The 72089-nt window shown below is 29.4% G+C and overlaps 1 protein-coding gene and 2 long non-coding RNA genes across 4 annotated transcripts; all 3 read right to left on the minus strand.

Annotated features, from left to right (window-relative positions):
• Nucleotides 1-9937: 9937 nt before the first annotated feature.
• On the minus strand, nucleotides 9938-11475 carry LOC122849188. Of its 2 annotated transcripts, none has more exons than XR_006373526.1 (2): nucleotides 11351-11475; nucleotides 9938-11154 (listed from the first exon to the last, which is right to left on the minus strand). It is a non-coding gene; the product is annotated as an uncharacterized LOC122849188 (long non-coding RNA). The 2 variants fall into 2 exon arrangements; XR_006373527.1 differs by lacking the exon at nucleotides 11351-11475 and adding an exon at nucleotides 11253-11341.
• A 268-nt stretch (nucleotides 11476-11743) lies between these two features.
• Nucleotides 11744-15582, minus strand: LOC122850424. Its single transcript, XM_044149576.1, has 4 exons — nucleotides 15579-15582; nucleotides 12294-12724; nucleotides 12031-12205; nucleotides 11744-11948 (listed from the first exon to the last, which is right to left on the minus strand). The coding sequence occupies exons 1-4, from the start codon at nucleotides 15580-15582 to the stop codon at nucleotides 11815-11817; spliced, it is 744 nt and encodes a 247-aa protein (XP_044005511.1). The 3' UTR covers nucleotides 11744-11814.
• A 54179-nt stretch (nucleotides 15583-69761) lies between these two features.
• On the minus strand, nucleotides 69762-70878 carry LOC122849189. Its single transcript, XR_006373528.1, has 3 exons — nucleotides 70474-70878; nucleotides 70235-70345; nucleotides 69762-70170 (listed from the first exon to the last, which is right to left on the minus strand). It is a non-coding gene; the product is annotated as an uncharacterized LOC122849189 (long non-coding RNA).
• Nucleotides 70879-72089: the final 1211 nt, after the last annotated feature.

Genomic DNA, 72089 nt, shown 5'->3' on the forward strand with positions numbered 1-72089 from the left:
TGTAAATATCTCTGGAAGTCTCAATTACGTCGAAATCCGGAGAGATTTTTTCCACCAGGGTTGTTTAAATAGATAAAAGGCTATTGACAATTAATTGGTAAGCAACATCTATTTCTTAGCCATTTTTCCTATAGCTTTCAATTTGTTTGAATAAATAAAAAGCTATATTGTCAAGTTGCTAAGAAAAGGATGTAGCTCGCTAATTATTTTCTTTAGCCAAATTAATTCTTCAAAAATTAATTGGTAAGCAACTTCCTTCCTTAGCCATTTTTCTCATAGCTTTCAGTTTGTTTAAATAATTATTAATTTAACAACTTAAAAGCTATAACAAAAAAGCCTAACGAAAGGATTTCGCTTACCAATTAATTTTTGATGAATTAATTTAGACAAAGAAACCACTCATGTTATAAAATTTTAATTAGAAATATTTTTAATTAATAATCAAAGATCACGCTTTCGGGCTGACCAATAAAAAAAAAGTAGACTAAGGAAAATAGGAAATGGACCAGGAGAAAACCAAACGTCTCCGAAAGATCCCCACTTTTCTAAGGGCTGATTGAGTCCCAAACTAAATCGATCTAGATTTTACAGATCACTTGGTCTGCAGTCTCTGCACCATAACTAGCTCTTCCAGCTCTAATTAAGTTCTACTTAATCGCCGAAGCTTTATTCTTCTAATAAAGACTTAGAAAATTTGATTATTTTTGAGTTTGAAGACTTAGAATATTTTTATTTTTCTGAATTAAAACTTAGAAAATTTTAATATTTTTAAATTAAAACTTAGAAAATTTTTAATGTCTGAATTTTGACTTGGAAAAGTTTAATTATTTTTTTGGATTAAAACTTAGAGTATTTTTATTTTTCTGAGTTAAAACTTAGAAGATATTAATATTTTTAAATTAAAACTTGGAAAATTTTACAATATATGCATTTTGACTTAGAGGAATTTAATTATTTTTGGATTAAAACTTAGAATATTTTTATTGTCAAATCAGTTGCAAGTTTACTTATTTGATATTTTAATATTTCTCAATCAGATTTAAATTCTTTAATTATTTTAAATAATTTGTATAGCCTTCTGCTATACAATAAATTTAATTAAATTGGTTTTAAATATATTTTAAATTCAATAAAATAATTAATTAATTGAAGATTTAAATTGTGTACTACGCGAGTGCTTTACTTTTACGATTAATACTGTTGTCCATCATCAATCAACTACACATCTTTAAGTATCCATTGTAATCAGAGCGAAACCAAGGTCAAGGTCCACGTCGTTGTAGCCAGTAATTTTAATTCAACCATCATTGTAAGTACAATTATTAATTTTATATTAAGTGTTCATTTGTGTTTATTATCAGTGTAATTTTAAGTAGAGTCTCGGCGATAATCAAGTGTAGTAATTACGTAAATGTAGAGTCAGTGTTTCATTTATTTCTTAACAACTAGATTGCTTCTCAATCTAGTTGATAATTCACCGGGCCGCGCAATATTTTATTAACGGGTCGCTTCTTTAATATTTCAAATCACTGACTCCGTAATTCACTTGATGTTTCTCTCTCTATATTATCGACGCGTGGGGCCTTTGTTTTAATGTAGTTTTGCGTATTTTATATTTTTATATTTTTATAATTTTTACGTTGAATTAAGTGTGTTTTTATATGTAATTTTTAATTCAAATCATGGTGTTTCTTATAAATAAAATTGATGCTTTTTCCGAATAATAAATTTCGTGTGTCGTCTCAATTATTTTATTATAAAATTATATTTGTGTTTGTGTTATATTTTTCGTGTCCTTCTCAGGTGTCATTTACCCTTCCTAAATTACGCGTCTATCTGCCCAAACCTACCTATAGTTTGTCTTAAGTGCGCTGGGTGAATTGGGTCAATTAATTACGAATCATGCAGGATTATTTTATAGGGCGAAATAATTATGTCTTGTAAGTAATCCGGCTACGATATTTCACCATAATAAATAATAAATAATAATCGAATACTAATTTTCTTGAATATAAAAATTAAAACGTGTATGTATGATTTGAACAATAAGAAAAAAAAAACAAATTCTGCTATACCATCAATGATAAATAACTAACACATGCAGCTGCATAAAACACCTATATGCATGGAGAGAAAAATTCAGGAGAAGGGATAGGCGCGGGTATCCGAGGAAATGTGGACATTTCAACTTGAAAATTTATTTTTTAGTAAGGTTTAATACCTGGCTTTTACTGACTCTTATATCTTTTTTATTATTTGCTAGAAAAAATCGAGAGTAAGCTCATTGGAAAGAGAGGCATCGATATACTGTAACGAAATTTATTATTTCGTGGGTTCTCAAAATAAATAATTATTAAAAGAGCTTGTTACAGAGTAATGAGTTCTTATTATTTATTTGTTATCGCCTGTATTGTTAATAACTAATAGGAGTTAGTTATTAATAATTAAAGGAACATTGTGCTAGAGGCTCTGTGGAAGGCCAAGTCAGTTATACATCACGTCGAGTGGGGCGCCTATTCGATGTTTGTAACGTGACTTGGTACGTAAACCTCTTGGCAATGGCTTCCACTCCTCCGTCGAAGAGACGAACTCACCGAAGGCTGCGTACGAAGCCTGATCGTAAACCTATCGAACTGCGGGCTAGGAAAGCGTGCTGCGCATGTCCGGGGGCGATAGGTAGGAGAGTGCTACCTGAGTGGGGTTAAAGCTCACACCAGCTGAGCACTGAACGTCGTCGTTAGACGACACAACTTGTCTGGCTCTCGAACTGATCACTTCTCTTCTCTTGACTAGCTCTCTTGGTTCACTACTGGTTCTCTCGACATCGTTGGATCTCTCGTAAAGGCTCCCTAGGTATCAGACGTTAAGTCCGGGTGAAACTCTGTCTGAATTTCCAATGATGGACTAATACTAATGATCACGCTATATGGTTCTCTCATTATAATAATAATTATTATTATATTCTCGCTACATAATATGTATGTGATGGTTAGACCATCATTACACCTAAATGTGTATGTGTGAGTTCACGAATGGATCGCTGTAAATAATAACAATAATAATAATATTAAGATATATTATTATTGCAATGGCAACATATGTGTAAGACCTGGTCACGGATGGTTCGCTGTATGGTTCCCTATACAAAATACATATCTCACATGTAGAATATTTGCTCCTACACTTATGATACTTGTGACGTCAGTATTTTAATATAGTATAGTCGCAATGTAATATAGGCGTATGTAACACACTATACTTGGTTCACGATAGTTCCCTCAGGTTTGGTTACGTATTTCATAGTCCGATCAGGTGGACCGCGCCCCTCTACCATTTCTAAGACTGAGTTAGGTTCTCGTATTTTGTTCTCGTTACTCCTACGGCTGTTGGCTTCCGAGATAACCAACGTGGCTCCCCCCGGTGATTTAGAGGAGGATGGTGAGAAATCCTCGTTGTTAACCTTGGCCGATAGTTCTCGCCGTGCAGGTCAGAAAATCGGTTACAATACATAATGAAACTATTTTTATTTTTTTTTTTAACAAATAATTAGAACGACATTTGATACGACGTCACGGAACACCGACTTGAAATACTTATACCCAGTAAGAGTTTCGTTTTTTAAAAATTGAGGCGAGACTCTACCAAGTCTCTTGATAATACGCATATCATGACGAAATACAGTCTCTTTCTTTTATTATATATCCTCGTTGACAACGAATATCTCAAATGTTCAAATACTTATTATTTCTACCAATCAAAGAAGAATTAAAATCCTTATTATCAAATATTAACACAGATAAAAAAAAAATTAGGATGTCGGCCACCTCACCTCAATCAGTTTATTTACCACTACCAATAAAACTATCAATCTTATTTTAATATTTTTCTTAATATTTGTTTCAAGTAATATTGTATATTACGCCATTAAAAAAAAATATCGTTATTTTTTTAAAAAAATAATCAAATTACTAGATCGAACCGCTCGAAGTAACCGAATGTTTTGAGAACCAACGAACTTTTGTTTGTTTTTTTTTTTTTTTTCGTCAATTCATACTTGTAAAAGCACAATTTGTTGAAAATCAAATTTATTATTAACATTAAAAAATAAAAAAATCTATATGAACTTACATGTAAAAATTTATAAAAAAAATAATATTGATAATACCCATATTATGAATTTAAAACCTATTTCTTATGAAAATTTACTCTCTTTTATTGAAAAAATAAAATTGGTATTTCTTAATATAGATTAAATTGATATAATAATTGTTTTTTCATTATTTCTGATTCAGTTTTGATTTAATTAAATTTTATTTCTATTGAATATTTATAGTTTTATTCTGGTAATTTAGCTGAAGAAAAAAAACCTTATATTTTTTATATTTTTTTTATAAATTTACCCAATTATTCATCAAATTGTGTGATAGCTGAATTTTGTTTTTTTACTATATTGAGCTTTTTGTCATTTGAAATATAAAAAAAAAATAAATAAATAAAACCTGGGAGACATAGTAATTAGCTTATAAAAAATATTATCAATAATAATTAAAAAACACAATGAGCATATCATCAAAGAAAATTTATCCAAATAATATTTTTACATAATATTTAACATAAAAACAAAAACATTATTTGTAAAATTATTCTCAGTAAGTATATTTTATATTTATATACAACTTTATTATAATTATAAAGTAAATAATCCGGTGTGAATAAATATTTGAAAAAAAAAAAACTATAAATAGAAAGAAAATAATAATAATACATTTAATTTTGAGTTTTTGTTTTAATCATTGCTTTAATTTTGTACTGTTGATCCATTCCAATATATGAATCTGATATTAAATAAAAAACAAGTGTTGTATTATATGAATATTGAAGTAATGTAAATTCCAACTAATGTGTCCTTAATTGTTGTCAAACTGAATAAATTCTTTCTAATGTCTAATTTTGATTATTATTCAAGTCACTAAAACCAATAAACCAATGATCATCTTTAATTTTTCCATGTTTACATTTATTAATTCCTTGTGTTTATCTAATTTTTTTTTGATTTACATGTAATGTATAACAACTATCAGTGAATAATTCTGAAATTTGATTTGTATTTTTTTTTGAATTGATATTTTGAATATCTGAGATTTTATCATTAGTCATATCTTAAATATTAATATTAATAATTGGTATATTTTAATAATTATAAATTTTATCAATTTGTCAATTATCAAAATCAGTATGATTAAAATAATTTTTAAATTGTTTTATATTTTTTATAATTGAACAAAGTTCTGGTGATGATTTCGGTAAATTATCAAAAAAATCAAGTTTTTCAGTTGTAATACGTGGTAATATTAATAACGCTGAATGATCAATTTATTTAGCTTTTATAAACATTTGTTATAATTGTATCATTGTTAACATATTTGACAACCATCGATTTGCAGTAACAACATTAATTATTGCTTGTATTAATATAATAGCTTGATACGTATTGAAGCATTTACGTCAAAATAAACAGGATGTATCGTAAGTCGCGAACAGGAGGTATACTGCGAGATTCTACGTGAAATTTTAAATGGTAAATGTTTTTCAATTCTGGGTCTACGACGCTTTGTGCCTGAGTTATTAAGGCTTTAAGTTGACCAATCAAAATCAAACGTCGAAAATTATTATCATTACGGCGTCTGAATCCACGTGTGTGTTTACACGCCATGGAGTAAATTGTTTTGGTTTTTTTAATTAATTCAAAATTCGAACGCAAGATGTAGCTTAATCATAAATTTGCTGGATGAATGCGCAATTGCAAACTTACACACACAGCACTCACACTAATCATGACAAAATAATCATTTTTGATTTAAAATCACATTTATATTTTTGATCACATTATGTGATTCATTTATTTATCACATTTTAATTTAAAACACTTTTATATTTTTTTGATCACATTATGTGATTATTCCATCAATGTGATCAATAAATAAATCACAAAGGGGGGACCGTAAATTTTATTCTACGACGCTAAAACTTACCAAAAACGTCATTTAAACTACCGGGATTTTATTCTACGCCGCTAAAATCACCAAAAACGACAATTAAAATATGCCAGTTGCTTTATTCTACGCCGCTAAAGCAACAAAACGACCTCAAAACTAACCAAATAACCGAATATCCAAATAACCATATAGCACACAATAATCCAAATAATCCAAATATCGCACTATAATCCAAATAATCCAAATAGCGCACAATAATCCTAAGATGTTGATCCGGACCTGAAATAGTAAGTCCTAAAATTAAGTTGAGGGGTTTGCCTGGGTCGCTCAGTATGCTGGTTCGTGGAGAGAGGGACGGGTAAAGAATATTAAATTTACGTCACTGAAATGATAAAACAATGGGAAAATAAATCACTCAACAAAACGATAATTAATGTACTCAAAATTAACCAAGTTTATTTAATAATTAAATACGAAAACCTATCTAAGATCCAAATACAACACAATAAATGATTGATCAAATACGCTTACTCAAAAAGGGAGAACAAAAGAAACCACACAATACTAACTATGGCCAAGGTAGTGGGAATCTTAGGATGGATGACTCCTACTCCTAGACCTTGGTGGAAGGGATGGCTCCACTTCCTAAGGCTATCGAATGGATGACGCCAATTCCAAGGGGGGCAAGGGAGATGTTGTCCGAGGTTCTGGGATGACTCGCCAGAGAACCTCGACCCTCTGCGGCTGTAGGCAAGGGAATGTGTGTTGTGTGTGCTGTGCCACAGCTTAAATAGCCGTGGTTCTACCCTCTCCAATTTTGTTGGAGATGGTAGGAACGGTAGTATTAGAAGAGGTATTATTAGGAGTACAAAACCGGTTTCTCCCCTCTTTACTCACGCCAGTAAAAATAATAAAAGCGACTCTGGTCAACCGTACAATAATAATAATAACAAAAATAAAAAAAAATTAACAAAGAAAAATAAATATAATTTTAATTTAAGGTGGACGAGCAAGACTCGTCACAGTAACAATATATAGTTATATAGATCTATGAAAAATTATATATAAGAGTGGTCAAAAATTTTCTAAAATCATAAATCTCTGTATAGAATTACATATAACTCTATATATTCACATATAGCTATATATTGTTATACATACCCGGTGAAATAAGTTTAGATGTAACAATATATAGTTATATAAAACTCTATTCTGTCATATATAAGCATATATTATCGTATATAATAGTGGTCAAAAATTTTTTAAGATCATAAATGCCAGTATAGAATTATATATAACTATATACAATCACATAAACCTATATGTATGTGTAGACTTGCTTTTGAGGTCCATTTCAGTCATTTATCCAGGACTTCGGGGACATTTTTGCATTTTGAGGACGGTCTCCGTTATTTTTCAGGTGACGACGTTAGTTTAAGGACCGTCCTCAAAAAAATATTTTATTCTGGAATTATTTCAAGACCCTCAATTTTTTTCAATAATTTTCAGGGACGGTCCTTAAAATGCAGAAATGTCCTTAAAATGTACTATTGATAAAGGCATAGATTTTGAGGACAGTCCTCAAAAAACGTATCTAGTTCAAGAGCGATTTTGGGGACATTATTTGATCAGTCAGGATTTCAAACTTGTAAATTTCCAAAAGCTAGTTCTATTATTATGATTAATCTGGTATTACTATTTAATTTTGATACATATAATAGTTTCAAAATCATACTGGATTTTTCTCTGAAGTAGTAGTGAAGAATATTATTTTAATATTGAAGAATTGAGTACAGATGATACTCACTAATACCTGTATAAGTATATTAATTATTCGAGTCCATTAATGAGAATAGTAAATAATACTTCTTGCAGTTTTATTTTAAATATTCATACGGATATAAAAGAAACTAAATTTTTTATTTTTACGGAGGCTAGGAGACATAGGCTCAGCCGCAGTCTTGAATTCATCGGCGGAAAGAAAAAAACGCTCATAACTTACGAACTAAGTAACCGAGAGACTTCGTACTAGGCTCAAAAGAAGCGCATTAAAAAACTCTATCGCCCGCGTGATAGGTTTTTTGCTCTATTGATAATAGTTTTTAATCAAAAAACTAAAATGTAAATTTTGAAAAAATTTTTTTTCTTATTGAAAAATTTGTGGTGTCTAAACTATCTATCAGAGAGTATTTATCACCAGAGGTTTTTTGTTCGTAAATCTTTTTTGTTTTATATTTCATTATTCTTAAATTATTATTTATGTAACTTAAAATAGTATGTTTTTATGTGAAAATTTTACAAGTTATAAAAACGGCGCAATAAATAACTCGACGCAAAATCATAATAGAGACTTCGTATTAGGCTCAACTTATGTGTCTCAAAAAACTCTATCACCCGCTTTGCAAAATTCCTTTCCATTTATATATTTTGAAAAAAAAAAAAAAACTATAAAATTGAAAAAAAAAATTCCGATAATTAATTCTTTTTCTTGAAAACCATTATTGAGACAAATCCATGATGTTGAAATAGCATGAATTCTGGAAAAAAGTTATTATTATTATTATTATTATTATTATTATTATTATTATTATTATTATTATTTTTTTTTAGCATTTTTTATACCTAAGTAAACATGACTACCATTATTGCCAGCACCAGTTTTCATAGTCTCAGTTCTCTGAACATGTACTGTATATAGCAATGTTTGAGCTGATGAAGATAAATTAATAACTTGGTTATTACATTCAGTCTTAAAGTGTCCAAGTTGTCTTGTGCCCACTGCTGAAGTTTTACTTTCAAACTACTATCAACTCCTTGCTCTAACGTTTCGTCTTCTTGAGCAACAAAAACATCATTTAAATTATACACATCATCAGTTATATTTTGATCATCAACTTGCCCTAACGTCTGGACTTCTTGAGCAACAAAAACATCATTTAAATTATGCGTATCATCTGTTATATTTTCATCACCACTTTCATGTTCTTTCGTCTCCATTTTCTTGATTAACAACATCATCTACTACACTATATTCATCTGATACATTATTGACAGAATTAACAAGTACATTATTGTACGTACATGAACTTGGACTGATTGCTCCATCGTCAGGTCTAATTGCTACTGTCACAGGATAATTAAGTTAATTAAAAACTTTTACCTTATTCACAAGAACATCACCACTTTTATCACGCCATGAAACTCTATTCAATGTGTCACCAAAAATTTATTGATTTTCATCAACAGCTTTTTTCAAGCTACGATAATTTTGTTGTCTGTACGAAGCATACCCAGACATACTTTTTAACTTAACCCAGGTAGAAGTTTTCGTTCTGTGTCCGAGGTAGTTACGTCGGAAATACCTCGGAAAATAAGTCGGTCCGATGTATACCGTTACGCCTCTCCGTGCTAAATCCGACATAGAAAAAAATTTATAATCAATAATATCATTAATATTTGATGAGTCAACGGTCTATAAAAATATTTTATAGCATTGTTCAGTTTTTTTAAATTCATTGATTATCATAAATATATCATACTATCAATTGTTTTACGTATTTTAATTATTATATTGTTGAGGTGAGAATAAAAATGAAATTTACATGAATTTGACAGGCAGGTTATGCAAAGTATAATCCATTTAAAAAAAGTCCCTAGATATTTTATCACTCTCTCGTTTTTATCGACTCATGGTAAAAAAAATAACAACTTGGATTAAAGTTTGAATTTGGCATTAGTTTTATTAGGGCCGGTTTTATAATCCATAGTTACAGTTAACTAGTAGTTAAAATATTTAACTAGTAGTTTGTTAACTAGTGATTAACTTTTTATCGGCTGCTTTATCATATTGATACAAATTTTACATCTAGATGTCAGGACGTCGTCTTCTTTGAAAATAAAAACATAAGGAAAGACTTTTAGAGGTTATAAGATTGTTTATATATATTATGATTTATTTATTATTTATTATTAACAATTATTAGATAAATTGATAAAAGCTGTATTAATATCTTAACTGTTGGTGCTGTTGTTGTTGTAATTGATCATCATTGGTTCGGATTATTTATTAATTGATCATGTGATGATTTTTCTATTTCAAATATATTATAATAGGTATATGGATTTGTGTTCATATTTGAAAAATTAATTGAGCGTACTGATAAATCATCAAATGTATAATATTGTCTAGCTTTTACTTGTGCAGCAGCAATATAATGACCACAATTAAGAGATAGTCCCATGTGCTACAATTGACATTAATTTATAATTTAATTTAAGTGTTTTTTCATTATTTTCACGCTATAAATATTGTCCCATATTAATTGTTTGTTTAAATTCAATACAACATGATATGTTACCACCAAGTACAAAACATGTTACTTGCACACATAAAACTTTGGGTGTTTGTTATAAACTAAATTTTTTGGTTAGTGGTACACATCTTTGACAGAATCCTTATTTATAATCATTATTATCAAGTTGTTGACGACTAAAATAATTTTATGATGCTTCATCAAGTGTACTTGCTTTTATAATATCAAAAAGTAAATCTTAAAAATGTAAAAATGCTGTTTAAATATAGGTATATGACGACAATGACGACATCATCCAACTTTAGTACCTATGTAACCACCAAATATTTGATTAATCGGTGTTGTTTCTATCAAGTTAACTTGCTTCATTTAAATATGCACGTTTTATACCCTCAAGAAGATTATGTCAAAGTTCATGTGCATTTTCTTGGTACTGATGGTAGTGTGTCTTCTTTGCATTTGTCAATTATTATACTTGGACTAACTGTTGTTGATCTTGTCGTATCCTGTTTAAACAAATTATTTATTTTACTAATTTAATCACATTTTAAGGATTAAAAATATAATGTATATGGTCGGATAACAATTTCATCATTAGTTGTGGCTATCAAATGAACATGCTGACCAAGTGGTAAACCAGATACATGTTCTGGTGTTCGTAAACCAAATCTAAATCTTCTTGTATATGAACTAATATCTCTTTTTCAATTAAAGGCAATTGATTCTTGGCTGTTGGATCTTCCAAGCGAACTGGTGTCTTTCTTTTGCTTTGTTTTCCATGATAAATAATTTTTAACAACAGCACCAACAGTTATTGTTCCCATTGCTGCAAGAGCAGTCACCAGCTATAAAGAATAAAAACTTGTCAATATATTTACAACGAAAATTACTCTTTTAATTATTTTAACACAATATTTTTTTATTAAATAAACATTTGTCTTACCAAAATTTGAAAGGAATAAAAAATAATATAATAATCCTTATAAATTATTAATATTTTTTTATTAAAATAATAATTATTATTAAAAGTACTTAACATACCGTGACATCTACCGTTTGAACAGAAGAAATAAGTCGACTTATGGTAATGAATTCGGTTAGTTACTTAACTAGTAGTTAAATTTTTTATGGACTAGTAGTTAACTGTAATTATGGATTATAAAACCGGCCCTTACTGTTTTTGATTTGCAAACTCAATTTGTTTAGAATTAATTATTATTAGTATTAATGAATTAATAATATATCATTGATTAGATATGCTAATAAGAAAAACTAAGAAACAACGTGAGAACAAATAAAATTTTTTACGAATTTATTTTTGTTATTTATTATTATATTTTTGTTTGAAAAAAATTTTTTTTATTATTGTCACTACAATCTATATTTTATCCAAGATGATATATATTTTATTCAACAAATTATTATTAAAAATATATATTCATATTATGAAATGTCTTTGTCATCATCACTGATGTCTTCAGTTTCAGCATACTCAGCAAGGCTTATTATATTTTCAGCTGGAGTTTTTGTTTTTTTTTTTGTTTTTGATTCCAGTCGGTTGCTCTTTTCAAGCAGCTGCTTAAAACAGACAAACATTGACTCGTCTCTTTGAGTTTTGACCGTCCTTCTTTGAGTGCATCTTTAAAAAATAAAGAAATTAATTTTTATCATATCTTTCATAGATTTTTATTTTTTATTCATTTATATTATTTGTTTCTTACCTAAAATGCATTTCTTGGTAACTGGGATTTCTTTTGTCATGCAGAACTTTTCATTCACCTGTCTTGCGGCTGATAATTTAACAGCTACTTTTCTGATGAAAAAAGCTCTTAAAATACACCTCGTGAAACCTGGTAGGGTCTTTGCTTCTTCACCTACCTGTTTTATGTAATTAACCTGCACAAAATATCAATTAAAAATACAAATATTTCAACTAATTTTTGCCTATTTAGATAAAATATGCTATGTAAAACTGTGTACTTACAACGTCTTTACGACAGTCTTTATTTTCTTTTAATTTTTTTTCTAATGACACCAAGTCGATCATTTTTTTTATGGGCAGTGTGATATTATAGTCTCCCTCAAGATCCGCAGGCTTTTGAATGATGCCATTTTTCAACTGCTTGACATCTTTTTGTATCTCTTTGACAATATTGCATAATGTGTTAATTTTTTTAGCATGTAAAGATTGTGATGGTTGTACTGCTTTTGATGCTTGGTTGTTCAATTTATTATTTTTACGTTTTCTTTTAGGTGGTGGTGGTAGATCATCATTATTAACTGTTTTATCAGTGTCAGTTTCAGATGTAGAATTATAAATAACATCTTGACCTGATCCAATATTTTCATTAATCGTTACAACACCAGGATTTTCTAGTGGAATTTTGACAGTTTTGTTGCTTGTAGAATGATTATCTGAAACAATTATAATATAAATATCAAGCAGTACGTCGTTTATATTTTCATGTGTGTATTTTGTCTTACTTAATTTGTCTTACTTACAATTATTTTAATTCATCAATTCTGCTTGTTTTTCTAATAATTGTAGTTCTTGTCTTTTGAATTGTGAAGTCTGGATCATTAACTCAAGACTGACAGCTCTTTCAGATTGAGTGTTATCAGAACCACTTGAAAATCCGTATTTTTTACCTTCTTCGACTTTTTTATAATGACTGTTTATAGTTTCAAAAGAATCTAGAATGAAAGACAAGAAATTATGAAAAAAATGATCATACAGTTGCTGAAGCAACTGTGCTTTCCCTGCGGGGAGAATTTTAATTTCTTCTTTAATATATATCGAAATTCGTGACTACAAATTTATTTCATTCTCTATCGTTACAACTAAAATTTATTTAATTTTCATTCATTTTGCTTATTCCTTCTAATGGGTCATCTCCATGTCCAGAATCGCTTTCTTCTAACCTTTTAAACTCTCCGTTTTTATTCATTTTGTTGTACTATGATTTTAGCCTGTCAATGTTAAATATTTATTACAAAATTGTCGAGTTCGATTGTATTTATTTTATTTACTTTTTTCTCTCGGTTGAATCAGGATTTAACGTTTTAGTTGTTGCTGAAGTCGTCGTTATATTTTTAACTTTTTATATTCATTTATTTTCAATTCCTTTAATGCTATCACATCACCCTTTTTTCCTAGAAATTTTCTGCCTCTTCATTCCATAAAGTTAGTTCAATCTAAAATATATTTCCTTTGGTAAATTTATTATCTTTGTTTAGTTTAATCAAACTTTTTTTTTATTTAAATTTTATTTTACTTCATAATCACTGTCGTCTTCTAATGTTATTGTTCTTTATTTTAATAACCGTCCTGACATTGCATATATAAATTCCACTTTATTTATTGCTATTATGATTGCGATGATATCTAAATAATGTCATTATTATTATTGAATAGTTTTCTTTTTTTTTTTTTTTTTTCGCTAAAATTATTTTGCCTGCAAATTATTTAATTGGTAGATGTACAATTTCTTGTATTTTTTTAATCTCGAAATTAATTTTTGGTATATTTTCATTTTCCTCATCGTCATCGAATTTTATATTAGCTTCTACTGGTATCATTATGTTTGACTTGAATATTTAATAATTTATCATGTTAATAATTTTTATTTAAATCTTTTTGTTGAAAAATCTTGTTGTTAAATATGATTTTTCGATGATATTTTGCTATACTTTTCTTTTTTGTTTACTCATATTTTCCTAATATTTTCTTATAATTATCGTATTTTTCTTTATATTCAGTGATTTTTCTATATTTTCGTTTATTCGTTTATATATTCTTTATTTTTCTATATTTTTCTTCATTTTCCATATTCATCTTGTTTAGATTAATTAAGGGACTTAGAAAATTTTCGGGGGGGGGGGGGGCAAAATTGATATGTTCCTTTATTTATCGTTTTTTTCTTTATATTCAGTCACTTTTCTATATTTTCCTATATTCTCCTTTATATTTACTGATATTTTCCCATATTTATCGTTTTTTTCTTTATATTCAGTCACTTTCCTATATTCTCCTTTATATTTACTGATATTTTCCCATATTTATCTTTTTTAGGGAATTTTAAATTCCTATTGTTTTCGCTTTCTTTCTCCCCCCCCCCCAACCATGGATAGACCATGGTTGAGATTAAAAGACTTAGAAAATTTTTTAGGGGGGGTGTCTACCATGGTTGGGGGAGGGGCGGGGGGGTCCAGAAGAAAAGCGAAAACAATAGGAAATTAAAATTCCCTAAAAAAAAACATTTACAAAAAAAAAAAAATATAGTCAAGTCCTCCAAGGTGCACCCTAAGTGTTCCGTAGAATTTTTTATTTTTTTTCTTGTTGTTTGATGTGTTTCTTCATTTTATTGTAAAATAAATGACTATTAAAAAAAAAATAAACGACTGAAAAATTTCAAAAAAATATCGTAAAGTCTACAGATGAAGCGTCGTCGATTGAAACATTGCCGGAATCGATCCGTCAATATTTGGAATTGGGCCCTATCGAAAAATGCGGATATTAAATCTAATAAGGCCCAAAAATTGAAAATAAATATGATAATTGCTTTTGGGAAAAAAAAAACATAAATTTCATTTAACATCAACTAATTCGGTTCGATGGTTCAAAAAATATCTTGCAAAAACAAATTCTGACACTATATTTTGTTTAATAAAAAAAAAAATAAACGACCAAAAAATTTCAAAAAAATATCGTAGAGTCTACAGATGAAGCGTCGTCGATTGAATCATTGCCGGATCCGATCCGTCAATATTTGAAATTGGGCCCTGTCGAAAAATGGCACTATCACATCTGATAAGGCCTAAAAATTGGAAATAAATATGATGATTGTTTTTGGGAAAAAAAATGGAAACTAATGGCCTTCGTAGAAGCCAATTCGATTCATAACTTTTTTTTTTATCGCGAAATAACAAAAAGTCACACGAAAAGTGAAAACATAAGTGTCCTACGGAACACTAAAAAAGAAGAAATATATACTTTGGTTTGATACATGAGTATAATGAGTTTTGATATTTAACAAATATACATATATATATAGATCTGTTTACCTGCTTCACCGATTATTTTTACAGTGTACAACTTTCAAGTATCAGCTGGAGAACATTGGTTTTGAAGTAGTTGGTCGAATTCTTCGTATGGTGCAGGTGGAAAATATGCTTTGACAACTGATTTACTATGTTCCTTTACGCTTTTTGTCCATGAAGAACAGATTATATCAATTTTTCTTACTGATGGTTTGGGTCCACGAATTACCCATTCCACAAGTAAATATTTGCGTGTAGATAATTGATTCATAATTATTTTAAGATAAATTTAATTTGATTTTTTCTGATTTTTGAAGTTTGTAGTATAAAAAACCATAATAAAATTAACAGCACTGTAGATTTTATTTCAAACAAAAAAAAAAGGAACTAATTGCCTATGTTATTTTTGTTTTTAATTGTTGTAGTTTTTTATTTAATTTTGATGTTCTTTTTCATTTGAATTAATAAATAATAATTCTTTTCAATTTTATTTTTTTTTTAACCATATAATTACGATATAACACAACTTGCTATGTATTTTTTAAGATAATTAAAAAAAAAACAGTCACAATATATATTATCAGTCTTGTCAAACAAGCACAAACATGTGTTTGATTTTCTTTTTTCTCATGCTATGACGTGTGGCGGGTTGGAATGTGTGGTAATCGAGAAAGGTCCGCTAATAATATATCGGTGATATAAAAAACATATATATATATCGTTTGATATATATCGGTAGAAAACATCGATACCAGTGGCAGGGACATGGAACTGGAGATAGAATACACGCGCAAGAAGGGGAATGTCAGCACGTGACGGTTAAGGCTGTATGTTAATCCCAAGGTAGGATAATTCTTTGGGTTCAAAGAGGCACCCTTGTAACCATAGCTTAAAAAAATAATAAGTGCCCTCTAATGTCTAAAATTTGTATACTTTACTGACGCGTCTTTAGAAGTATGAGTGAGGGCGCCTCGTATTTACACACACTAATACTACTTCAGCAGATTTTCAATGCTTCGCCTGATACTTTTTGACTGTTTTTGACCCTAAATTTTCGTCTTAAATAATTAATAACTTTTAAAATTCGTGGTAGAAATCGATGATTTTTTTATTATTATTTTTGTAATTAAAAGAAGTATAAGCTGAAGTATAATAAAGGTTTTCTGTGAGAGCGTTTTTTCAATAGAAGTGAAAACGTGCCGATGCTTCCTATGCTTGTGTGTTAAAGTGTTAAATTGTTGTCAACTTTGACCCTAATTATCTCGGTCAAATCGTGGTAGAAAATTACAAAAAAAATTTGTTGAAATAGATCTTTATTTCATTAAAAAAATGGGCCTACTTTGATCAAAATCTGTGAGAGGGATTTTTTTTTCAATATTTTGACATCCCGCCTCAATCACAAAAATGTGTGCCTATCATTTTTTTGTATACGAAAATAATTTTGTTCTGTAATTTAAATACTATGTGACAGCTGTGACGTATAAAATTTTAGCGTTAGTTGTATTTGTTGACAAATCGCGATTTTCATAAAACAAGATAAGTGACTATTCTTCCAAATAAAATAAAAACATAACCTCAAAAACCAATTTTGAAATAAACAATTTATGCCAAGAAGTTGAGATGGTTCCAGATAACTTTAAAATAAAATACATATAAAATAACATTAGAGGCAAGTATATTTTTTACTGAATTTTTTATTAATAATTTTTTTTAGCTGGAACAGTGAGCACGAAAGAAAGCCCAAATATAGATATCACTGACGGTCTCGTGACAACAAACAATGATCCAAATGATGTTGATGAACACTTGCTTAAAAAATTCTACAAGGTAAACCAAAAAATACTTGGTTACTTTTATTTTATTTAATAACTTAAACAATTTTTTTTCCAGTTGAGAGACCAAGTGCAGCACCACTTAAAGTTGTTGAAAATCTAGATAAAAAAAATTTCATAAAATTGTTGAAAAATATGTTAAAGAAAAAGATGAAGAAGAAATACGTGAAAAAACCTAATAAAATCCAAGAAAAAAATAATTTCATAAGTTTTTTGATGAAGCTAATCTACATTAAAAGTAAGTCAATTTCAAAAAAAAAAAAAAGAAGATATTTATTCTTTTTATATTAAAAATATTATTTTAATTTTCATTTTATATTTTAGATTAACATCGGCAAGACAATAGGTACAAAGAATTAATATTCATTTTTTTCTTTTTTTGTACGACACCTGAAGAATTATATACAAGAAAAATAAGTATTTAAAAATATAAATAGGCATTAGAACTTGCTAGTACTCATAATTTAGATAAAGATTTAGTTTTCAAACACAATGAAGAAAATCTGATTTTTTAATAAATTTGATTAAAAATCATTTGAGTAAAATTAGCAAAAGATCATGAGTACTCAGTGGATGTATCATACGTGTACCAAATACACTTGATGCTGCTAGAAAAGTATCAAACTTTGGTTTAAAAGGTGCTAATTTTCAAACATTTATGGCTATTGCTAGTTCTGATGATGGTAAATTTGTCATTAATGATGATGATGATGATAATGATACAAATGAAAATAATAAAAAATTGGATAAAATAAGTAAAAATTTACTTTAAATGCAAAAACTAATGAAATATTACGAACAATTAATTTAAAAAATTTATCACAATCACGAGAAAATTTAATAAATTTTAGAACAAAATTATTAAACCATTTGGATAAATTAAAAACATATGAATTTATAATTAAAATTTAAAAAATTATAATAAAATCAATTGTCAAAAATTTTGTAGTTTATTTATTGTTGAAAATGCAATTAAATTTTTAAACAATTATAATTATAGTGCTGTTGAAATCTTATTTACCTATCATGGTGCAAGCTTAATGCCACATTGACTTGGTATTACTAGTTGTTTTCCTGAAATATTGAGTCGATTGGAGTATTCAAAATTACTATCAAAATGTGATGATGATGGTCAACTATATGTGCTAAATCAACGTGAATTAAAACCAATAGATTGGTCAGAAAAACGTGAATTTAATGATATTATAAAAGAGTCAACTGATGACCGTGATGATGTAATTTATGGAGCTGAACCTGGTCTATCATTATACAATAATACTGAGCTCACAATGGATTTATTACGTAAATAATATAAATCAGGAGCATATCAAATTGAACGTGATTGTAGTAATGTTGAAAACTCATTGACATTAATTAACATATAGGTAAAAATTAAAAGAACTGAACTTGAATATTTATTAGTTGAATTAGAAACACTTGATGATTTAGTTCATAAATTTTATCTTGGTAATATGTCGTTAGTTCAACTTGAAAAATTACATAATTTGGATAAAATTAAATTACTCATGTCAACATCAGAAGATGAAAAGCCTTTATAAATGGAATTAAAAATTATATTATACCATTTATAAGAAGAAAAAAACGATATTTAGGTGGTAAATTAGATAATAAATTATTGCCGAATTATGTAATAATGTTGAGTCAGTGTAATTTAAATTTACCATCTTTATTGTTTAAACAATTTACGAATGATTTTGAATTAATTAATAACATTGAAGATATTATGGCTGTTGGATTGAATTGTATTTATTCATGTACAAATTATGATTGTTATGATAAAGCTAAAGATATATTTGAATCAATTTTGAAGCCACTAAAATATTATTGGTGGTACAATAAATCAAATAGAAGAACTTTAAAAAGAACTTGATTATTTAAAAATATTATATAAATATCATGTTAAATGATCACTTAAATTTATCAATGAAAAAAAAAATGAGGCAAGACAAATTAAAATAATATTCAATGACATGGCAAATTATTAAAAAGTTAAATTGAATTATCACAAAACCAAGATTCTTGAAATGAATTATTAAATGACATGTTGGATATTTAATCATTTATATTTGAATCAATTGATATTGATACTTGTTCTGAAATATATTTATAGACAAAATTATCATCAAATAAAATTAAATATACAAAGTTGTAAAACACTTATTGAAACTAAAAAAAATGGGAAATTATCATTAAAAGTATCATACAATAAAGCTGCTGATTTGATATTAGAAGCAAATACAGAATGTTTTGATACATGTAAAAATTCGAATGATTTAAATATGGAATTATCTAAAACTGTCTACATTAAATTGACGATGAAAAAAATATGATTGAGTTAATTCACTCCAAATACTTTTAATTTCCGGCGGTAAGCCGCACTAATTTTTATTTTTCTTTTATTATTATATAAATTAAATATTCAGGGTACTTTTTAATACCCCTAGCTCCATCTTACAGGACGTCAAGTTACAATATTTAAGGGAGCTAGAGGTTTTGCACCCCCAACAAACCACTTGAGCCGGCACTATTGCCAAGCGCATCTACCGCCAATTTTATTTTTGCAAATTAAATATAAATTAATATAATGAGTGATATCGACAGAATCTTAAAAATATAAGGATTCTCTCGGTACCACTCATGTCATAATTAGACGAGTAGAAATAATTTTAATTAAGATAGGAAAATCCTAAGATTTTCCTCAGCCAATGAGAAATAGTCGACATAAGGAAAGTGGAACTGGACCAAGGAGGAAAACCGAACATCCCCGAAGGATCCCCACCTACCCTTATGTTCTAAGGGCATCGAGCGAGATCGATCGCTAGATCTCGGTCACTCGGTCAGAGTTAGTTCCTTGACCTACACCAGCTCTTCCAGCTCTAACTAGCATAGGCACTTTGCCTCGTCGCATTTTAATTGCTCTAAAAACTTAGAATATTTTCTACGAATCAGCACAACTGTAAGTTATACTTATTCAATATTGCATTGACTATTTTATCAATTTATTGCTTCAATAATATTTAAGTAACATTTGGTTACTTAAATCAGTAATTTAAATTCATTAAATCACTTACAAATTTAACTTGAAATAAATTACGACCGCATGGTCTAAAATTTTCTTGCTTGAGTAAATTAAATTTAAAGCACGTATTGTGGTGCATTTTCTAATCAAATAAATATTGAATAGAATAAATTACATTTTTGCTATAGTAAATAATCAATTATTTATTTAAAATAATTAAATATTTAATTATACAAATTTACGACCTCGTGGTCAGCCATTCAACAGTGAATACAATTTATAAAATACAGTGAAAAGTCTCGTATAATAATTTTATTTTAAATTCAAATAAAAGTAACATTTATTGTGATTCTATTGTAAAGTCATAATTTTAATATTAATCGGGTAACTCGCGATTTTAATATTTCTCTGTCTCTGACTCCGTCACGACCGCATGGCTTTAGGTTCTCTTATTTCGACGTGACGCGCGAGTAATATTTAATTGGGTTACATATTTTTATAATTGTTTTTGTATTGTATTTTCATGTAATAGCAACAGGGTAATTTACAAATAAATTGTGCTCCGATTTTTACCGAATTTACAAGTGTTATTTAAAATTATTTCTACCGCATTTATTGTGTTATATTTTCGCGTATTTTTCAGGTTCCTTTTTACCTCTCCCTACATTACGCATTTCCGTCTCCCTACCATTCTTATGCGCCATTGCTGCGCAGGAAAAACAGGGTTAATTAAAATATATATCTAGTTGGATTATTTTACAGGGCAATATTGATTGTCTAATAAATGATCCGGCTACGATATTTCATGGGGGCTCGTCCGGTTTCAAGACGATAAAACGCGTACGCGAGGGGTAGAATTAGGCCGAGAAAATTAATTACGCGCGCGGGAAAATTCGGAGAAGAAATTTTTTTTTTGTTGTTGCGCGAAAAATAAAATAGATAAGTTTAAATTTTTTTTAGGGGGGTAAAATCTAACGCGGCGTCTCTTTTGTCGGCGAAATAAATAATTTTGTTAAAAGAAGGGAAATGTAAAGTTTTTTTTTTATCGCGTTCCTAGAGTAAAATTTAACACGTTTTGTTTAAAAAAAAAAAAAAAGGACTAAGGGCGGCAAATAAAATTGTTTTCCCGGGGTAAATTAGTTACACAAAAAAAAAAAAAAAAAAAAAAGAAGAGAGAAAAAAATACATAAAATAAAATAAAATAAATAAAATAAAACTAATAAAAGTTGCCATGGTCGGCAGATAAAATTGCACAAACCTACACGACCCTGAGCAATAAAATTTAATAGTTTTTTTTCTTTTTCTTTCTCCTTCGGAAAAACATTAAAATTTTATTTTAATGTTTCCGGTCCCTTCTTATCTTTTATTTCACTACCTAGGGTTTGTTTGAGTTTTCCCAAATTTTAAAATTTTTTTTTCTCACGGTCAAAGTACCCCCTTTTGTAATGGTTAAGATAGCCGACATCCGGGCGCGAAAAAGAACAAATAAAAGAAAAGAGAGAAAAAAAATATAATAAAATAAAATAACAGCATGAAAAAAAAGTGCATGACTAATTGTAGGCTATAGTTGTTTAAATATGCCTGTACCAAATAAATCAATTAATCTTCACCTAACAAATTAAAATAATACTTGTAGAAATATTAAAACCAATAATAATTATAATAAATAACAAACAAACTACGTAAGTGAGTGCGGACAGACATTATTGTTATCAAATTAAAATTTGATTTCATGTTAATTACAAATTAATCAATTTAAACATTTGGATTAAAATTTCCTTTTTCACAATAATTATTATAAATAAATAATAATTAATTTAAATATTTGGATTAAATTCCCTTTTTCCCAATAATTATTATAAATAAATAATAATTAATCTAAACATTTAGATTAAAATTCCTTTTCAACAATAATTATAATAAATACATAATAATTTAAATTAGTTGAAGGGTTAAATTTCCTTTTCAACGATAATTACTATAAATAAATAATAATTTACTCTAATTGAATATTTGGGGATTTAACGTCCTTTTTCAACAACAATTAAATAATAATTTAATTGGTCTAAATGATTGGGATTGAAATTCTCTTTTCAACAATAGTTTATTTCAAATAAATAATAATTTAATTGTTTGAAAGATATGCCAAATTTTTTTTTGATAATTATCACGCATACATTAACAATAAATTAGTGATTTGAACATTTAGGATTTGATGTTATTATGCGTAAATTAATAGTAAATTAATTAGCCCTTGGCGACAGTTATTATTTTATACATAAATAATAAATAAATTCATTTAAATATTTGGAATTTATTCCCCTGTTTCAATAGATTATTACGCAAACATTAATATCAAATTAATGAACTTCAATAAACGAGATTTATTGCCCCTTTTGCAAAAATTAAAATACGCATAATTAGATAATAAATAAATTCATTTAAAAATTTGGAATTTATTCTTTTATTTCAACAATTATTACGCAAACATTAATATCAAATTAATGGATTTTAATAAACGAGATTTATTGCCTTTTTGCAAAAATTAATTACGCATAATCAGATAATAAATAAATTCATTTAAATATTTGGAATTTATTCTTTTATTTCAACGATTATTACGCAAACATTAATACTAAATTAATGAATTTTAATAAATGAGGTTTATTGCCCTTTTGCAAAAATTAAAATACGCATAATTAGATAATAAATAAATTCATTTAAAACTTTGGAATTTATTCTTTTATTTCAACGAATATTACGCAAACATTAATATCAAATTAATGGATTTTAATAAACGAGATTTATTGCCTTTTTGCAAAAATTAATTACGCATAATCAGATAATAAATAAATTCATTTAAATATTTGGAATTTATTCTTTTATTTCAACGATTATTACGCAAACATTAATACCAAATTAATGAATTTTAATAAATGAGGTTTATTGCCCTTTTGCAAAAATTAAAATACGCATAATTAGATAATAAATAAATTCATTTAAATATTTGGAATTTATTCTTTTATTTCGACGATTATTACCCTTTTACAAAAACTAAATACGCATAATTAGATAATAAATAAATTCATTTAAATATTTGGAAAGTATTATTTTATCTCAACGATTATTACGCAAACATTAATACCAAATTAATGAACTTTAATAAGCGAGACTTATTGCCCTTTTGCAACAATTAAATACGCATACATAAAGAGTAAATAAATTCATTTAAATATTTGGAATTTATTCTCTTATTTCAACAATTATTATGCACACATTAATATCAAATCAATGGACTTTAATATTGCCCTTTTACAACAATTAAAGACGCATAATTAAATAATGAATAAATTCATTTAAATATTCGGAAATTATCCTCTTATTTCAACAATTATTACACACAGATTAATATCAAATTAACGGATGAAAATAAATAAGACGTAGAATCCTTTTTCAACAATTAATATGCGTAATTTAATAGGAAATAAATTTAATTAAATATTTGGAATTTATTCTCCTATCCCAATAATTATTGTACACACATTAATACTAAACTAATGAATTTAAACAGGCGGGATTTATCGTCCTTTTTCAACAATTAATACGCGTAATTTAATAGTAAATGAATTTAGTTAAATATTTGAAAGCTATTTTACTGTTACGCTAATTATTGCGTATACACTAATACTAAAATTAATGAATTTTAAACACGTGTGATTTATTGTCTGTTTTAAGCAATGAATAATAACAAATAAATTCATTTTAAACATTTGAAATTTATTCTCTTATTTCAATAATTACTATACACACATTAACAATAAGTTAAAAAAAAAAAAAAAAAAAGAAAAACACGACAAGCGGTGAGAAACGGAACTAGAGGGAAGAAGTTCGGCCATCGCGGAAAAACTGAAAACACCCCTAAGGCCCAAACTCCTCCCCCGAATAGGCGTGCGAGGGAAGCTAGACAAGCGGGCCTAGCCAACACCGAAGGGCGGGTCCCAACAACCCTTAGCCACCATTACAAAATGCAATGGCGTTACAACCCATCAATGTCGGCTGTCAAGTCCCCCTATTAATTAAAAAAATAAATTTTTTTTTAAATAAATAAACAACCGAGTTATTATATTTTTTTTTTATATAATCGATATATTATTATTTCGATTTTAATACCTTTTTACATTTAAACATTTTAAATAAATAAACAACCGAGTTTACATTTTTCTATATAATCGATATATTATTATTTCGGTTTTAATACCTTTTTATATTTAAACATTTTAAAGTAAATAAACAATCGAGTTTATTTTTTTTATATAATCGATATATTATTATTTCGATTTTAATACCTTTTTATATTTAAACATTTTAAAATAAATAAACAATCGAGTTTATTTTTTTTATATAATCGATATATTATTATTTCGATTTTAATACCTTTTTACATTTAAATATTTTAAATAAATAAACAATCGAGTTTATTTTTTTTATATAATCGATATATTATTATTTCGATTTTAATACCGTAACATTTAAACATTTCAAATCGACTTTATAATTTTTTTTATATAATCGATATATTATTATTTTGAGTTTAATACCTTAACATTTAAACATTTTAAATCGAGTTTATTATTTTTTTATATAATCGATATATTATTATTTCGATTTTAATACCTTTTTACATTTAAATATTTTAAATAAATAAACAATCGAGTTTATTTTTTTTTTATATAATCGATATATTACTATTTCGATTTTAATACCTTTTTATATTTAAACATTTTAAAATAAATAAACAATCGAGTTTATTTTTTTTTATATAATCGATATATTATTATTTCGATTTTAATACCTTTTTACATTTAAATATTTTAAATAAATAAACAATCGAGTTTATTTTTTTATATATATATAATCGATATATTATTATTTCGATTTTAATACCTTTTTACATTTAAATATTTTAAATAAATAAACAATCGAGTTTATTTTTTTTTTTTTTATATATAATCGATATATTATTATTTTGATTTTAATACCTTTTTACATTTAAACATTTTAAATAAATAAACAATCGAGTTTATTTTTTTTTTATATATATATAATCGATATATTATTATTTCGATTTCAATACCTTTTTACATTTAAACATTTTAAATAAATAAACAACCGAGTTTATATTTTTATATATAATCGATATATTATTATTTCGATTTTAATACCTTTTTACATTTAAACATTTTAAATAAATAAACAACCGAGTTTATTTTTTTTTTATATAATCGATATATTATTATTTCGATTTTAATACCTTTTTATATTTAAACATTTTAAAATAAATAAACAATCGAGTTTATTTTTTTTATATATAATCGATATATTATTATTTCGATTTTAATACCTTTTTATATTTAAACATTTTAAAATAAATAAACAATCGAGTTTATTTTTTTTTTATATAATCGATATATTATTATTTCGATTTTAATACCTATTACATTTAAACATTTTAAATAAATAAACAACCGAGTTTATTAATTTTTTTATATATAATCGATATATTATTATTTCGATTTTAATACCTTTTTATATTTAAACATTTTAAAATAAATAAACAATCGAGTTTATTTTTTTTTATATAATCGATATATTATTATTTCGATTTTAATACCTATTACATTTAAACATTTTAAATAAATAAACAACCGAGTTTATTAATTTTTTTTATATAATCGATATATTATTATTTCGATTTTAATACCTTTTTATATTTAAACATTTTGAAATAAATAAACAATCGAGTTTATTTTTTTATATATAATCGATATATTATTATTTCGATTTTAATACCTTTCTACATTTAAACATTTTAAATAAATAAACAACCGAGTTTAATATTTTTTTTTTTCTTTATAATCGATATATTATTTCGATTTTAATACTTTAACATTTAAACATTTTTTAATAAATAAACAATCGAGTTTATTTTTTTTTAATAATCAATATATTATTACTCCCTTTTTGTATACAACATTTAAACATTTTTAATAAATAAACAATCGAATTTATTTAATTGATATATTATCACTCCCTTTTAATACACTATTTAAACATTTTGAATAAATAAACAGTCGAGCTAGTCTAATAATCGATATATTATTACTTCCGATTTTAATATTTTGACAATTATACAATTTTTTTTATAAAAATGAACAATCGAGGTTATTTTAAATAATCGATATATTATTGCTCCCATTTTAATATTTTAACAGTTACACATTTAATAAATAAACAATCGAATTTATTTTTAATAATCGATATATTATTATTCCCATTCCAATACTTTAACATATACACATTTAATAAATAAACAATCGATATTTTTTTTTACTCAACATTGATACGCTGTCAATAAATAAACAACCGAGGTGATTTTAAAAAAAAAAAAAAAAAAATCGACATATTCCCTTTTTATATTCAACATATACACATCGTTAATATAATACGACATCAATCGATAAGCAAAATTTTTTTTTTATTTATACATTCAAACATTTAAAACAATGTTATCTAACAAAATATCGATTTTGTTTTAATAATCAATAATTTAAATATTTGACATTTAAACAATTTTAATTAACAAAATATCGATTTTGTTTTTTGATAATTTAATATTTTTATTTATTATATATTCAATAGTTAAACAATTTTAAGTAACAATAATATCAACTTCATTGAATTTGAATAGAGAAATATTTTTCTTTGGTTATTACAAAAAAAAAAAGATATATATTATAATAATAATTCTCACCTGTACTTGGATTCGAACGCTAACATGCGTGTAGAAATTTAAAATTGTTCTAGAAAAGTTAATAGACTACTTATATCATTCACTGATATAATATTAGTACTATGCCTATAAATGATTAAGTTAAAATTAATTTTTTTCAAATTCCCTTTAAACCTATATACAATTTCTTTATCATTAACTGCCCATACGTGGATTCGAACGCTCGAATGCGTATAAGAAAGGAGATAGTGCGCTGTTTAATAAATAAAATATTTCAAATCATTAATTGATATAAAATTAGTATTATTCTTATAAATTTTAAATTAAAATTTAATTAATTAAAAATTTAAACAATTTAAATTTCTAATTATTCACAAAAAAAAAAAAAAAAAAAAACATTGCTTTTACTGGGACTCGAACCCGCGTCTACGTTAAAATCATTTGCTTTTACAAGTAACAAACTATTCAAATAGCTTATGAATATAAAATTAATATTATTCTTATGAATTTTAAAATAAAATTTAATTAATTAAAATTTAAACAATTTAAATTTCTAATTATTAAAAAAAAAAAAAAAAAAAAAAAACATTGCTTTTGCTGGGACTCGAACCCGCGTCTACGTTAAAATCATTTGCTTTTACAAGTAACAAACTATTCAAATAGCTTATGAATATAAAATTAATATTATTCTTACGAATTTTAAAATAAAATTTAATTAATTAAAATTCAAACAATTTAAATTTCTAATTAGTTACAAAAAAAAAAAAAAAAAAAAAAACATTGTTTTTACTGGGACTCGAACCCGCGTCTACGTTAAAATCATTTGCTTTAACAAGTAACAAACTATTCAAATAGTTTATGAATATAACAATTAATATTATTCTTATGAATTTTAAAATAAAATTTAATTAATTAAAATTTAAACAATTTAAATTTTTAATTATTTACAAAAAAAAAACAAAACATTGCTTTTACTGGGATTTGAACCCACGTCTATCTTAAAATCAATTTCTTTCACAATTAATGAACTATTGACACAAAATTAATATTATTCTTATAAATTTTAAAATCAAACTTAATTAATTAAAGTTCGAACACTTTAAGTATTACTTAGTTACAAAAAAAAAAAAAAAAAAAAAAAAAAACCATTGTGTTTACTGGGATTTGAACCCACGTCTATCCTAAAATCATTTTCCTTCACAATTAATGAACTATAGATATAGAATTAATATTACTTTTATAAATTCTAAAATTAAATTTAATTGATAAAAATTTAAACACTTTAAATTTTACCTACTTACAAAAAAAAAAAAAACAAAAACAAACATCGCCTTATTGGGATTTGAACCCACATTTCTGTTAAAATCATTTTCTTTGGCAACTAATGGATCATTCAAATAGTTTATGGATACAGAACTAATACTGTTTTCATAAATTTGAAAATTAAAATTAATTAATTAAAATTTGACTTGTTTGAATTTTTTCTTATAAAAAAAAAAAAAAAAAAAAAAACATTGCCTTTACTGGGATTCGAACCTACGTATAGGTTGAAATCATTTCTTGTACAATTAATGAACATTTCCAATCACCTATTGATACAGAATCAGAGTATTCTCAGAAATTTTTGAATATAAATAATAAATTTTTTTTTATTTTTACCCTTCTTGAATTTTTGTTTTTTATCACTGTACAAAATTTTATAAATAATAGTTGGAGTTTATAACAATTTTAATTATAAACTAATTACAAATTTGGGGGGGAATAAATAATAAAAACATTGACAAACAACAATAATCTTGCAACGAAATTCCCTTTATCGGATTTAATGGATGGTGGCCCTTATTCAGCCACATAAATTTTAGCATAGAATAAAAATTGTAAAAATCTCTAATGTCGAGTGAAAACACGGAAAAAAGCCAACCCGTAAAAAGATACAATCTTAGACAAAGAGGGGATTTGTATTACGGCCCAGACAGGAAAAAATTGTCAGGGGCAGAAGCACGATCAATTAAAAAGAGAAATAGCTTAAAAAGTTTGGTATTACGGAAAAATCAATTCAAAAGCGGGGTAAACGAAAGTTTCAATTTAATAAACTTGAATACACCATTAAATCCAGGTAATCCGAATTTCGAGACAAGATTATATCAAGAAGAATCAGAAAAATTAAGATTCGAGCTTGAAGAAGAAAAGAAAAATAAAGAAATTTCCGAAATTAAACAGAAAATTGAAGTAGAGCGTCTAAAATCAGAGAAATCCGATTTGGAACGCAAAAACAAAGACTTAAACGATTTTTGGAGCCAAAAATTTGAAGTCGACCGTCTCGCAAAAGAAAAATTTGAAAAAAGTCAAGAAATTAAAGTTTTCGGCGAGAACGCTAAGACCAATTCGAGTTGGCCAAGTTTTGGTTCATTAACTAAATCGTTTTTTAGCAGTAGACAAAGCCAAGAAATCAAAAATCAAATTGACAAAGAAATTCTAGAAAAAAGACCATCGCCATTGGAAAACGTAACTAAAACGCATGAACCAGAATTAACCAAAGTTATAATTAACACCCCAATAAAAGTCCATATTAATTCGGCCGCAATAGATATACATCATCATAACGATTCCATTATAACCAACGACGACGATAATTATAACGACAACTACAGTAATTATATTGCAAGAAATACAACTTTGCCAGACAGCAACAGCAGTGACAGCAAGAGTGAAGCATCAATTGAACAAGAACAAGAAATATTGATAGAAAACTTGGAAGAACAATATTGGGAAGACGAGCTTACTCAACAAGTTTTACAAGCACAAAATCTGATAGCCAAAATTGATCTCGAAAATACAAAGCAAAAAGAAAAAGAGTTAAGAACAAGTCCAGTCGCAACTAATAATTTAAATAAGGGAAATAAGAACAACGATAATAAAAATAAAGGTAATCTTAATATCGAGACCGAACAAAGAATTCCAATAAATAACAAAATGGCGGACGCAACAGCAAAAAGATTGGCAGAGATCCAAGAAACAACACATCTCATGACTCTTATGAACAAATTATGTAAAAGTATTTCCAATTATACAGGTAAATCACAAGAACTCACAAGATTCAGAATAGAATGTGAGGAAAGTCGAGACTATGTGGGTAAGGACCTAGAAAAGAATTTAGTTGAAATGATAGTACGTACCAAAGTAAGTAGAGAAGTACGTGATGATATGACTAAAAAGAAATTTGAAAGCATTGAAGATTTGATGAAGTCACTCAGGGAATTGATAAGCAAAACCAAAAACGAAAAAGTGTTAATCGGGGAAGCTTTCAAACTCGTTCAGAGAAATAATGAACCCATAAGAAACTTCGTCAAAAGAATTCGCGAATGCACAAATTTTATTGAAGAAATGCATATACCCGCAGAAAATGAAAGACCAAAGCAAATCAAAAATGAAATGAAAGAACTAGCAAAAGACGTACTAAGGTCGGGAATCAAGCCTGAACTTGGTGATTACATAAACTGGTCTGAAGATTATGAAAAGATTATACAACAAGCAGCAGAGAGAGAGGAAGAATTAGCCAGAAGGGCAACATTAGGCAGAGAAGAAACTAAGAAAAGAACTTTCGAAGTTAACTTTTGCCAATTATGTCAAGAAAAAGACCACGTAGCACCACAATGTAAATTAGCTAAGCCTCAAATAGCAGGGGACGAAAAACCTACGTCATTTAAAGAAATGAAGGTATGCTTCAAGTGTAGACAAAAGGGACATTTTGCAAACGAATGTACTCAAGAGTTTATCACTTTGAAACAATGCACAAAATGTAATGGTAAAAACCATTCAGAACAAGATTGTTGGAAAAATAAGAATCAACAAAAATGCCAATTGTGTGACAGTACGGAACACATAGCAAAAAATTGCCCAACAATCGCGTCAAAACTAGAAAATGACAAAGTATGTCAGATTTGCGACATTAAAGGTCATGACGCAAAAACCTGCTATAAGATTGGAAATTATGTCCGACCACAACAAAACTACGCATCACCAACATGCCAATTATGCGGAATAAGGGGGCATGCTGCAAGAAATTGCGGAATGCAACGAGAAAATCAACAGCGTCCGCAAGTAAGATTCAATGAAAGACCAACACCAATGTGGAATCAACGCCCTACTTGCCAACTATGTAATATAATTGGTCACCAAGCAAAAGATTGCAATCAGCGACGACGGTCAAACAATGGTTATAATAATGGTTATAATAATGGTTACAATAACGGTAATAATGGTAGCTATTATAATGGTAATAAAAATGGCTACAATAATAATTACACGAACGGTTATAATAATGGTAATAATATGGGTAATAATAATGGTAACATGATTGGTAATAAATATGCGGATAATAGAAAAGACGGTTCAATTCGAGGGTGCGATTTCTGCAAGGGTGATGATCATATAGAAATGAATTGTGTTAAGAAAAAATTCCAACAAAGAGTGCAGGGAAACTTGCAACCGTCCCTCTAAGCGAGGAGGGACGGCGTAAACTAATAATTAAAGAAATTAACAGTAAAAATATTGCGGCTATGGAGGCAACTGGTTTTAGATCCGATAATGATTGCGTAATTTTTAAAGAAATAGATAATGATTTAAATAATGAAATGTTAAAAATAAATAAGAAAGTAGAGTCAATTAAAATAAATAAACCAGTTATCACCATAAATGCAACAAATTTTAACACTATTCCCTATATAGAGATCAAGCTAAATAACGGTAATGAAACGGTAAAAATGATGTTAGATTCGGGAGCAACCCCGAATTTATTAAAAAAATCTCAAGCATCAGGCCTTGAGATAAATGAAGGTGAAATAGAAACCTTGCAAGGCATATCGGAGGGCCTTATAAATACATTGGGAAAAGCTAAAATAAATATTTTGGGCAAAGAAATAATCTGCCTAATCATTCCCGATGAAGTACCTATTAACTGCGCAGGTATTTTGGGTTCGGAATTTTTCGAATCAACAGGCGCAATTAAAAACTTCGATAAACATATATTGGAGATTAATGAAAAATCTATTGTCTTTGAAAACCCAAAAATAGAAGGGTTTATTATAGGACCAGAAATAAATATGGTCGATTTCAAAACGGTAAACGACAGGCTCGAGAGAACGATGGAATCCGGAACCGGAAATTCTCTGGAGAGTACCAAATTGATTTCAAATGAAAAATTATTAAAAATAAATGATATTGATTTAAACGAAATTCCTTTGAGTAGGGTTTCAAATGAAAAATTATTAAAAACAAATGATATTGATTTAAATGAAATTTCTTTGAGTAGGGTTTCAAATGAAAAATTATTAAAAATAAACGATATTGATTTAAATGAAATTCCTTTGAGTAGGGTTTCAAATGAAAAATTATTAAAAATAAATGATATTGATTTAAATGAAATTCCTTTGAATGAAAATAGAAATGAAATTAAAATTTTTAATCCATATAATAATAAAGCGTTTAATAGTATCAAAAAGAAAAAAGAAAATTGGCGAAGAAATTCTGATGTTAAAGTAAATAAAAACAAATTAGATTTTCCAAATAATACAGAGTCCAATTTTTCCGGATATGCGGAAATAAACTCAACTAATAAAATATATACAATAAATGAAGTAAAAATTATGACACGTTACGATAAAGTTAAAGAATTATTAAGACTCGAACACTTAAATGCGGAAGAGTTGGACCATGTATGTAACATAATAAAAAAATATTCTGACAGGTTCCAATTACCTGATGAACCACTGAGTTCAACACATTTGGTTCGTCATCGTATTCCTACGACAGACGAACTCCCCATAAATAATAAAATTTATAGACCTCCTCATAATTTGCGGGAAGAAGTCGAGAGACAGGTACAGGAGGGAGTTTTGAAGGGTATAATTAAACCTTCAGAAAGCCCTTATAATTGTCCTGTCTGGATTGTCCCTAAAAAGCCTGATTCTAAAGGCAATATTAGACATAGAATGGTAATTGATTATAGACCATTAAATGAAAAAACTATTCCGGATGCGTTTCCGCTGCCCAACATTACGGATATATTAGACCAGTTGGGGGGTTCAAAATATTTCTCTGTATTTGACTTAGCATCTGGATACCATCAAATAGAAATGGATTCCAAAGATGCGCACAAGACTGCTTTTTCAACTCCACGTGGTCACTGGGAGTTCACGCGCATGCCGTTTGGCCTGGCAAATTCCCCCGCGACATTCCAGCGATTAATGAATTTAGTCTTTGTCGGTATGCAAGGAATCTCCATGTTCATCTACCTAGACGACATAGTCATTTTTGCAAAAACCCTTGAAGAACATGACGAAAAAATCATGGAAATGATGGAAAGACTTCGTAAGGCCAACCTGCGCTTGCAACCAGACAAGTGCGAGTTCTTAAAACCGGAAGTACATTATTTAGGCCACGTGATTGGCGAAAACGGGGTCAAACCCGATCCAAAAAAAATCGAAGCGGTTAAAAATTTCCCTAAGCTCAAAAACCAAAAGAATGTTCGTCAATTCTTAGGGCTTAGTGGATATTACCGCAGATTCATAAAAAATTATTCGAAAATTGCAAAACCGCTTACAAAATTACTACAAGATGGCGTAGAATTTGTGTGGGGAGAAGAGGAAGAGGAAGCATTTGTTACTCTAAAAAACCTCCTTTGTAACGCACCAATCCTACAGTATCCGGATTTGAGTAAACCGTACATCATCACTACGGATGCTTCCGGATACGCAATAGGTGGTGTTTTGTCACAAGGCGAAATTGGAAATGATAAACCAATCGCCTACTTCTCGAGAGCTCTTAGAGGAGCTGAGCTGAATTATAGTACGTACGAGAAAGAAGCCAGAGCCATTTTAGACTCGGTGGTGAATTTCCGAACTTACGTGTATAATTCAGAATTCACAGTAGTAACTGACCACGAAGCTTTAAAGTGGTTCAGTAACCCAGTAAATAATAATAATAGAATATGTAAATGGAGGTTAAAATTAGCCCAATATAAATTTAATGTAGTCTATAAACCAGGCAAATTAAATTTGAACGCAGACGCCTTATCCAGGAACCCCGTAGAGGAACCTGAAAGCGAATGCGGAAAAGATATTTTTGTTGTCACAAGAAACCAAAATAGGAAGCCTCAACCTATTGTTGAAACAAGGCCTCTTGAGGTGGTGACAACACCAGAACCCACTCAGAAAAAGAGGGGTAGACCAAAAAAGTTGAAATCTTTTGTAACAAATAAGCCTCCAATCTTATTGAAAAAGAGAGGCAGGCCCAAAAAAGGGGAACTTTTGGAAACAAAAGGAACCCCAACTTCTGAAAAAAGGCAGACCCAAAAGATTCTGTAAATTTCTTCCGAATCGCAAGAGGGGGGAGATTCAAAAGGCGAAACAGTCAAAATTACAACAAGTAAACATCCAATTGATGTTGAAATAGCTGTAGACTTGCCAAATAATATAGACCAAATTAATAAAGACGACTCAGACTCCCAAGACTCAGAAGTGAGCGAGGACGAGATCGAAACTCAAATTGAACACAGTTCGAAAAATATTATAACTTCTAGAGAACCCTTCCAAGTTCAAAAGAACCATAAAATGTATTTCGTATCAGAAAACGGCGAACCTTGTGATTCAGGCGCCAAAGAATTATGTAAAAAGCATAGTAATATTTTAAAACACCCTGTCGAAGCAGGAAAAGCAAGTTGTAAAGTGGTGGGTAAGAAACTTCATTTTCCTCTTGTAATAAAAAAAAGGGAGGGGGAGTCATTACTTACAATGATTAAACATATAAGAGGAGCATTAAACCATGCTCACGAAATTATGTTGGAAAAAGAAATAGAATCTGTAGTCATTTCAAAATCAAATAAAGTTTGCAATATAGAGTGGACGGAAATTTTAGAAATAATAAAAGAAGAATTTATGAATAGTCAAATTAAAATTATTATTTGTACAAATGAAATTGAATTTGTGGATATAAAAGAAAGGGATCAAATTTTTAATGAGGCCCATCAGGCACCCATAGGGGGGCATAAGGGGGTAAATAAAACTTACAATAGAATTAAAGAAAGATTTTATTGGGAAAATTTAAAAGAAGATATCCAGTCACGAATACAACATTGCTTAGACTGCCAGAAAAATAAATTAGTTCGTAAAAGAACAAAACAACCAATGGTAATTACCGATACACCAAGGTCCGCTTTCGAAAAAATTGCCATGGACGTGGTGGGCCCTTTAGCCATCACTAAATCAGGCAATCAATGCATCCTTACCATGCAGTGTTTATTGACTAAATTTGTAGTGGCAGTAGCCATTCCTAACCAAACTACCCCAGAAATAATCAAAGCCTTCATTGATAATTTCGTAAGCCTTTACGGTACTCCAGTCACAATCCTCAGTGACAGGGGAAGAAATTTCGAGAGTCAGCTCTTAAAGGCAATGGCTGGCCGATTTAAAATTGATAAATGTCGAACTACTGCTTTTCATCCACAGAGCAATGGCTCATTAGAGAGATCACATCACCCGCTGGGGGAGTATCTCAAACATTATGTAAATAATAAAAAGGATGATTGGGATGAATGGCTCAAATTGGCAATTTTGTCTTACAATACGAGCGTCCATGAATCCACAAAATTTACCCCATATGAATTAGTCTATGGAAAAAGAGCCAGACTACCGTCATGTAAACCGTTACTAGAGTCGGAAAGAATACCTACATTTCAAGGGTACATGGAAGATCGAAGTCATGAAACAGATTATGAATCAAGATTAAAGAGAAAACAAAAATAATGCCAAAACAAAATTACCCAGTAAATTTTAAATTGGAGAAACGTTCACATTGAAAAAGGACCCAAACCAGGGAAGCTTTTACCCTTACTGGGATGGACCTTTTGAAATTTTAAATGTGACGGATAGAGAGGTAGAACTGAGGGTGGAAAAGGGAAAAGTTTCCCCAAACCGTCTCAGGTTATTCCAAAATCTCGCCTGAAGAGGCTAAAATACTTGATAAAAATAAAACTAAATTAAGAGAATTAGAGCAAGAGGAGGAAATTACATATAATTAATAAATAAAACACTCACTTACAAAGTCTGTTCCGCATGTTTAGTAAGGTAGATATTTTGGACTAACAGTCAACTCCGTCTCCAGTGAGTCCAAACTTACTGTGGGGAAGCGGGAGTCAAAAGAGTAGAAACCGGTGTAAATAACATTGTATAGATGGAGTATTATAATAATAATTTACAGATGATTAGGAAAAGCGTAGCCATATTGATACTAGCGTTAGCCACGGTCGAAGCCCTCATTGGTTGATTGCACTGGACCCATGCTAAACACCACCACTATTTCGTTACTGGACGTCGACGAGTGTGATATCGCTCGAGAGCCAGTGAAGACTAGCAAAGCACGGGTGATGCTGAGCAGAGCGAAGCCAGCCAGGCAGCGTGGTGTGCGGCCAGTAAGTATCTAGAATAGTCTTCAACTGTGGAGCCGCCACAGATTGTAGCCATTACCAATAATGGCAACGCTAAATATATAAATCCTATTTCAAGGGATGTAAAACGCTTTATAATCACGGTACGGTGACAGTCGGCGGCAACACGGCAATGTCACCACAGAAATTATAGAGCTGTTACACTGGCAGGAAGTGCGAACTCAGATGGAGATTGTTCAGGGGCAAGTTATTCGGATGCTTATGGAAGCTGGAACCATGTTGTCGTAACAGCCTCCATAAACCATCACAAAACGCTAGAAAGTTAGAACAAGACAAAATCCATTTTAGTTCGGGAACTTCTTGCCAGTTGAGTGCTGAAACATGTATCGACATGTACGGCGGTTATGCCTTCTGGGACAGTAGACCATCAAACCAATGGTGCGACTCAGAAAAATACGTAACCATATGGTATGGTCAGGCTGATATAGCAGAAAGCAAGGAAGGTACAGTTTATACAGTAGCTCACGACGATTATAGTTTTTCTCTTAAAACAAAAAGCTCATTTGAAAATTGCGGCGTTAAAATAATTTCTACCGAACACCCCCGCTTATTTATAACAGAAGGTCAATCACTTTCAACCAAAGAAAGAAATGATCTTGAAACCCACGATATAATGAGTTATGTAAATGCTAAGTTCGTTTATGTAGAGCGTTGGGCAAGGAATCAGATGAGCGATTTATATTATAATTTATTAGAAAATGAATGTAGATTAGAAAGAAAGCAACTGCGTGCAAGCCTGTCCCTCGCTGCAAACCTCCCCGATGAATTCGCCTACCAATATATGGGTAAACCTGGTTACACAGCAATAGTAGCAGGGGAAGTAGTTCATATGATCCAATGTGTAGCCGTGGAGGTGAAAATAAGACAAGATGGTAAATGCTACAGCAATTTACCTATCACGAAAGGTAGAAATGAAAGTATGTTCATGACTCCTCGCACACACATCATAACCCCTGAGGCAACTCAACTACCATGTAACGGTCCCCTACCACAATATTTTAAAATTGACAATCTATGGTACAAATTCATTCCTAACCCAGTTTTGGGAGAAACACCTTCAATCTTGAAACCTGCCACTACAGCTAGCTGGAAATGCAATGCATTGACAGAATTAGCCTCATCAGGTATTTACACCTCAGAGGATCTAGAGAACATGAGAGAAAGAATCATGTTCCCTATCGAGAGATCCATGATATTGAGCGACTTCGCAGCTCAAGCTTCTGGTACAAATCTTGTATACGCTAAAAGATCCTATATGGGGATCTTCAGCGATGAAGATTTTGAAAAGATATCTGAAAGTGTTTGGGAAAAGACATGGGGTAAATTCACCTACTTTGGTAATATTAGCGCTGGAATTATTGGAATATTTACTATTGTGCACATTTTTAAGACAATAGCGGATACCATTCTACATGGTTACGCCCTCCACGCTGTATACGGTTGGTCAGTACATCTATTAGCAGCACTATGGTCAACTCTGGCCACTGGGCTCTTGCACGAGCGTAAAACTAAGCGAACTAACGGTGGGGAATACTTCAAAGAGACCTCTCCTGACATCGAACTGCTCCCCAAAAACGTAGAAACAGGCTTGTACCCAACCGCTCCCGCCAATAACGACTACCGCTCGATTCCCCAACCAAAACTCACATAATTATTTATAAGATTCAAGCAAAGTAATAATAATAATAATAATAATAAGTTAAAAATTAAGTTACGTTTAATAAACATCATGGTAAACAATGAAAGGTAATAAATCTACGATATATGTGTGTTGGGTTGGTCTTTGTTTTAATTTGATTATAGATGGAAGCACAGCATATTATAAATAAAGATCTATCACCGGAGGATTCCAAACCCGAATCGCTCATGGACGAATCAATAGAAATGAACTTTATGAGAAAACAAAATCAACCTCTGGGATGGTTACTCACACAAAGACAAACTCACGGAATACGGGGGATAGAATGGTCTCTCTCCTGTAGTACCAGGGTTGGCGAGTGGAGACGGTATACCAAAGAATTAGAACTTCAAAAAACAATGGAAAAAATTGCTTCCGCCCCATATCGACCCCAATGACGACAATGTATTAGGTGAACACGTTTGGGATCCAAGGACTTCGACACCAAGGAGACCACTCAGAAAAAAAAGAAGATTAACCAAGAATTCATCTAGAACAAACAATAACACAGTTCCACCACAACCTGGCCAAAACAGCGTTGGTGAAGGGAACTGGTTATTCGATGATGTTCCTCCTCCACGAACGTCAGGACGATACACACCACTGCAGTGCTAGGTGTCTATAAAAGTCCGATGATGCCGGACCTCTGGATGGTGGTCCTCCTATATTCTCACTTTACCATGATGTCTAACAATTAAAAACACCAATAATTTTTTTATATATAAATAATAATTTTTTTTTATTATTTTAAAATTCATTGTTATAATTTACGCCCTAACCAGTTATTCGTATATCATATAAGTAACTAATTTTAATGTTTTTGTCTGAAAAATACCCTTCTCCGATTGAAGGAATAATTAATCATGAATTAATTACCCCTTCAAGGAAGGCCACTACTACGATAATTCGTCTGCTAGATCTAAGTTACGTAAGAAAACTCGTGTCGAGTAGGTAAAAATACTAAAAGAAATCCGCATGTCTGCCTACTATTACAAAATAATACCATCGAAAAATGGCAGCGCCACAATATTTAATAGCAGCAGGAAACCTGCGAAAATGCCAACTGCGAAGGTGTTCAATAGAATGGTCTTCGGCCCAGCTGAAAAGAGTGGTTTTAGCCAGAAGAACAAGTTGTGCCAGCTTGTTCTATGGTATCAGTCCAGCCTCTTGCGTACAATTAAAAGAGGGTGTAGACACAGTAATTATTAAAAAGAAACCAAACGACCCGAGGGAAGAATTGTTGTGTGTACCGTGTTACGCAAAAACATTCAGAAATTCAGAATCTCGTTTCCACAAAATTGTACATAGGTTTCATCTGTTAACTTTAGAAAGAAACTTCAATTTAAATTGCCGTAAATGCCAACAAACCCTGTTAATAGAAAAACGGGCGGAAGAGTGTGAAGACTGTTTAGCGGAATATGTCCTTCATGATAACCTGCTAAACGAATATAAGACAATCATAGTGCGGGGTTTCATTAGTACACCTTGGGAACCAGCATCAAATTTGAACTGGCTACACCCATCGAATACCGTAACAAATCGAAATCCCCCACACAAACTGACACCAAGAGATTATGTTATTCAAATGAAAACAAAACCCACAAATGTATGCCCAACTGCCCCAATTAAACTTACCAATCGGGGACCTGACGACACTCACAAGGATGAGTTTCGTTACAATTTAATTAGAACCCAGAAAGCAGAAGCGACGGTCAAAAATCACAAAGTTCAATGTCAACTCTGTGATAACGACCACTCTGCAGGACAATGTCCAAATTGGTTGGCAGCAAAATTAGCTACTATTAAGTTAGAGTTAATCCAAGATAAGCTGGAAACATTTGACAATTTAGACGACAGAGATTGTGAATACTGTAAATCAGGATATCACATCACTAACTGTTGTCCAAGTTTGTGGTCTTTAATCAATCTTGATCAAAGCCAAGCAGAGGTTATTCAACAACGGAAAATTCTGGAACAGCGGAAGGCGTTAGAGAAAAAATGTTCCAAGGGTAAACCCACTGTACCCGTATCTCGTCGTCGATGTTATTCATGTGGTAACATTGGTCATATCGCAGTAAACTGCCAAAGCCTCGAAAAAAGGTCTACCTCCACAAATCCAATAACCTTCACAATAAAAAATATGAACCCTAGCACAACTTCCCAGTATCGTGGAAGCATAAGAAATTTCTACTAGGAAAGACAAGCGAAAGACAGGAGGAGTAGTATAAAAAAAAAAAAAAAAAAAAAAAAAAAAAAACAAAAAAAAAAAAAATATAAAAAAAAAAAAGGGGGAAAATTTCCTCATATCTCTAATTATTAGATTCTTTTCAAATAAACCATAGCATATAAATGGTAGAGACCATTAACTTTAAGAAATTTTTACTATTAATAAATTTAAAAAGATTAAACATTAGGAAGTCCTTCCTTCCTTTCTGGGTTAATTACTAATAATTACAAATAATTATGTCCTAAGATAGAAGGATGAACAATCGCAATAAGTTGTTTATTCTTCTAAAATAAAATATAGTTAGAACTTAACGATTAAGAAATAATTTGGGTAATGTTGTATAAAAATAAATGTGTGAACTAATGAATTTTGCAAATCTGTTTAGATTTTTATAAATTTTTGTGAGCTTATCAACCAATCAACCACACCACCATGATTTCTGCAAAATACGTCACATGTCAATATACCGTGACACAAGATCCAAAGTGGGAGGAGTTCGACGTCTCGTACTCTCCAAAAGGAGATTACCTCGATGTTGTCAAGTCACTGAAGCACGCGGAAGCGGATGACATCCAACCAAGCCCAGGAATCAAAGAATTGGTGGTATACCGCAGCAAGGATAGATACGCAGAGACCTTTTACTGCGTAAGCTGTTATGACATAGCACGAGATAATACATCAGAAGAAATATATGAAGTAACCCATAACACAACACTATGGGCCAATAACCATGACCAGGTGGATATTTACTGTGGACGATGCAAACTATTGATAGCAAAATTCCACCTAGTAAATTGGTGTGCACAATGTGCATACGAAGATAAGGGCTGGGGAATAGACCAAGGTCTCCTCAAGTCCCTCATGGAAAAACAATTAGAAAAAGCAGCAGAAGAAGACTGGGTAGAAACAGAAGAGAACATAGGCTTGGAAACACTATTCCAAGACTCAACTGATAAATGCACACAATGCAACGGAGGTCATGATACAAAATATTGTCCTCAAGAATTAACAACCACAAAAGAACAAATAAAATCAAGGAAAACCTTCCAATATCTGCGACGGTGTTACCGTCCCGGTTGCCCACTAGACATGGTATCCAATAACCTAGTGAGAAAAAATGGAGAGAGGGCAAATCAACGTTGAAGAAGAGCTCAAGGAAGCTGGAGTCCTGTTCTGTCTCAAAGGGGCTCCCTATATCAGCGGAGTCACTATTCGCCAAGCAGAAGGAGAAGAACTATTGTGTACGACATGTACATACAAAAGTGACCTAATAAAGTATCACAACCAATACACCTACATAGACCATCCTCACATGTGGTCTGACGATCCAGAACTACCACTCAGCTGTGCAAACTGTACTAAGATATTGTTGGAACCACACGATCCAAATAAATGTGCAGATTGTGTTAGAGAATTCTTGACCTTCAAGGATCTCAAAGAACTTTACGCCCAGAGAATAGCCAAGGCTGCAAAAAAGAGCATGAGCCCAGCCTAAAACTTAAGAACTTCAAACTTCAAGAACGTCAAACATTAACCAACTTCAAGAACTTCAACCTTCAAGAACGTCAAACATTAAACAACTTAAGAACTTCAAACTTCAAGAACGTCAAACATTAACCAACTTCAAGAACTTCAACCTTCAAGAACGTCAAACATTAAACAACTTCAAGAACTTCAAACTTCAAGAACGTCAAACATTAACCAACTTCAAGAACTTCAAACGTCGAGAACTTCAACGTCAAGAACTTCAAGAGTCTACGAATAGATATTAAGAACTTCTGTAATATAAATTTAAGGTAAAAATAAGTAAGGTAATCACGGAACAGTACGTCTAGCCTTCCGTTTACGTACACTTCGTTCCCTGAACGAAAGGTTTTACTGTGGGGGTGTAATGTCCGGCGGTAAGCTACTAAAATATTATTGGTGGTACAATAAATCAAATAGAAGAACTTTAAAAAGAACTTGATTATTTAAAAATATTATATAAATATCATGTTAAATGATCACTTAAATTTATCAATGAAAAAAAAAATGAGGCAAGACAAATTAAAATAATATTCAATGACATGGCAAATTATTAAAAAGTTAAATTGAATTATCACAAAACCAAGATTCTTGAAATGAATTATTAAATGACATGTTGGATATTTAATCATTTATATTTGAATCAATTGATATTGATACTTGTTCTGAAATATATTTATAGACAAAATTATCATCAAATAAAATTAAATATACAAAGTTGTAAAACACTTATTGAAACTAAAAAAAATGGGAAATTATCATTAAAAGTATCATACAATAAAGCTGCTGATTTGATATTAGAAGCAAATACAGAATGTTTTGATACATGTAAAAATTCGAATGATTTAAATATGGAATTATCTAAAAACTGTCTACATTAAATTGACGATGAAAAAAAATATGATTGAGTTAATTCACTCCAAATACTTTGTAATGTCCGGCGGTAAGCCGCACTAATTTTTTTTTTATTTTTCTTTTATTATTATATAAATTAAATATTCAGGGTACTTTTTAATACCCCTAGCTCCATCTTACAGGACGTCAAGTTACAATATTTAAGGGAGCTAGAGGTTTTGCACCCCCAACAAACCACTTGAGCCGGCACTATTGCCAAGCGCATCTACCGCCAATTTTATTTTTGCAAATTAAATATAAATTAATATAATGAGTGATATCGACAGAATCTTAAAAATATAAGGATTCTCTCGGTACCACTCATGTCATAATTAGACGAGTAGAAATAATTTTAATTAAGATAGGAAAATCCTAAGATTTTCCTCAGCCAATGAGAAATAGTCGACATAAGGAAAGTGGAACTGGACCAAGGAGGAAAACCGAACATCCCCGAAGGATCCCCACCTACCCTTATGTTCTAAGGGCATCGAGCGAGATCGATCGCTAGATCTCGGTCACTCGGTCAGAGTTAGTTCCTTGACCTACACCAGCTCTTCCAGCTCTAACTAGCATAGGCACTTTGCCTCGTCGCATTTTAATTGCTCTAAAAACTTAGAATATTTTCTACGAATCAGCACAACTGTAAGTTATACTTATTCAATATTGCATTGACTATTTTATCAATTTATTGCTTCAATAATATTTAAGTAACATTTGGTTACTTAAATCAGTAATTTAAATTCATTAAATCACTTACAAATTTAACTTGAAATAAATTACGACCGCATGGTCTAAAATTTTCTTGCTTGAGTAAATTAAATTTAAAGCACGTATTGTGGTGCATTTTCTAATCAAATAAATATTGAATAGAATAAATTACATTTTTGCTATAGTAAATAATCAATTATTTATTTAAAATAATTGAATATTTAATTATACAAATTTACGACCTCGTGGTCAGCCATTCAACAGTGAATACAATTTATAAAATACAGTGAAAAGTCTCGTATAATAATTTTATTTTAAATTCAAATAAAAGTAACATTTATTGTGATTCTATTGTAAAGTCAGTGCTACGTTCATGTCTACAATTTGACATAATTTAATCGTCGATCACATACAACCAACTTGTATAATTACATTGTACTACAATTAAATAAAATATATATATATATATATATATATATTCTTGCACATCATTACTGGCGATATTGTAACCAAGCCAACCTGTCAGTTTTGCGAGCGTCTCCGAGGTCAAGCCAAGGTACACGCCATCACTAGATTGCTAGATTAAATCACCGTCGCTCAATGTAAGTACTTTTCTTTAAATAAATTTTGTTCAGTGTTTTTTGTGAATTTATAACAAGTGTAAAAATATTAATATTGTAAAAGCCAAGCGTCATCGTAGCGTCAATGTAGAGTCAGTGATTTGATTAATTAATCGACTGGATTGCTTCTCAATCCCGTCGCTTGTATTTTCGGCCGTCATAATTTTAATATTAATCGGGTAACTCGCGATTTTAATATTTCTCTGTCTCTGACTCCGTCACGACCGCATGGCTTTAGGTTCTCTTATTTCGACGTGACGCGCGAGTAATATTTAATTGGGTTACATATTTTTATAATTGTTTTTGTATCGTATTTTCATGTAATAGCAACAGGGTAATTTACAAATAAATTGTGCTCCGATTTTTACCGAATTTACAAGTGTTATTTAAAATTATTTCTACCGCATTTATTGTGTTATATTTTCGCGTATTTTTCAGGTTCCTTTTTACCTCTCCCTACATTACGCATTTCCGTCTCCCTACCATTCTTATGCGCCATTGCTGCGCAGGAAAAACAGGGTTAATTAAAATATATATCTAGTTGGATTATTTTACAGGGCAATATTGATTGTCTAATAAATGATCCGGCTACGATATTTCATGGGGGCTCGTCCGGTTTCAAGACGATAAAACGCGTACGCGAGGGGTAGAATTAGGCCGAGAAAATTAATTACGCGCGCGGGAAAATTCGGAGAAGAAATTGTTCAAACAACTTAATAAATAAATTAATAAAATATTAAAACTTGCTGAATATATCGACATTGATAATAAAAATAAACTTTTACGTAAAGACAAAATATTACAATTAATTACAAATGCATTATTTGAAAATAATGGCTTTACAATATGCTCCGATATTTGTAAGCAACTGAAATTGTTAAAAATACAACACATTCATGTATATTTAAAATTCAACAATTGGAATATTTGAAAATGTTAAAAATCATAATTTTTAGATAAAAAAAATCAAATTTAAATACAAATAATATTGAGGATAATATATCATAAAAAAAATAACATGATAATGTACAAATTTTTATCAATCAATTTATGATAATTGTTCAACAAGTAGAATTGATACAAAATGTAAAAATATTCAATGCCAGATATTGATAATACAAAGCTAAAAATATGTCAAACATTATTAACAAAAACAACACTCAATGAAACAGCATGTTATGGCTATGAAATTAATTAATTTTGCTTACGACTTTGATGTTTGATTTTTTTTTTGACAAGAGTTTTTTTTATCCTTTCCTTGTGCCTTGAAAAGTTGTATTGTCTCATTTTTGAATGCACCATAGCATTAAAATTCTTATTTCACTGATAATTGATATGGTTAATTATTACAACTGTTGTTTTTTAATTAAAAAAATATTGTTTAAATAATTATTTATAAAAAAAGTGTATTAGGAGGCTTTTGAACTACTGATTTATCAAGTTGACAAGTAGATATGGTTTAGAAAATAGAACAACGAATTATAGTAATGCAACGAACATTTAAAATGTTAAATTAGGGAGCAAAATTACTTTGTTTTATATATTATTTATTTTAGATATTATTATCGTATATACATAAAGATAATATGTATTTGTAATGCTCGATAAATGATTGATTTAATTTATGTACATATGTTTGATTTTTTTTTTAATCATGTAACAGTGGTATCACAAAAATTCTTATTGGTGATTTATTTGAAAAATTAAGATCGAATCTTACCATTTTACTTTCAATTTCATTTAATGAAATTGTAACAGAACCTGGTCCTGCTACATTTTGCAACTCCCATGAACTTTGACTCCCAGAATTTATCAACTCATCATCATAAATATGATCTTGAATTCTCCATTGAACTCCATCGATGAGAATATCGTTGCCTGAATGATAAATTGTCTGAACTTCAATAACACGTTTATTTTTTAATAATATCATATTGTCTGGACGTTTGGGTGACAATATTATACTTTTGTATTGAAGTTTTTGTATTCCACTATGAGTCTCTTTTATTACTCGTGTTTCCATCTGTAATTTTGCTCTTTCATTGAGACATGATTGTTCATGCAGTCGACGAAATAACTGAGCCGTTTTTCGAGAAGGACAACGAAGTAGTCTCTTTATTTTTCCGAAATAATTTTTGAAAGGAAAAGCATTCATCTCGCTTAAACTGCATCCAATATTTTCAACATCATCGGCAATATGGAGCAAGTTATGTACATTTATTGAAGCTGAGCTGTCTTCATAAATAGATTTGAATTCAATAAAGCATAATCGGAACAAATTTTTGGCAACTGAAACACTAGCTTGGGCAGTTTTTTTGCACCACAATAATCTTGAAGCATGATGGAATTTTAAAAAATGACTGTATTGTTTTTCTGGAATTATATCTTGAAGCAAAATAGGTCCTGCATACAAAGCAAAGAATTTGTTTTCTGTTGCTTTGTATTTAGAAAAATCAAGTAAGTCACGAGTTTTTCTCGCAAATTCAGCTGGTACTTGAGGTTTAAGAATTTCCAGTCGTCGTGAAACTTCAGCCTTGAAATTTCTACTGACTCTAAATCTCGAATCAGCAGCAAACCAAAAGTCAAGTAAATTAGCCATTATACCCATAAAACCAAGATGCATGAAATCAAGCACGAAAGCTGTGATCATATTTATTTTTGGATCAATAAAGCATAATGATGATGCTCCTATTCGATGTCCAGGTTCATTGGATTCTCGAAATGCTTCATCACTTCTTGGTTCTTCATCATCTTCAAAGAATACTCGGCGATGGTCTATGCTAATACCTTTGACTCGACAGCGCTCACAGCCACTACTCCCAGCATGACCAGCTATACTTTCCATAAATGCTCGTGCTGGAGTGTCTGCTATGAAACAATGTATCTTAATTTGAAAATATCTTTGTGATATCAGAATACCTTTATCAAGTAGCTGATTAATTTCAAAAAGAAATTGAGCAAAATATTCATGGACATCTTTGGGCTTTGATTTTCCTGTGTAAACAGCGATAACAAAAGGTTCATAACAAATTCAAGAAGAATAAATTTTGCACAACAAAGGCCACATTCCAAGACTACTTGATTTTGACAGTGAAAGACCATCACAGTGGAATCGTAGTTGAAGAATGTTTGATTCATGTGCAGCCATGTTAATGCAATTTTCTATGCCTTTTGCAATACCATGATACGCGAATTCTCCAGGAGATCCACTAAGATCATCCATTGGCTCAATTTTATATTTTGCTTCTGCAGTATTCAAAAATGTTTTTGACGATTTTGGAATTTTGACACCAAAATTATTCCGCATTATTTGGAGCAAATCATCGAGATGCGTTTGGGGGACTTGTCGTTTAATTGCCCATCTTTTCAGATTGTTTTTCCCTTCTCTGTCACTATCATCCTAATCAGCATGTCCATCATCTAGGTCTTCATCTTCGTGTCTATCATCATCACCATCACCATCTTCATCACTATCTTCATCGCTATCACTAACAATATCTTCATCTTCATCTTCATCTTCATCTTCATCTTCATCTTCATCTTCATCTTCATCTTCATCTTTATCTTTATCAGCGTCTGCAAAATTAGATCCAGCATCATTAACACTAGTGACATCATCACTCTTATTTAGATCACGTAGATCTACATTTCCAGCATAATCATGAACTGTACTATCAGTTTCATTTTCTGATGATGAATAATCATGATTTTCACAAGAAGCTAGATGATACTGGCGTTTCCTATATTTTCTCATCCGTTTAGCAGCTCGCATTGATGATTTTATTCGTCGCTTTTCCATTATTTAAATGATATTATTTGAAAATATTGATCAGACTTGATAAAATATCTAGGGACTTTTTTTAAATGGATTATACTTTGCATAACCTGCCTGTCAAATTCATGTAAATTTCATTTTTATTCTCACCTCAAATAATTAAAATACGTAAAACAATTAATAGTATGATATAATTATGATAATCAATGAATGTAAAAAAACTAAACAATGCTATAAGATATTTTTATGGACCGTTAACTCATCAAATATTAATGATATCATTGATAATTAATTTTTTTCTATGTCGGATTTAGCACGGAGAGGCGTAACGGTATACATCGGACCGACTTATTTTTCGAGGTATTTCCGACATAGCTAAGTAAAAATTAAACGGGGAAAAAAAATAGAAAAATATATAAAAAACTGCGAAAAATCGCGACTGGGGGGGGGGGGGTACGTTCTTAGGGGTTTGAATTTCCAAGGGTAATTTAATATGAATTTGTTTTCATAGAATGGGGATATTACGATATCCGAGACACCCCTTTTTTTTGTTGGTTTCTTATAGGAAATTTTCTCAGGATTACGGGAAAAATACGGAAAAAATTCCTACGAATGCGCAAAGTGGTTAAAAATTGAGTTTAATATTAAAAATACGGCTATTTATCGATTATGTAAATATTAGGGTGTTTTTTTTTTTTTCGATATTTTTTTTTCTCTTCACCCATCTTTATACAAGTTCATACAACTCTAAATCATGCCCAGAAAAAATTTGAACTCAATTGAAAAATATTTAGAGGTGGTTCAGGAGTCTTTTGTTTTTTCCATTTGATTTACATGGGGTTAATACACTTTATTCACTATTTTGATCATGGAGGCTTTAATTTTCGACCGTTCAAGTTCACGTTGGTCTCATTTGATAGAGTATTGAATTCTATAGCATATAATATTCATAGTTTTGATCATTTACAATTAAAAAAAAATAGTGAAATAATGCATCAAAAAGGTAGTATTTACAATTTTTCTGAAAAACAAAATTGTAAATGATCAAAACTATGAATATTATATGCTATAAAATCCAATACTCTATAAAATAAGACCAACGCGAACTTGAACGGTCGAAAATTAAAGCCTCCATGATCAAAATGGTGAATGAAGTGTATTAAACCCATGTTAATCAAATGGAAAAAACAAATGACCCCTGAACCACCTCTAAATATTTTTCAATTGAGTTCAAATTTTTTCTGGGCATGATTTAGAGCTGTATAAACTTGTATGAAGATGGGTGAAGAGAAAAAAAAATATCGAAAAAAAAAAAAACACCCTAGTAAATATACTGTGTAAAATAATAATTATTTCTAGAATCTAGTAACGGCATTTGATAAAACTCGTCGAGTTGAAGAAAAAAGTCCGAATAAAAATTTCGATATCTCGAAAAGTTTTCAAGCCCCAAAAATTTAAAAATTTCGATATATCAATTTTCTTGATTTTTTTAAATTTTAATAATGGAATTCGATAGAACTCGTCGAGGAGAAAAAAAAAGCCTATATAAAAACTTCGATATCTCGAATAGTTTTCGAGCCAGCGATATTTTTAAATAAAAAAATTTTAAAGATAAAAAAAACTTTTAATTACTGATTGTCACCTATTGTTAAGCACGAATATGTGTTTTTTTTTTTTTAAATAATGAAAATTTGACACGCTATATTTTTTACTTAGCTAAATATTTTACTTAGCTATATTTTTTACTTAGTCACAATTATAGCCAAACACACAATATCTACATAATTTTACGTAGCTATATTTTTTACTTAGCTAAATGTTTTACGTAGCTAAAAATTTTACTTAGCTATATTTTTTACTTAGCTATATTTTTTACTTAGCTAAATATTTTACTTAGCTATATCTTTTCCTTAGCTACATCTTTTCCTTAGCTACATCTTTTTCTTAGCTACATCTTTTCCTTAGCTATATTCTTTACTCAGTCACAATTATAGCCAAACACACAATATCTACATTATTTTACTTAGCTATATTTTTTACTTAGCTACACCTTTCCTTAGTCTTAGTTATAGATAAACAAACAATACCTACATATTTTTACAAGCCAAAACATTTTACTTATAGTCAATAATCCAAAAACTATTCGAGATATCGAAATTTTCATATGGGCTTTTTTTTTCCTCGACGAGTTCTATCGAATTCCATTATTGAAATTTAAAAAAAATCAAAAAACCCGATATATCGAATTTTTTGAATTATCGCGGCTCGAAATCTTTTCGAGATATCGAAATTTTTATTTAGACTTTTTTCTTCAACTTAACGAGTTCTATCAAACGCCGTTACTAGATTCTAGAAATAATTATTATTTTAATAACTATACGATATATAACCGATAAATAGCCGTTTTTTGATATTTCAACTCGATTTTTAACCACTTTGCGCATTCGTAGGAATTTTTTCCGTATTTTTCCCGTAATCCTGAGAAAATTTCCTATAAGAAACCAACAAAAAAAAGGGGTGTCTCGGATATCGTAATCTTGCCCATAGAATACGTTAAAAAAAAGTCGGCAATAGTGATGCATTCTTGGTGAAAAAAAATAAAACGGGAACAAAAGTAAATAAAAAACCGCGACTGGGAGGTCGTTTGGCGTTGGTTAGGGGTTTGAATTTTTACGGGTAGTTCAATATAAGTTTTTTTTATTATAATCCGTAATAAAAAAAAGGCAATAACGACGCGTTTATGGTAAAAAAAAAATTAAACGGGGAAAAAAAATAGAAAAATATATAAAAAACCGCGAAAAATCGTGACTGGGGGTCGTTTGACGTTCGTTAGGGGTTTGAATTTTTGAGTGTAATTGAATATAAGTTTGTTTTCATAGAATACACAAAAAAAAGGAGGCAATAGTGACGCGTTGTTGGTAAAAAAAAATTAAACGGAGAAAAAAAATCGAAAAATATATAAAAAACCGCGAAAAATCGCGATCAGGAGGTGGTTTGACGTTCACGAGAGGTTTAAGTTTTCAGGGGTAGTTTATTATAAGTCTGTTTGAATTTGATATGTAATAAAAATTAGGCAATAGTAACGCGTTGTTGGTAAAAAAAAATTAATCAAGGAAAAAAAAATAGAAAAATATATAAAAAACCGCAAAAAATCGCGACTGGGGGGTCGTTTGACGTTTGCGAGGGATTTGATTTTTCGAGGGTAGTTCAATATAAGTTGGTTTTATTATAATCCGTAATAAAAAGAAGGCAATAGTGACGCATTGTTGACAAAAAAAAATAAAACGGGGAAAAAAAATAGAAAAATATATAAAAAATCGCGACTGGGGAGTCGTTTGACGTTCGCGAGGGGTTTGAATTTTTGAGGGTAGTTCAATATTGTAACGAGATTTGGCAGATCTCGCGCTCCCGAAAATAATTAGAGGTCTGGTCTGAGGGGTTTTATCGACTAAGACGCTAATTAATACGACCGGTTTGTGAGTGGCCTCGGTAGTGACATCCATTTTCGCCTGAATGTCAGTGTTGACTTGGTAGACATCCACCACGAGTGGATAATCCGGATTCCTACCCTGGCTACGACAGATTCGTATCCCCTACTTCGACACTCCCACCGGAGAGTCGCATCGAGGTGTGCGCACAGATGGTCGTATGGAGTGGGTCAAACGGGAGTGGGGATAGAGAGTCCATAAAACTGGTGATCGCTGGCATCTCACTGCCAGTCGTCGGCCGGCTCTCGGAGCTGGCTGATGGCACCGGGACTGGTGACAGTCCGTGGTTGGCTTCCGATGAAGCTAGCTGACTCCTTGGTGGAGTTGGCTGGTGACTTGGTGATGTCGACATGCTCCTATGGAGGAGCTAGTTGATATCATTGGTGAAGCTGGCATGACTCCTTGGTGGAGTTAGCCGACTTAGACGATGACGTCGACTGGGTCCTAGGATGGAACTAGTTGATGTCACTGATGAGTCCAACCAAGCTCCCGATGCGTGGTGCATGCTCTCGGGGGTGATTTACGATGTCGCTACGCTGAATAGGTAGGACGTTGTATATCACTCGCTCTCTCGCTCTAGTGTGGTTACTTACTGTCAGGGTAACCTATAATCGAGTAGCCAAATGCATAGAGTGGTCCGGCGTAAGACCAGCGTGGCTGCGGATGGACTTTATGTTCGACTACTTGATGCACTAGAGTGAGTAGACAATAGGAGGATATTCGGTGAAGCCTGTGAGGTACGAATATCCTCGTTCTCGTATTGACTCAGGTTGTGCGAGTGAGTTAAACCAAAGTTAATGATCCCGGTAATAACCGCCGCCGCGGGGTGAGGTTATTACGCTCCCGGCCAATACTAAAAACAATATACATTTTAGTAATGGTGCCAGAGTGACGTTTTGGAACTAATATGGTGGACCGCGCCCCTCTACCATTTTCTTACTGAACTAGTCGCTACCGAAATGGCCGTCGGCGGCCATTGCTCCCGAAATTACCCCACGGTCCGTTGGTTGCCGTTATACACCAGCTGGCTCCCTCCTGGCGGTAAGAGAGGAGGATGGTGAGAAATCCTCGTTGATCCCATAGTAACTGAGGCTTCTACTTTATCGGTGGAAAAATCAGTTACAATATAAGAGTTTTTAAATATAATTTGGAATAAAAATTAGGCAATAGTGATGAATTCTTGGTAAAAAAAAATAAAACGGGAAAAGAAAATAAAAAAAAAAATAAAAGAACCGCGAAAAACCGCGACTGGGGGGTCGTTTGACGTTCGCGACAGGTTTGAATTTTTGAGGGTAGTTTGATATAAGTTTATTTTAATGGAATACGTAAAAAAAAGTAGGCAATAGTGATGCATTCTTGGTGAAAAAAAATAAAACGGGAAAAAAAATATAAAAAAATAAATAAAAAAACCACGAAAAACCGAGACTACGAAGTGTAGGAACTCGATTTAGGTCATGAAATTTATGCTCCCATTCGAGAGTTATTTTTTTATTAAGCTCTATCTATAATTAAATTGTTTTTCATTATTTATTTAGTCTGGGGCCCCGGAACCTTCGTCATTTAATTTGAAAAGTTTATTATTTTTATTTTGGGTAGTTCATTATTTAATCAAGAGGCACGGTAGTGCCTCGCGTCAAGTATGAGAAAAGAAAAAAAGTGGGAGCAACGAGATTAACTACCGTGCCTATATATTATCGGCATAGAGCTAACCCTAACCCTCCAATTCGTTGTATAATTAATATATCACATGTTAATTTTGATGATGACAATGATAGTTGCTGTCAGTGAGTTACAAAACATCATTATCAAGTGTCGAAGATCTTCAAGCTTGGTTGAGAAAAAATTTAACAGTAAGTTCACTTAATGATTTGTCGAATGATACAACAAAAACAATTGATATGAAAACTTTTACGAGACCGAAAAAAATGGAAGAATGAGTTTGGAATTAATAATGGAAATAACATCACCAACAAGTAATAATGTTTGGAAATTAAATTATTCACAAGAATCATCAATAAAAATGAATAATGAAAATAATAAAAATCAAAAAGACATAGATCATGTGTCAGCAATGTTAAGACCATCAGTGTCAGGCACGTTATTAACACTATATTGAAAAGTCTTGTTGCATTTTTAAATGTGCCACAATCAAATAATATTAATTCTTTTATTAATTGAACACCTGATTTTGAGAATGCAACAATTATGAACACATCAAGACCATTTTTTTTTTAGATACATCAACAAGAGATATTGATAAAATTGATAAAAACGAAATTAACGATAATAAATTTACATATTCAGATTGAAATATTCACAATGTAACGATGACATTGGTGATTGTTTAGCAATGGCTGTTTCAGAAATTTTACCTGAATCAATGATGCAAATAAGTATGTCTAGTAATGTTTCTGAAAGTAATCTATTTTCAAAAGATCATTTGGATAGTTCAAATGGTGAAATTGACGATAGTTTTCACAGTAAAACTATTACTAATACAAATAATACTTATACGTCTAAATCGTTAAATGTATTGGGCAAAAAAAAATAATAATATTTTTACTGAATCATTAAACGTTTTTAATGGTAAAAATTTGAGACTTTAACTTCATTTGAAAAAACAAATTATGCCACATTCACTGAACTAGTTGATGTTATATCAACAAAATATAACGAAATTGTTGATACCTGTTATTATCGAATATGTCAATAGACAATAATGAGACATTTACAAAGTTATTAGATAGTTTGTCGAAAAAAAAAAAAAAAAAAAAAAAAAAATGAAACATTCACATCAAGTGAATTTAAAAGTGCATTATCAACACCATCAGTTAGAAAATCATTAATTTCTAATGCTACATATGAAACTGATTCGCCCAATCATTAAAGCTATGCATTGTAACGATTCTTGTCTTGCTGACTTGGGTACTCTTCCTGATCGATATCAGAAAACACTCACGGGTGATAAATTTCGTTTCAAAAATTTAAAATCGCTTCCAGCTTGTTGTTGAGAAACACCATCCTGACCTGTATTCTGCACTTGGTGAATTTCAAAAAGAACAAGCTGACGCAGAAATAATGATAGCAGAGCTGAGTCTGGGAAGAAAAGTCCGGGCTATGCCGAAAAGAAAATGGATAGATTTCTAGAAAGGAATAATGTCCCTTGTGGCTAGTTATGGATCGTTCCACGAGTTAGAATTTTTAAAAGCTATTGCACATGATATTGTAATCTAATAAATAAATAAATATAAATAAAATGATACACTTGAAAAAAATTTATTCGGGAAAAAAATACTCGGGAAAAAGGTTATTCGGGAAAAATGATATTCGGGATTTATATTTCGGGAAAAATGTATTCGGGAAAAAGGTCATTCAGGATGGAGGTCATTCGCGAAAGAAGCCATTCGGGAAATTTGATTCGGGATAAAGGACGGCAACCCATTGTAACAACAGATTCAGACTCATATTATTATTTAGAAGAAAATCAAAACATTAATGACAGTAGTTCATTCACAAGTATCTCTAAACTCAACATTCAACTGTCCTTAAAATCAAGACGATGATGATTGTGATGATAAAAATACGACATTTAGATTTTTCAGATGTTACATCAATAAATCGTTGACATTTAGCCTACATTTTTTTGGAAAATTGAAATAGATATTGATTGTCAATTAAAAAAATAATTTAAAATTAAAAATTAAAATTAATCAATGAATTAATTCAACTATAATTAATTGTATTTATATAAACGCAAAAAAAAAAAAATCACTTGTGACGAAAATTAAAATTTTCAATACTCCGGTGGGTCATGTGCAATTATTAATTGGTTCATTTTTTTTTTTTTTTTAAATAAATGTCATATTGCCCATAGGTTATGTCGTTTTGTTTACTACGGAATATTATTATAAACATATGTTCATCTGTGTGAGCAGGGCTGCCAACTTCGTGCGACTAATCTGCCTCAATATAATTTTGACAGATTCCAATGTTAATCAGTTCCGTGACTCCGAAAATAAAATTTTGTAATTAATCATCAATATCTTTGTCAATTTTTAAGATATCGCGTTCATATTTGCGGCAAATTGTAGATAAAAATAAAATGAAACTTTAAATTAGTCGGTGGAAGTTAATCGGATGGATAGTTTAAGAGTTATTAATTTTTTTAAAAAAAAGACAAAATGACAAATTTGATATTTTTAGCATTTACGGCTTTAATAATTACTTTTTAAAAAAACGAAAATATACGAATTGTAGGTATTAAAAATACGCTTCTTTTGATCATAATATGAAGTCTCTAGGTCTATTGGCTAAGGAGCTACGACACTCCTTTTTTTTCTTAGACAAATTCAATAAACAACTTATTGAACTTGATGGAAAAAAAATAAACAAAAACAACATGTGACTTTGTGCATTGGACTTACTAGCACCGTTACTGGTGATAATATGCACTGGCTTGCTCCGATTGCTCCATTCCGCGTGATCCAGTAAAATGAGCTCTGAATAGACATTTTTCAAAAATTCATACTTGTTTCATGAAAAGGGTGTTTTTATATGTTTTTGGGGTCGCTGAATCACGTGGTCGTTAAAATGTATTGGGCAAAATAATAATAATATTTTACTGAATCATTAAACGTTTTTAATGGTAAAAATTTGAGACTTTAACTTCATTTGAAAAAACAAATTATGCCACATTCACTGAACTAGTTGATGTTATATCAACAAAATATAACGAAATTGTTGATACCTGTTATTATCGAATATGTCAATAGACGGGACAGCTGACGCGTTGAACTGATTGTTTTTGAAAATCTATAACTTCGTTAAAAATTGATATTCTTAACTAATTTTTTTTTTTTAATTTTTTAAATAAATAAATTTTCAATTCAGACATTTTTTTTTTTTTAAATTAATATATTTTAATTTTTATTAATAAAACAAATGTTTATTTATTAATTTTTTTTGTTTGTGATCAAATTTTTTGATTTTTTTTTTTATAAATATATTTTTTATTTTTTTAAAATAATTTATGTGATTTTTTTTTTTTTTTTAAACAATAACTTTGTTCAAATGTAATTTTTTATCAATAATCGGTTACCGTATAATTTTTAAGTTGCGCATCACTGCTATAATAACATGAGACAGAGCTATATAATAAACGCTATAGCTCTGTCTCATGTTCTTTACCATTGAGAATCGACCCGACTGCGCCCGACTATACGCGAAACAACTCGATTGCTACTCACACACTCATATAGATTTCTGTTTTATACAAAATTCTTTTATATGTATGTATACAAGCTGTTCGAGAAAAAAATCAATAATTAAATGCGTTCTGGCATGGCGTTTTGTGTCCATGTCATTTTACATTATAAACAATTATAAATTGCTCCAGAAAAAATATATCATATTATAATAAATAAGTAATATAATAAACATTAATATATATATAATTTATAATCTAATTTTAATTATTGAGATATTGACTAATAAGTTTTTTATTACAATGGATCATGTGTGTGCTATTTGTAGTGACAATTATCATTCAACAAAAAAAAATAAAACGTAAAGGTTAATAAGAAACCGTTGTCACAAACAAGAATTGCATGGTTAACTAATAAAAGTAAAATACTTGTATGCTCACGATTGTAAGTACCAAGTTATTTTTTAATTTATTTGAATAAACAATATACGATTTTATATTTATTGCATAAATTTGATTTTATTTTTTTTTTTTGTCTTCATTTAAATATTTCATTGTTACGACATGAAATGTTCAAGCTAATTTAATTTTTTTTGTTGACTAAATAATATTGGTTATTCATAATTTTTAAATATTGATTATTCAATGTTATTCTACACTTTTATTTTAATTCTTAAATTTTGATTATTTTAAAAAACTTGCTGAAATTAATTATCTAATTTTAAAAAAAGTTTCTTTTCAGATTGTCTGTTAAGTTATTCTCGTAATGAATCAAGAAAATCAACTGAAACTTCAAAACCATCAGTACCTTGTAGCTCAGATTCACAATCTCCTACTAACGAGTTTGATTTTGATATTAATTGTTTTTTCTGTGTTGAAAAGTGGGATTGTAATAATGGAGCTATAATTCATCGTCAATCTATGAATGGTCGCATCATTGATATTGTTCAATCATTGAGTGATGAATCATATTTAAAAAATCGTCTTAAAAACATTTCTTTATTGGTCGACGTTCAGGCTCGATATCATGATATCTGTTATGAAAATTTTATTGCTGACTCAACAAATTCGAGACAAACTTTAACATCTACCAAACTTCCTCTTATTTCAGATGCACAAGACGCATATAATAATATATAAATGCATTGAAAACAGCTTGAGTGAACCAGTTTTATTATTAGAACTAAAAGAAATAATGGGCATTCATTTCCCAGATAGAAGAATTTTTTACAAGAAGTTGAAAGAAAAATATAAAGATGATATTTTTATTGGTACACAAATTGGTAAAAATACGAAAATTTATTATAAAAATTTCAATCCACCAAAAAAAACTAGTGATTAGTTATGTCAAGAAGAACTTCATGAAGATCAAAAAAAATTTGTATTAAATAGTGCTGCTGATATTTTGTACAATGATATTAAATCAAAAGAATATGATATGGAGCATTATATCCCACACGGAAATATTTTATAAAATTTTTATAAAATTTTTATAAAATCATTTCATAAAATAATTTTATAAAATTTTTATAAAATTTGGGCAAACTTGTTAAGAAGTTTTTATAAAATTTTTGTAAAATTTTTATGAAAAATTTTATAAAAATTTTCGAACCCCCCCTCCCCCCCTCCCGTGAGTTGATTTGTTTGAAAAATTAAAAAAAAAACAAAAAATAAATCTTTCGTCGGGATTCGAACCCGGGTCTTTCTGGGTGTGAAGCAAGCACTTTACCTCAAAGCCAGAATTCTTATGATAGAAACTCATTAAAACATACATAAGAACATGACTATTCTAAATTCTTTTACTTTGCTGTTTAATCAGAATTCTATTATTGACTTTCATTCAAATATAAAAAATTTTAATTTTATCAACTCTTTGTTCATATTTGTATGAGAAAGAAAGATAAAATCGGAAATAAAACAGCAAAGTAAAAGAATTTAGAATAGTCATGTTCTTATATATATTTTAATGAATTTCTATCATAAGAATTCTGGCTTCGAGGCAAAGTGCTTGCTTCACACCCAGAAAGACCCGGGTTCAAATCCCGACGAAAGATTTATTAGGGAATTTTAATTTCCTATTGTTTTCGCTTTTCTTCTGGACCCCCCCCCCCAACCATGGTAGGCACCCCCCCAAAAAATTTTCTAAGTCCCTTAATCTTAACCAATACAATATATATGGAAAATATAAAGAAAAATATAGAAAAGTCACTGAATATAAAGAAAAAGAAGCTAAATATGGGAAAATATCAGTAAATATAAAGAAAAATATAGAAAAATCACTGAATATAAAGAAAAATACGATAATTATAGGAAAATATTAGGAAAATATGAGTAAACAAAAAAGAAAAGTATAGCAAAGTATCATGGAAAAATCATATTTAACAACAAGATTTTTCAACAAAAAGATTTTAAAAAAATTATTAACATGATAAATTATTAAACATTCAAGTTAAACAAAATATATACGATCACTGGAGGATTAGTGAGAAAAATTGATGAACAATACCCATCAATAAATAATAAAGAAATAATCATACCAGTAGAAGCTAACATAAAATTCGATGACGATAAGGAAAATGAAAATTACCAAAAATTAAGGGATTACCACCACCAATCAAAAACGCAGATAGAGCCTTGAAATTTTTTGAGCAGATTAATGAAATAATAATACATACGCTCAAATTTTTTGATAATTTTCTTGTAGCTAATTACTTAGTAATTAATTACTAAAGTAGGCTACTTTTTTGAAGGTTATACATAGGTTCTTATGGAGAGTCTGGTTTAGTTTTTAGAAACCTGGTTAGCCATTTTATGGAAAACGCAGATAGCTTTTTCAAAAACTACAGATAGATAGAGGAATTAATAAGGAAAGTTTTGATATAAAAATTAATAGGGCTTTGAGACCTTTTTATTTTACCATAAATAAAAATAAATTTTTGTCTTTGTCTAAATACTCAAGTTGAAGTGAGAAACAAGATTTTCTCCTTCTTTTTTATCTCGTTCGCACTCATAGAAATATTATGTTTCTAAAGTTCATACGCAAGAGGTCTCTAGATATGCGGTGGTAATCCCTTAATTTCGAGATTAAAAAAATACAAGAAATTGTACATCTACCAATTAATTCATTTGCAGGCAAAATAATTTTAGCGAAAAAAAAAAAAAAAAAAAAGAAAACTATTCAATAATAATAATGACATTATTTAGATATCATCGCAATCATAATAGCAATAAATAAAGTGGAATTTATATATGCAATGTAAGGACGGTTATTAAAATAAAGAACAATAACATTAGCAGACGACAGTGATTATGAAGTAAAATGAAATTTAAATGAAAAAAAGTTTGATTAAACTAAACAAAGATAATAAATTTACCAAAGGAAATATATTTTAGATTGAACTAACTTTATGGAATGAAGAGGCAGAAAATTTCTAGGGAAAAAAGGGTGATGTGATAGCATTAAAGGAATTGAAAATAAATGAATATAAAAAAATTAAAAATATAACGACGACTTCAGCAACAACTAAAACGTTAAATCCTGATTCAACCGAGAGAAAAAAGTAAATAAAATAAATACAATTGAACTCGACAATTTTGTAATAAATATTTAACATTGACAAGCTAAAATCATAGTACAACAAAATGAATAAAAACGGAGAGTTTATAAGGTTAGAAGAAAGCGTTTCTGGACATGGAGATGACCCATTAGAAGGAACAAGCAAAATGAATGAAAATTAAATAAATTTTAGTTGTAACAATAATCATTGTAACGATAGAGAATGAAATAAATTTGTAGTCACGAATTTCGATATATATTAAAGAAGAAATTAAAATTCCCCCCGCAGGGAAGGCACAGTTGCTTCAGCAACTGTATGATCATTTTTTTTTTTGTTTTTTTTTTAAATTTTTTCAAACAAATCAACTCACGGGGGGGGGGGGGTCGAAAATTTTTCATAAAAATTTTATAAAAATTTTATAAAAACTTCTTAACAAGTTTGCCCAAATTTTATAAAAATTTTATAAAATTATTTCAAATTATTTATGATTGTGTGGGTAGAACTCCAGAAAAATTTTTAAATAGTATAATTGAAGATATTTCTGATCTATTATTCCATTTTTTAAGTAAACTTATTTTTGCTGATAAAAAAAAAATAATGAACATAATTTCAAACATCTTCAAATTATTGCTCATGCAATTATTTCAACAATACGTCCTAATAGTTTCACTTCGTATCTTCATCTTGCTGTAAGTACTTATATCCTTCGTAAAACTGGAAGTAGACTTGTAATAGATGTATTATCAGCTTTGGGTGTTTGTTCAACATATTACCAATTACGACTTTATGAAGCATCAGTTTTATTAGACCCACCTCAGATGAAGATTGATGGAACATCTTTACAATATGTCTTTGATAATACCGATCACAATGTGATTACAATTGATGGTCATAAAACTTTCCATTGTACTGGTGGTATATTCACAATTACACCAGATCATGCAGTAACACTTAAAGGTGAAACTAAAAGATTAACACAAATGCCTTCCAAAGACAATATTTCAGCAGTAAATACAATTCAAGATATTCATTTACCAATACATTTCAAAGGAGGACTAAACAAATTAAAGTTTGAAGACCTACACTGAGAAAAAAAATGTCTGCATTTAAGAGAAAAGTTGCTTAAATATAGCAAAATTTTGATTGAAAGTTTTAGGCTTTGATTTAAAAAAAAAATGTATTAAATTGAGCATAATATTGTTTAATTACAGCAATTTATTTGCTTTAATTTAAGACAGGTTTTTTTTTATTTAAGAGAAAAAAGAATTAATTTAAGAGAAACTTTGCTAAAAAGGAAGCAAAAATATCCTTTAAATCAAGCGAATAAGCGGTCTAGTTAAGACAAAAGTTGCTAAAATTGAATGACATTTGATTTTACTTAATGGGTAAATCGTTTAATTTAAGGATAATATTGATTGAATTAATAGAAAATTGTTTTTATACAAATGATAAATGAATTAATTCAAAAAAATTATGAATCAATTTAAAACAAAAAGCGATCTAGTTAAGACACAAGTTGCTAAAATTAAGCAACATTTGATTTAATTCAATGGGTAAGTCGTTTAACTAGAAGAAATTATCAATTAATTTAAAAGAAATCTGAATCAAATTGAAGCAGAAAAGCGATCTAATCAAGACAGAAGTTGCTAAAATTAAGCGACATTTCATTTTATTTAATGGTTAAGTCGTTTAATTTGAGGAAGTTATAGATTAAATTAATAGAAAATTGTTTTTATTTTTGATTGAGAAATGAAAATAGAAAAAAAAATTATTTTTTTATTTTTTCTTTTTTTTCAGGACTTATTTTTATTTTACACTTGAAGATTCAATTGTTTTTTTGTTCTCTAGCCTCGAATCCCATCTAAACCTATCTAAAACCGCCAGTGTTACTTCGCGCGTATCAGAGACTAAATTATGAGGCCCTTGAATCAAAAGTTTCATCACATCCTGATAGGCTGGTTGGTTTGATTTTTTTTACATGTAAATTTTGTTTACATGTAAATTTTATGTTTAAATTTTTATTAATACATCTTTTTGTCACTTTATTTAACTAGCTTAAAGAAAAACAACAAAAATACCTATCCCACTATAGGCACCTAGTTATTTTATTTTAGATGTCTTCTCGAAATAATTAGAAATAAATATTCAACTGATCTTGAGAAAGAAAAACTTTTTACAATATATGTATAAAATATTTTAAGAAGACATCTAAAATAAAATAACTAAGTGCCTATAGTGAGATAGGTATTTTTTTCGTTTTTCTTTAAGCTAGTTAAATAAAGTGACAGAAAGATGTATTAATGAAAATTTAAACAATTACATGTAAAAAAAATAAAACCAACCAGCCTATCGGGATGTGATGAAACTTTTGATTCAAGGGCTTCATAATTTCGTCTCTGTTACGTTAACGCGCGATGATTCAGGGGGTAACGCACTGGCTTTTAAAAGTATAGGTTTAGATAGGTTTAGATTAGGCAGAGGTTCGAGGCTCGGTTAGGACAAAAAAAAAAACAATTGAATCTTCAAGTGTAAAATAAAAATAAGTCCTGAAAAAAAAAAAAAAATTAAAAAAATAATTTTTTTTTCTATTTTCATTTCTTTTAATCAAAAATAAAAACAATTTTCTATTAATTTAATCTATAACTTCCTTAAATTAATCGACTTAACCATTAAATTAAATGAAATGTCGCTCAATTTTAGCAACTTTCGTCTTGATTAGAACGCTTTTCTGCTTTAAATTGATTCAGAATTTTTTTAAATTAATTGATAATTTCCTCAAGTTAAACGACTTACCCATTAAATTAAATGAAATGTCGCTCAATTTTAGCAACTTGTGTCTTAACTAAATCGCTTTTTGTCTTGAATTGATTCATAATTTTTTTAAATTAATTCATTTATCATTTGTATAAAAACAATTTTCTATTAATTAAATAAATTGCTTTAATTAAAAAATATTTTGTTTAAATTAATACAATTTTTTTTTTAAATCAAAGCCTAAAACTTTCAAGCAATTTTTGGTATATTTTAGCAACTTTTTCTCTCAGTGTAGATACACTTAATTTAAATACTTCACCTTATGTACCAGTTTTATATTCAACTTATATATTGGCAAAACATTTAAAAATAAATAAAATACCTCTGTAGCATGGATTTGAAGAACTTTTATATAGTGACGAGATAATACACCCAACATCCAGAATTGTATGTTTACTATTTATTTATCATAAAGCTACAGATTATCTTGCAGTTCATACTGCTCTTTGTTATGCAGTTGAGCATGCAAAAAAAAAGTTACTCCCCTTATTTTTTTATTACGGTTTTTTTTTCAAATAAATTTTTTCCCTCAAACTAATATTTAAAAAGTTATTTAATTTTTTTTGAATAACTCACCCCCTTCGACCCCTGAAATTTTTTTGACCCCACCACGTGATTCAGCAACCCCTAAAAACATATAAAAACACCCTTTTCATGAAACAAGTTTGAATTTTTGAAAAAAGTCTATTCAGAGCTCATTTTACTGGATTAGCGAGCTTCAACAGCTGCCTATGGTAAAAGCTAATACACAATGTGATGTCACCGATTACTCTTCTTATAAAACTCCATGAGAATAAATAATAAATTGATTCGTCAACGTATGAAAAAAAATATATTATTATTAAATCTTTCCAAAAAGATGTGATATCATAACAAAAAAAAAATCTTGTTTTTTTTTACAAAACGAAGCGTCAAGTATTCGAATTCGTTTAGCTATTTTATTTTTTTAATACAAAAAGATGTGGTACCAAAAAAAGTCAAGAATTAAATATATATTTGCTGCATATAATTAAGTATTAACTGTTGACAAATTTTTAAAATTGACCCCACCTTTTTTTCCCAATTTGAATTTCATATTTATATATATTATATATTGAACCAGGTAGGGTCAAGTTTAAAATTTTGTCAACAGTTATGACTTAATTATTTGCATTAAAAATATATTTAATTCTTGACTTTTGGTACCACATCTTTTTGAATTAAAAAAATAAAATAGCTAAACAATTTCGAATACTTGACGCTTCTTTTTGTAAAAAAAACTAGGTTCAAAGTTTACTAATGAAGCATCGTCGATTGGAACATAAGTCAACGTAATCAACCAGTTTGAGATTTTGGGCACAGCCGGGAAATTTAGATAAAAAGTTCAATGAGGCCCAAACATTCCAACAAAGAATCGCATTGCTTTTGGGAAAAAAAAAATGCAACAAAATGAGCATCTCAAAAGCCAATTTGATTCGGAAGTTTAATTTTCATCGCAAACCAATAAAAGTTACATGAAAAACAAAAACATAAGTGCTTAGCGGAACACTTAAAATAAAATGTCAATAAATAAAAAGACTCTATAACCTCGAAAATTTAAACACTAAATGGAGCAGTACTCAGTAGAAAACTCAGGAAAAATGTGATTAACAGGCTGAGGAGAATAGGAGGGCTCTCGAACTTTGGGTTTTTCGATAATTTAATTGCAGATAACTATATATTATTTTTTGACATGTACTATGGGATTTATTTAAGATTATTTACCAGTTATTTGAAAACATGGAGTGATATTTGGATCGGTCGAAAGGCGTGAGAGAAGGGTTGAAACCCCGGATTTCATGATTTTCAAAAATGTTTGGAATTATATATTCCTGAATTATGTTTTTATTCCTGAGAACATAAAAATAATAAGAAAAACTGGTAGCCATGAATGTTTAAGTCAAATAAAAAGTTCCTCACCCTTCTTGACTGTTTCAGATATTTTCGGAAAATTTCTAAATAGCGTCTATATTTCTGGTTACAAGAAAATATCTTCAGTTAATTTCCTTCGATTTTTCAGCTGAGGGCCCCGCAACATATTTCGTTCCTGGTCTGTGAAATGTTTTGTGCTCAGTGTTCTGATAACTTTAGCTCCATGATAATGAGAAACTTTTACAAAAACAAACCGAAAAAAAATTGAACGAGCATTTGAAAAGGAAATAACTCAAATAAACAAATCATAGTCAAGTGCCCGTCACACTCTAAGTAGGAATATTTTTTGTTTTTTATTTCACTGAAAATTCGAATAATTTTTTTTATTTTTTATTTAAAAAAAAAAACCTCTTTTTTTTTTTCTCGTTGAATATTTTTTATTTTTTTTGTTGTCAAGCAATTTCTACTAAGAAGCACCGTTGATTGAAACCTCAGTAGAATTAATCGGTCAATATTTTCAATTGGGCCCTGCGAGAAAATGTGAATGATATATCTAATAATACCAACAAATAATAATAAAAATACAACAATTGTTTTCCGGAAAAAAAAAATAATCAATTTGATTCAACATTGACCCATTCGGTTCGTCTGTTCAAAATATCTTAAAATAACACATTCTAACACCATATATTGTTGAATAAAAAAATACTATATTGAATATTTTCAATTTCCTCTTTTAATTAGATTTCTATTGTCAATCTTCAAAGTATCAAATGATAAAAAAGCAAAAAGAAAAGAAAAAATACTCAAATAATTATCGTACCAATAATTATACAAGTGATAAAAAAATAATGTTATCATTCAAGTAAGTGTACTATATTATTTATAATCGACCCGCATTCGAAAAATTTAAAGCTTCATGATAGGTCCAAAATCAGAGACTTATTTCAATGTTTAATATAATTAAGGCACTTTCATAGCTAGATTTTGGAGGCGTGTTCTAAATAAAATCTTATGCTTTGTACATTGTAGATTTTGTCATACCAACCCCAAAAAACCAAAAGTTTGAACTTTTTGTGATTGTTTTTTTGCGTAAACTATTTATTTTTTTCATTATTTATCAATTTTATGCAATATATTTCAATAAAATCCAATTATATATTAATAAAAAAAATTATCTTCTGATATTTATTCATTTCAATATTGCACACAAAAATTTTTTTTTGTTAGTATGCATCACTGATTTGCACTGATTTTGAATTTTCTATTTAGATCCAATTAATAGCAATATTAATTATCAATCTTAATTTTATATCGTTAATAAAAACATTTTTAATAATATTTTCATCAACACTTGCATTTATGATGCTCCATTATTTTGTAATTGAGTTTCTTTTGTGCAAGTTTGAATTTTCTCGCTATTTCAATATTTCCCAGTTATCATGGCTCCTCATTAAAAAATCAGTAAAATCCGTGTTTTTGACAGATAATTTTAATTATTACTCAAAAAGCAGCATTAAAACTCCATGTGAACCAAACATTAAAAAATTCCTCATTATTTTTACTATTATTGATTAGTTTTTGAAAAAAAAGTGATTGTTAGAAATGTAATTTAGTTATGTTCAAAGAAATTTCAAACATAGCCTCCCATAAGAGCCCATAAGATAACCCCTCCAAAAGTAGTCAACTTTTATAAAATTATTAGAAAAAAAAGGTTTATAACAAAAAAACTGATTTTACAAAATGATGCATTAATATTTCAACTATCTACTGTATAAATTTTAAGAAATTCTGATTGTTTGGACGTAGCTATGAATGTACCTTAATTATTAATAATAAAAACAATAAATTATTATAAATAAATAAATTGTTATAAACAAACAAAATATAATATTTGAGTTATTTATATTAAATTCGGGTTAAAAAAAAAAAATTTTAATGATACATACTGAAAATAAAAATAAATATAAAAAACAATGATGATTGGAAATAATAATATTAGCAAGACCTGTAGATTCCATATATTATATTTATTAATAACAATGAATGGAAGAAAAATTGAGACTAATAATATTTTCAATATTATACAATAATATTGTAACAAGTAGAATAATACAAATTTAAAAATATACCATATGTTAATAGTATATTTCGTTACAAGTGCCCACTCAGAGAGTGTGCTCTCAACGAATTTGGAGGGGCAAGCACGAGCCTTGGCGAGTGTTTCCCCTCCAAATGAGTTGTGAGCGGGCTCTCTGATTGGGCACATGTAACGAACCATATTTTATGTTACTAGGGACAGTGGTGATAATGTGTGAATTTCCAAAAAGCGCACTACCCCTCTTACGCTTTGGAAATTCACACATTATTCCCACTGCCCTTGTAACATAAAGTTTTTTATATTTTTTTATACCATGAACTTGTTGAAAACTAATGAAGCTTTTTATTTTCATTGTGGCATTAGTTTGTCAATATTTTGCACTTGCAATTTGTTCTTAAAAAATATAAATTAAAAGGAAAAAACAAAAAAATAAGCAATTTTTTCATGAGAAAAAAAAGAAAAAAAAAAAAGGACAAACTCAACTAAAAACTAGATATGTTTTTAAATTTTATATGATTAATTTTTTGGTGTACTTTGAACTTTAAAATTTAATACTTGTAACCCTTTTTTAAGTACAATAATGTTAATTTAAGCTCTGGCATATATTGCTCGTGCAAAAGAAGAATTCAATTTATCATGATTTTCTTTGGACATTTTAGTACCCTAGCGAAAATGGCGACACCGATCCGACACCAATCCGACAGTCGGTTTGTGCACTGATCTCATACAAAAACGACACACGACTATAAGAATTTCTAAGTCACAAAAAATAAATAGTAAAAAGCATTTAAAAAATAAAATATTATGTCTGAAAATTTCTAAATAATATTCTTATAATTTAAGACACATTAGAATTTTCGTAAGACATGAGGGGCTAGATCAGCCATGTTTTAATTCTTATTTTTGAAAAATTATTTGTTCGACGCCACTGTTCTCTCAACAAGTTTGCATAACAGGCGCATGTGCATGATCATGCGCATGAAAGTGAAAAAAAATAAATACACAAAAGAAAGCACCTAATCTCACACAATTCCGACACAATTCCGACACAAATCCGACAGACGTACGACAGTATATTTTTATTTTGTATTTAATATAAAAGAAAGCATTTTATTAATAAAAATTTTTGTTCAATATTAAAGTTATAATATTTTAATAATTTTAGGCATATTAGTTTTTTGTTCTTTGAATAAATTTTGACAAAAAAAATAATATGAAACATGGGAAACCAAATACATGGTTTCATTACAAATTACATTCGAGTTACAAAAATACCAAATACGTGGGAAACTGATTAAATGTATTAGTTTTGAAAAAAAAGTATTTAAAAAAAAACCTTTCTTAACCTCATAAAAAAAACAAAAAATGATAATTTTCTAATAAAATAATTTTAAAAAAATCTAATATGCCTATAATTATTAAAAGATTATAATTTTATTATTAAACAAAAATTTTTGCAAATCGCAAATTCTCACAGACGATTCCAATTATTTTTTTTGTCAAAATTTATTCAAAAAAAAAAAATCTCATATGTCTAAAATTATTAAAATATTATAACTTTAATATTGAACAAAAATTTTTATTAATAAAATGCTTTTTTTTTATATTAAATACAAAATAAAAATATACTGTCGTACGTCTGTCGGATTTGTGTCGGAATTGTGTCGGATTTACAATTCTCACAGTCGTGTGTCGGAATTGTGTGAGAATTGTAAAATTTCACCAAGAAGACTAGAGACCAGGAGAGTCAACTATGTACATTGGGAATGGGACAAAATATGTCGTGAAATAAGGCTTGTACATTTGGCCACAGAGAGGCGCTTTCGGCGTCTCGTGAACCAAAATTGTTCACAATTGTTGTTGATATTTTAATGCTGATTTGTTCTATTTTACGTATATCAATTTGATATCAAAATACGCCACAAGTTTGTTATCTAAATTTATACAATTAATTGACTGTATGTAATAATTTTTGCTAAAAGAAGGACGTAGCTAAATAAATTATTCGTAGTCTAAAAAAATTGCTCAACTATTCGCCACAAATATTTTAATTTATTATAGAAAATGTTGCCAAGAAATTAATCTAGACAACATATAAATTTATTTGGCCACATCTTTCCCTTAGATACATTTTCTAATAGCTATTCAATCGATTAATTATGGAAAATATTTTCTAAGAAAAGGATGAAACCAAATAAATAAATTAACAGTCTAAATTAATTCTTCAATTATTTGCCGCCAATATTTTGATTTATCATATATAATAATTTATATATGATAAAATAATTGATTTAGCCAAATAATTTAATTTGTAGTCTATATCATATTTTTTATGATAAATAAAAATATTGGTGGCAAGTGATTAAGGAATTAATTTAAATAGACTGTTAATTTATTAAGTATATGTATTATATGTATTATATTCAATACATGTGTGCGTGGTTCGTGGGTCGACAACAGCGCTAAAACGGCGTTTTTATAAAGCCTGCCCCTGTGTAAAAGTTTACGACGTTTTTGGTCCCATCCAGCCTATCCCCCACTACAGGGAGTTGACTCTCCTGGTCTCTAGTCTTCTTGAATTTCACAGTCGTGTACAGATGATTCTGACAGTTAACCTCACTTTTAATACATAAACAGAATTGAGTTTTTTCAATAAAAAAATTATTTAAAAAAAATTCTAATGTGTCTTAAATTATAAGAATATTATTTAGAAATTTTTAGACATAATATTTTATTTTTTAAATGCTTTTTACTATTTATTTTTGTGACTTAGAAATTCTTATAGTCGTGTGTCGTTTTTGTATCGTTTTTGTATGAGATCAGTGCACAATCCGACTATCGGCATTTTCGCTAGGGTACCAATAAACTTTTAACTTGTCAATTGAGCCTTTGTTTTAAGTTGTTTTGTTCTTTGTAATTAGTGCTACAACTTGCTCAGATGATTGTCTGACATCAAGTTTATTTTTTGGCACAATCATTTCCATAAAATTTGTTTAAATTTCATCATCACAATTTGACATTCTTGAGCAAGATGCTTCATCATTCTACCAGCATTTGAAACATATTTTTTTTCACAATATTTAAAACTTCCTGTCTTGTATTTGCATTCAGGATTTGCAACAACATTAAAATGTTTCCAAACCTCAGATTCAGAACGACTTATTGTTAAAATTGGTATCTATAAAATATATGGACTGTTATTGAATCTCTTTGGACTAAATTTAATTACTTTTTTTACTTACATATATGACATATCAACAACAAAAATGTAGACTGTCAACTCTGGGTTTAACCTCACTTTTCCTTTTTACAATAATCAAGTCTCTCTGGACTGAATATGGCATACCCATCAACTGCAAATTATAACATTATTAATTGTTATATAATTATTTCAAATTTATCACTGATAATACTTATTTTTTAGAAAAATGTTTAAAAAAATATTAATAACAATAAAAATGAAAGTTGTTATGATGTTTACCTTTTTCACTGTCTTTTTTTATTCATAAACTTTTCAATTGACACTACGATTGAATTTTTGATAACATAATTTAATTATTCATATTTTTTTGACATCAAATAAATAATATTTAATGTTAATGTTATTTATAATAAATTAATATTTTTATTGTTGAAAATTAATAAATAATACATACGCAGTATGAAGTACGCGCAGCTTTTCGTGAGCAGGCTCCTCCCTTTTTTGATTAAAAACCAAAAAAATTTTAACCGCCTGTTATTAACCGGTTATTAACCGACTCACAGCTCTATGATGCGGGCGATAGTGTTTTTCAATGCGCTTCTTTTAAGCCTAGTACGAAGTCTCTATGTTACATAGTTCGTAAGTTATGAGCTTTTTTTTTTTTCGCCGATGAATTCAATACTGCGGCTGAGTCTATGGCTGCTAGCTTTCGTAAAATAAAAATTGTCAATGAAAAGCAGTAGCTAAGGAATTAATGTAGTTGAAAACATATAGTTTTTTTGGCAACTGTAATTCCTTAGCTACATCTTTTTTGTAACTACTGCTTCTTTCAGATATTTTTATTTCAAAAAAATAAAATTACATGTATTTTATTCGTTGAATAAATAAAACTTCCAAGGACAAGCAGTAGCTAAGAAAAAGATGTAGTTAAGGAATTAATGTTGCCAAAGAATATATGTTTCAAGCTACATTAATTTCTTAGCTACATCTTTTCTTCAGCTACTGCTTGTCCTAAATATTTTACATCAATTCCTGCAGTCCAATTCACAGGGCAAATTTTTTACAATTTAGGGCTTTTTTTGCCGGTGATGGCACTTGTAAAATTTTTTTTATATAGATTTTACATACAAGAGCTCCACAAGCACCGCCAGTGGAGGAAAAAAGCCCTAAATTGGAATGCCTTGTGAATTGGACTGCTGAGTTCTTTTTCCGCAGTCCAATTCACAGGGCAAATTTTTTACAATTTAGGGCTTTTTTTTGCCGGTGATGGCGCTTGTAAAATTTTTTTTATATAGATTTCAAATACAAAAGCTCTACAAGCGCCGCCAGTGGAGGAAAAAAGCCCTAAATTGTAATGCCCTGTGAATTGGACTGCGGCAGTCCAATTCACAGGGCAAAATAAATTTTACACTTTTTTCGGGCTTTTTTTATCCGATGGCGGCGCTTGAACAATACTTCTTGTCAAACCTCTATGCTGAATGTAATTCATGACTAGAAAGCTCATTTTTTCTGTGTTACGTTGGAGTTCACATCGATTATATGTATATGATTATGAGTTATGACCAGCAGTCCAATTCACAGCACCCGTATTCAGAGGATGTTCTCATTAGGGCTTTTTTTTCCCATGGCGGCGCTTGTGAACTTTTTATATAGATTTTACATGGAAAAGCTTCACAAGCGCCACCATCGGAAAAAAAACGCCCTAATGAGAACATCCTCTGAATACGGGTGCAGGACATTACAATTGATTACAATTTAGGGCTTTTTTCCTCCACTGGCAGCGCTTGTGAAGCTTTTGTATATAAAATCTATATAAAAAAAATTTTACAAGCGCCATCAGCGGCAAAAATTAGCCCTGAATTGTAAACAATTTGCCCTGTGAATCGGACTCAAGA

The sequence above is a fragment of the Aphidius gifuensis genome, linkage group LG2, assembly GCF_014905175.1.
Source record: "Aphidius gifuensis isolate YNYX2018 linkage group LG2, ASM1490517v1, whole genome shotgun sequence".
Lineage (NCBI taxonomy): Eukaryota > Metazoa > Arthropoda > Insecta > Hymenoptera > Braconidae > Aphidius > Aphidius gifuensis.

Excerpts from the sequence above, each read along its gene's own strand:
- LOC122850424 (XM_044149576.1), bottom strand. Across the intron at positions 12,206-12,293 it reads AAGACTGTCGTAAAGACGTT|GTTAATTACATAAAACAGGT; the intron begins GTAAGTACACAG and ends TATTTTGTGCAG. Across the intron at positions 11,949-12,030 it reads TACCAAGAAATGCATTTTAG|ATGCACTCAAAGAAGGACGG; the intron begins GTAAGAAACAAA and ends TATTTTTTAAAG.